Raw genomic sequence first — 58,348 nt, forward strand, 5'->3', positions numbered from 1 at the left:
ATAATATAAAATGACCAAAATACTTGTATTTAAAATGAACACATTTCAAGTGAAAATGAATATAGTTTTATTATTAAGTTTGAAGCAGATGACAATAAATTCATTAAAGCCTATTTACACAGATTTCTTAGCATTCATTATAAAACTCTAAGAAATCTAAAGGGAAATCTAAATCCCTGCTGATATTGATATTATTAAAGAGATTTTTAATCACACTTTAGAGGTATTTGGTATTGATATTACTAAACTTAGTTTGGTTTTTAATCATACTTGAGAACAATCTATTAGCTTTAGTTCATATTGATTGAGATAATTCTACTTAGTCATATTTAAGCCTCTAAAAGAGAAGCAGGAATTACTTAGCCATAGAGTAATAGCAGTGACAGTAGTGTGAGAGAGAGAGAGAGAGAGAGAGAGAGAAAGAGTGTGAGTGAGAGAGTGCGAGAGACGTAAAAGAACAAACCGCCACATGGTGAACCCCGCCGTCCCACCGATGCCATCAGCGGAACAACCCCTTTCAATTATGGACCCTGGCCAGAAAACCATGCTGGAGCCCATCTTGTTATCGGGTAAATTGTTTGGGGCTTCCTCTAGACAAGCTTTTGTCGACATTGTTGTGGATAGTCCACAACCTTTACCAGAAGCCGACCTCCCCTTACGAGAACCACATTTTACTGATGGAGAAATGTACTTTCTTTTCTCAAGAATGGAAATCAGGAAATCAGTAGAGCCATTTCGATTTTCTGTAGCATTGAAATTCCTACGGCGTATACCATCCCTAGATCTTGTTAGAGGCTTCATAAAAAATTGATGGGGGCTTCAGTCCATGCCTGTGGTAGGGCAACTTAAGAACCCTAGGAATGTTCTTGTATGACTTTCAAATGAAGAGGACTTTATCAATGGCATGGCTCGTTGCAATGCGAAGATTGAGGGTGAGCCGTACAGGGTTTTCCATTGGACACCGGAGTTTAACGAATATGAGGATTCCCCAATGGTGTCTGTTTGGATCTCATTACCTAACTAGCCCCCAAGTTATTTTCATGCTTCTATCCTGAAGATCATTGGAAGGGACTTTGGACTTTTTTAGTGCAAGATAATGCAATTGCTTGCGTGACTCGACTAGAGGCAACGCGCATCTACATCGAAATGGATATTTCTTTGCCTTTGAGACTCAAGGACAATTTGGTGAGGCGGGGGAGGAATAGCCTTCTCAAATAGAGGAAATACTGGAGGCAATCCAGACAAGAAGAAGCGAAACAAAGAAAACCATCACGAAAGTTTTGTATGCGGCTATGAATGGTGATGTTCTAAACCAAAATCAATTCAACCTGGCTGTAGAGCCAAAAGAAACACTGCAATCAGTTCAACCTAGTGATGTTCTCCAACACACGATGAGAAGTGCAGGGGAAGGGAGGAGAGATAAGGACGTGATGCAATCCGAACCAATCAGTCCCCCAGCACAGCATTGGGGTAGTTGGTTTGAGCAAATGGAGCATGAATATGATAGAGAAGATTTGAATGATGGGTTTGTAACCCCTCATAGCACATTGAAGTTGATAGATGAAGTGCTGAAATTTGAGTTTCTAGAGAGGGTAGTGGAGGACGAAGACGGGGCTGGTGCTATAGACATCTCACATATTCGGTCCACGTCCAATAAGGAACAACAGGAGGAACTTGAAGAATTAGCAATGAAGTGCTTTGAATTCGATTCAGAATTGGATGTCCCATTAAAATAGCTTCGGGGGATCCAAAAGAAAAAACCATCAATAGTCCTTGATAGGATAACACGCTCCAATAAGCATTATTAATGATGATGAACATTATTACATGGAGTATTAGAGGGATTTGCTCGTCGAAGAGTAGGCTGCGGGGTATTTTGGTTAAAAACCATCCATTGGTTGTGGCTTCTAGAGCCTTTTCTTTCTACTAATAAATGTGGGCATTGGGTATGGCGGATGAATCTACCTAATTTTTGTAATAATGCAAAGGTTGGGGATATGGTATGGTTATTCTGGGCGGAACGAATTGAGTTTGATTTGGTCTCAACGTCGGATCAAGCACTATCGGGCTGGTTTGTCCATGGCATTGCGCAGGTGCTAGTTATTATTGTCTATGCAAGTTGCTTTCAATGAAAATGCACTGATCTTTGGAGTTATTTACATGGTCTGGATGCTAGAAGTTGGTCGTGGTTTGTAGGGGGATTTCAATATTATTTGGACCGATGATGAAAAAGTAGGTGGTCTCTTTCGGTCTTCTCATGCAAAATCGGAGTTCAACAATTGTATCAAAGAGTGTGGTTTGCTTGATCTTCCTTGTGATAGGCAAAGGCTTTCTTGGTGCAATGGAAGGTTAGGGGGTCGACGTATATAGGCGAGATTGGATAGGGTGTTGGTGAACACAACTTTTTTGGCTTTATTCGTTGATGATAGTGTTGAGTACCCCCCGAGGACTTCCTCGGATCATTGACCGATCACAATTACTTTGAGGAGGGGCGGGGTAAGGCATTTTCGATTTCAACGCATGTGGGGTACCCATGAGACTTTCTTATCTTTGGTTAGGGAGTGCTGGAGCCAGGTAGTTGGGGGGGCTGTCCAATGGTGCAATTCAGTAGCGAGCCCAAGTTGTTGAAGAAAGGGAATTTGGAGGTATTTGGCCGAGTAGAACTCGAGATAAAGAAAAATATAGAAGCTAAATTGATAGACTTGGAGCATTCAGTTACAATAAATTATTCCCAAGAGTGTGAGGCATAATTATTGCTCTGCAAGCAAAGACACATCTAGTGCCTGCATCGGGAGGAAATATTATGTTGCCAAAAATTCAGAATTAAGTGGTTAAAGGAGGGAGACTCAAACACGGCATTTTTCCACGCATCAATGACAAGTATAAAAAAAAAGGCTCATTGATCACATGACTCTTGCAAATGGGCAATCTTTAGACATGGCTGAGGAGGTTCATAATGGGGTCGTCGAATTTTTTAGTTAGCTCCTATCCACATCTAGTGTTGAGTTGGACGATTCAGCTATGAGTTTGCTCACTCCTATGATTTTCGATTGCGAAAAGGCAGCTCTCTGCCAACCACCATCATTGGAGGAGGTAAGAGCAGCCCTTGGTCAATTCCTCAAGACAGTAGCCCACAGGTTCTCGGCTAGCTTCTTCATCCTTGCTTGGGAAATTATCAGAGAGGATTTATTGGCTATGGCTAGAGAATTTTTTTACGGGAAGCCTATGTCTATTTTCTTTGGTGCAACTAATATTATCCTGATCCCAAACGTTGATGCTCTAGACAGCTTTGCACAATTTCTACCCATTAGCTTGTGCTCGGTGGCTTATAAAATCATATCTATAATCATGGTTTTTCGCATGGCACCACTTCTTGGGGGTATTATTTCTACTAAACAAGCGGCCTTTCTCCGTGGGCGTAATATTTTTTATAATATCGCGCTCGCGCAAGAACTGGTACATGGCATGAATCAGAAGACCAAAAGGCAATGTCATGATTAAAACCGATATAACCAAAGCTTACAACCGAGTGAATTGGCATTTTTTTATGGAAGTGTTGAGGAGGTTGGGATTTTCGGACAAGTGGAGAGCCCTCATCTTTAACTGCATCTCTTCACCATGTATCTATGATGCTAAATTGTAGTTCCAAGGGATTCTTTAAGCCTTCTTGTGGTCTTAGACAAGGTGATCTTTTGTCCCCTTACCTTTTTATTTTATCGAAGGAACTTCTCTCACACATGCTTCATCAAGAATTCCAATTGGGGAAGATAAAGCCTTTTAACCCGAGGGGGGTACCATGATTAGTCACCTATTGTAGTTTGATGACCTTCTTATTTTTTCAGATGGTGGAAATATCTCAATCCATAACCTCATTCGGCTACTCCACAAATTTGAAAGCACTTTCAGGCAACTAAGTCCTACTAAATCCTCAATTTTTTTCCCCTCTAATTACATTCCTTCTAGGAAACTAAAGATGATCCGCTTAACCAACTTTCAGGAGGGGACTTGGCCTTGCAATTATCTAAGGGTCCCTCTGCACATGGGGCGTCTCACCATACGTATGTTTGACCCCTTGATTACCAAGCTACAAAAAAGCTAGCTGGTTGGAAGAGCAAGCTTCTCTTGTTTGGGGGAAAAATTACTCTTATAAAGCATGTTTTGAATAGCATGCTTATCCATATGCTTTTGATGATGAACTTGCCAAAAGGAGTCCTCACAGCCCTTAAGTTGATCTTCTCAAATTTCCTTTGGGGATATGGAATGGAAACAAAAAAAAGGGAAATAGGTGTCTTGGCGCAAGATCTGTTTGCCAATGGAGGAGGGTGGCTTGGGTATTCGCGATCTCTCGGAAGTTCAGACTTCTCTCCTAATGAAGTTTGCATGGAAACTCCCTCACTGGTGGCTCTCTTTGGTCAGAGGTTTTCAATGCAAAATATGTTGGCAACTCATGTTACTATGCTACTGAATAACACATGGGGCTCTCGTTTCTGGAAATGTATCATGTTGGTTATGCCACAAGTGCTAAGGAACACGCGATACTTGGTACGCAAAGGGGATATAATTTCTAGTTCGATAACTGGTTGGGTGATGGAGCCATTGCGGACACAAAACCAATGGTGGGTGATTCGGGTCTTCATGTTCGCTCCTTGCTGAACTCAACAGGCTGGGACTTCCAGACCTTACAGGCATCGATAGATGATGGTATGGTGGAGAAGATTGGTCTTTCTCATATTCGGCTTCGTGAAGGCAAGGATATCCATGTATGGAAACCCAATGCAGAGGGTTTATTTAGCACAAAGTCAGCTTGGCAACTGATTCGAAAGCAGGGTAACCTCTGTCAGTGGAGGAAATGGCTTTGGCAAACTCATGTGCCAAAGAAAATGTCTTTTGTATGTTGGAGGGCTTGGAAGAATGTTCTTCCTCTTGATTAGTCGATAAAATAGCTTGGCATCCCCGTAGGGTCCAAATGTAATTGTTGTGAAGCCGCGCAAATGGAGACACTGGACCATGTGTTGTGTGATGGGGAGGGGGCGAGGAAGGTAAGGATTTTTTTTTTTTTTTTTTTGGCAGGGGGTTCTAAACGTGGGGTGACTACGGGCCTTCAACTCCTCTCAAATAGGCCTGTTACGCGGCATCATCCCCATTCTTATTACCTAGGATCTTTGGAGAGCACGCTGCGCAACACGTATGGATGGTGTCCATCATGATTGGAGGGCGACCATTCGCATTGTTAAAAGTCACCTCTTGGAAGTTTCAAGTACCCTTCGATCTTTCAAGAAGCTGGCCCGAGAGATCATTCGGCTTTGCAGGAGCTTAATTGTCCCATCGCTCCGGTCTCTTCTAAACCACCGCAACCTGCAGCGTAGACTCGACCTGGGCGTGGGACCGTAAAATTAAATGTGGATGGAGGGTCTAATGGCAAACTTGGGCCTTCGAGTGGGGGGCCGAGTGGCAGGGGGAGGGGGAGAGCTTGAGTTGAGAGACTTCCTGTTTCAGTCTAACTCTAATGTAGTGGTGGACTAACTTCTTTCGAGAGTGTGCAAGAACTAGTACGCATGAATTGTTTGGAAGGAAGCACAATCCCTCACACAGTCCCTTAATGCATATGTTTACCATGTTTTCAAAGAAGCAAATATGGTGGCTCACTATTTGGCTAAAGAGGGGGCCAAAAGACATTCTATAGATTTTCAGGGAAATGGAATTGGATAGAGCAAGTTTTGCGGTCTTTTGCATACAGATAGATGGGGACTTCCTTATTTACGTCGATAGTGTTCCCAAATTTTTGTTAGCTTGATAATGTACCCAAATTCTTTTGGAGTCTTTCCCTTTTGTTAGGGCCTTTGCTTTGTAACCACGACTTTCTCCCACCTTAAATAAGGATTTTCTAATAAATAAATAAAAACTTCAACCTTGCAGAACGATTACATTCAACTATATTACATGTGACCTTGCATACAAAAGTAAAAAATAAAACGAATGAGAGCTTGATGAAATAGAGGAATCGTTTCTAACAAGGGTCAGCTTCAAAATACAGGGGCCAAAAAAAAAAAACACAGAGGGAGAGCTACAACTTTTGGAACAGAAAAGAATCAGTATTCTGATTCCTAACAAATGTACAACAGAAACTTCAACCTGTGTCTAAAGGTTTACAAATGCAGATCAAATAATGTACAAACATGACAAAGCCAGGGTGTGTAGGAATGTGATGTGTCGCTTCACAGCTTTTTGTTAGATACAGCAGCTGCAACTTAAGATGTGAAAAAGATATAAAACAATGCTCAGTGTTTATGCCGGGGAAGCTCCTGCGATGGGAAGAATGTCCGTTATATGTTCTCTCCTCTGGCATCATATACAAAAAGATGCGAGTCCCCGCACAAGCCAATCCCCGGAAGTAATCAGGTCAATGTAACCTCCAGCAAAATGTTCGAATCTCCCAAAATTGAAGAGTATGCCCTCTCGCCATGAGGAAAGGGGAAAAAATGAAAGAATTACAACACGGAATAAGGGGATCAGCAGCAAGATGTGCTCAGAAAGTCAGGTACACAACACGCAACATAGCTCTCTATCCAATCAGATCAGGCAGTGGCTTCTGATTTGTTTGTACGGCACATGCAATCTGGGCATGGAAAGGTATATATCGAGTCATTTGGCCTTTTGAGTTCATATCCCTTGGAATCGCTATGAGACCGCATGTTCAACATCTGGCGCTTGAAACTTTTCCATCTGGGAACAAAACAAAGAAAGATATTCAATCAGATACTCTCTTTTTTGAAGAGTTTTATTCAGTGAAAGAAACCAATACAAAATTGGGCAAAGCCCTTACATCAGTGACAACGCCAAACTGAACAGAACTACACAAAGCAAGTTGAAACTGCTAACATAGACGAAAAAGCCATACAAAATGAATTTACAGCAATCAAGTATGTCTGATCTCCAACCTTGGCCACAATCTTACTTTAAGGGGAAGAAAGGAAAGAAAAAGGAAAAAGTCACTCAAACTTTAGTACCTTGGAGATCAGCAGTCCTACTGAATTTAAGATACTTACAATAATGTTATGTGGATCTATTGAGATGAAAAATTAAAAAATCAGCTTTGCTGTCTAAAGAAGCATGCATGTCCTGAATAACTGTAGAAATTTGAAGGCCTCTGACTTGCCCAAAATATATCCTAAACTACGATGATTCTGTTCATTTTGGTTCTTGTCTACACATTTCAGCTAAAAACCTAAATATGGAAGCTCTATCTTTGGAGTGAATTTATAACAAATATTGCTTCTTTTAAGCCATTTCATTCTATATGAAATGTGCTGAAATGATTAGCATGGAGAAATAGTACATACCCAATATTTGGATTATCAAAGAGTAATGCTAACTTTCTCTTGTCGGGCCTGATTGTCTTCGAGTGTCCACCATACAAGTATCGCCGGTGGCCCATCAGAAAATGGGGGAAGTTTCCACCTTGAGTTGTCACAAAAACCTCACTATGGAGACAAACAGTGTAGTCTATAGCAGCCATCCTGGAAGAATAATTCTAGAAGAACTAGCTCGAGTCAAAACAATGACATTAAAGTCGGCCACAGAGATGGAAGGAAACACAAAAGCAACCACAAATTGTTCATACCTTAAATGCAGCGAGTTCCTCATTTGATGCCAGCATCTCTTTAGTTTGCAAATTTGGGAACATCTCTAATAGCGGGGCCATATTTTTTTCAGCATTGTATATCTTTCCAGATGCCAAGTAGATGTAAGTGCTTCTATCAAAGCCCATTCCCCTAAGCATCAAGCCTACCTAATGAAACAGAACAAAACATGAGGTGAACTAGATACAAACATTTATACAACCTAAATGTAATAAGAAACCATTTGAAAGAAAAGCTCATCATAGCATTGAACAAAGTATCTTATGTGCTTAGCATCCGTAGCACAAGGAACTCCACAAATATAACAATATGGATGAGCAAATCCAATCAGTTAGTGAGACAACCTTCGCTATTTTCAATCAATCTATCCAGCCGTTATGGTCATATAATCTTCTTTGGTTTTCAACTTTATTAATTTACATTTGATGCAATTCACTCCGTGAGGGGTGGATTCCATGGGGGGAAGGGATCTCCCTTGTGGGCTGGTCCCTACTGGGGCGTACAGAAAAGGAAAGGGCATCACTCTTTTTTCTTCAAAATTTTAATTTTTCTTTTCTTTTTGTATTTTATTTTTTTAGGAGATGTTGATGTGGCAATAATGTACATCTATTGTAAGAGGTGTCTGATGTGGATTTAATGCCACCTGGCAGAACGCTAGTCAATATTTTGATGGAATGATCAATTTGCAAAAAATAAAGGTGAAAGCACAATGTGCAATACAATAATATAAAACAAAAAACAAAAGACCTCTTTAAAAATGCTTCAACCTTAAGAAAATGATATCATGCCGTATAACTCAGTCAAGCTCAAACTCAATTTCAATATAATCATGCTGAACCACCCAGCTTGCAACCTTCTATGTACTCATTTCTAATAAAAAAAAAAACATTTTACACTCATTGACAACCTCCATTTTACCTAACTAGTTTCTATGCAATAACAGAATGATCAGACAGATGAATTTATCCAGATTTGGGCAATCAATGTAATAAATTTATCAACTCTTGCTGAGGAAGTGCTGAGTTGAATGTCAAATGAAGCTTTCTATAACTGCAGAATGGTGAGATTTGTTGGTTCCTGAGGATGCTCTGGAGTTGCTCATCTCTTATGTACGCAGATGACCCAGTTATCTTTGTGAACGGGTTTAAGATTTCCTTGAAAGCCATGTGATGTATTGAAGGAATATGAAAGGATGTCGGGCCAATTAATGCATAAATCTAAGTGTGCAGTCCTTTTTCCTTCTAGAGCTTCTGCAGCAAGGAAAATGATTGTTTTTCATGAAACTGAATTTCAGGAGTCCTTTTTTCCTCAAACCTATTTAGGAGTGCAAATTCATTATGGAAGGCTAAAATCTGAAATGCAGGACCCTTTGTTGATGAGGATTAAAGGAAAATTGGTTAGCTGGAAAGCTAGGTTGCTTTCAAATGGAGGGAAACTAATGCTTATTAAGCATGTGTTGTCTAGCATGCCTTTACAATTACTTTCTGTGCTGAATGTTCCTACAAAAGTTTTAATGGACATTCAGAGGGTTTTTTTTTTTTTTTTGATAAGTAAACAAATTATATTGATCAAAGAATAGGCAAAGCAACGTACAGAATTCTAAAAGAGAATAAAAAAGGCGGCCCCTAGGGTAGGTAGGCGCTTTATAGACAAGAAAATCATGTAAGTCCATGCCATTGAAATCAACAGCAATGGCCCATGTACATAGTGTTATAAAAAATAAATCTTTAAGCTCTTCCACCGATCTCTCCTTGTCTTCAAACGTCCAATCATTGCGCTCCTGCCACAAACACCACATAATGCATATAGGGATCATCTTCCAAACAGCTTTAATCTGTTGTATGCCTCCTAAATTTGTCCAGCTGGCCAGCACTGCCACCACAGTCTCCGGCATAACCCAAGCCAAGTTTAATCTACTGAACACCTCATTCCATAATACCCTAGCTGTCTGACAGTGTAGTAAAAGATGATTTACAGACTCGTCCCCTTCCCTACACATACAACACCAATCGACAAAGATTACCCTTCGTTTCCTCAGGTTGTTGGCTGTGAGAATCTTCTCCAATGAGGCTGTCCACACAAAAAAAGCTGCTTTGGGGGGGCGCCTTATGTCTCCAAAGCCGCCTCCATGGGAACTGAATTTTGGGACCTTGTGTGAGAGCCTTATAAAAGGAGTGAAACGAGAATACCCCTTTACCAGCAGGTATCCACCACAATACATCTTCCTGCTGATTGCTCGGTTTTATGGAGTATAAAAGGCTGTAAAAATCTGCAAAGCTGCTCATTTCCCAATCTTGTGCCGCCCTACTAAAAATGATGTTTCAATGGATTTGCCCCCCTAACATCTCCATGACTTCCGCCACTAATACATCTTTATCACTTGCAAAATGAAAAAGTGATGGAAATACCTCTTATAAAGTACTATTACCACACAAAATATCTCTCCAGAATTTAATCCTGGAACCCTCCCCCAACTAAAGTCTAGTGCGTTGATTCAAGACCTCTCATCCTCTTCTAATGTGTTTCCACAATCTCACTCCATGCGCCCCTCTTACTTCATTAGTGCACCAACCCCCCATAAGCCTCCATATTTGCTCTCAATCACCAACTTCCATAGGGCTTCTGGTTCCTTTTGATATCTCCGCAATCATTTGCCAAGTAACACCCGGTTGAAGATCCTCATATTTCTAATGCCCAATCCACCATTAGAAATGGGGAGGCAAATCGTCTCCCACTTGACTAGGTGATACTTGAACTCCTTTCCCACTCCACTCCACAAGAAATCTCGTTGGAGTTTCTCAATTCGACACGCCACACTTGCAGGTATAGGGAACAATGATAGAAAATACGTTGGTAAGTTAGATAAGGTACGTTGGCGGAAGTCATGAAAATACGTTGGTAAACGACATTCAGAGACTTTTTCTGATTTTTTTCTGGCAGGATAGGGCTGGAAAAGTCAAGAAGAAGTGGATAACTTCGGGGAAAGCTAGAAAACCTGTGGAAGATGGAGTTTTGGGGCTTGGAAGTCATCATGAAGTGAAGAAGGCACTGCATATGAACTTCATATCGAAATTTCTTCATGAGAATTCTTTGTGGGAAAACTTTTTTAGAGCTCAATATCTTTTTGACCGGTAGGATCTTCTTGGCAAGATTCAAATCTTTGGGGATCTATTGTCACTTTTACAGGAAGTGGTAAGAGGAAGTGTTTAGGTAATCAGAGATGGAATGACTAATTTATGGTATGAAGATTAGTCTGGGCATGGTGTTCTGCGAGAAAAGGTTGAAGGGGGTGCAAGAGGAAAAGCTAATGCTTGCTTATGTCAAAACCTGGGATATGGCTAGAATATAGAATTTGCAGACAAATGACTTAGCTAGCCACCTCAATTTCATGCCTGTTCCTCTGAGAAGTGGTTGAGATATATCAATATGGAGAGCTGACAAGGTTGGTTTATTATCTACTAACTCTGCCTGGGCATGTATTAAGGCTCGGGGTAATGTGGTAAGTTGGCATACTTGGTCTGGAATAAGTATAATCCCAAGAAAATTTCAGTTTTCTTGTGGAAATGTTTCCGGTCAAAATTTACCATTTGATGTTAACATTCAGCAGCTGTTTATTCCTCTAGCATCAAAGTGTGTGTGACTGTTGTGATATTCCTGCTCTCAAATCAATGGATCACGTTCTTAGTTTTAGTCCACTTGCAAAGCAGATGTTGAGCCACTTTGCTGATTTGTTGGGTATCGGAAGCATTGAAAATCAGTCTTGGCTACAAAGAGCTAATTTTTTGTTTTACAAAGCATCAACAGGTTCAAATTTAGTCTTGTGATTGTTCTTTTATCATCACTAATTTCTTGACGTCTTTGGTTGAGAAGATGTGCAGCCAGAATGGAGAATCAATCATGGAGTAAGAATAGATTATTAAGGAAAATCAAGGTTTTGCTAGAAGATGTGATCTCCCAAATACCTTCACTCCAAATAATTAGGGATCATAGATCTGTTTTATGGAGACAATTGGGTGTATCATCTACAACATGCAAAAAACCAAAGCCCATTGTTTCAAAACGTCGAGCATTCATTTGGTTATGTGAAGCTAAATGTTGATGGGAGTTCACTTGGCGATTTGGGGCCTAGTGGTGGTGGTGGCATCATCCAAAACTTGAATGGAGATTTTATGGCCGCTTTTCCCTCTTTTATGGATGGGGGGATTTAATACTAGGGCTGCACTCAAAAGCGATCCTGGATGGGTCATACCCGTCTTGGATTAAATCACCCTTTTGTGAAAGTAGAATTAGATATTCAATTGATAATTGATTGGCTAAATGGTGGTGGTAAGGTGCACTGGGATCTATTGAATGTTTGGGATGAAATTCTTGAGGCCAAAATGGGCTTATGTGTTAAGTTCCTCTATGTTTTTTGAGAGGTGAACTCAATCACAGATTGTTAGGCCAAGTCTGGTGCAGTCAGTAATGCAGCAGAGTATAATGATTGTAATAGCCTTGGTGAGTTAAAGGATCCATTACTTCAGGAAAAGCAAGATGTCCTCGCCTGAAGTATAAAAAAGGTTTTGAAGAATGTATATTTTTTTGCTTTTAGTTGTATAGTTCAGTGATATAGTCGTTTAATGTTCAGAGGGTAGTTTTTTAATAAATGGTTGTTTTCTTCTTCTTGGATGTTTTCTTTTTCTCTTCCTAAAATGAGCTGTTTCTGGAATAATAGAAGTGTCAAGTCTTGGGGATTTTTTCCACCCCAGTTTTTTAAGAGTTTGGTTTTGTGATTTTTAAATCCCCAAACTCTTTGTTACAAAAGATATTCCTCTACCATAACTGAGAGCTCATTAATAAAATTATGGTACCGCCCTCTTCTCTATATAAACAAAATTGATACAATAAAGTTTGGACCTGATATAGGCAAACAATCATAAATTAAACAGATAAATAAAACCCTGAAGTAGGCAAATGATCATAAATTAAACAATCAAATATAACTTTATTTTCAGACTGGCAGCAAGCACAAGGCATTGATAACAAAATATTAGGATTAGCATCCTACAGCTAGGAAATGAGAATAGAAGTCCAAGTTTATAACCCCAATGGGTGGCATAGTTGTCCAAGGGCGAGCCATATAAACTGGACGTCGAAGGTTCAAAACTACACACTCACATTCTTGGGGCCATTGGACTGAGGGAATTTCCCTTCAATTGAGGGCTTGTGTACCCCCGGGATTAGTCGGAACTGTGTACCCCCGGGATTAGTCGGAACTTTGTCCCAGACACCCCACGCCAATAATAAAGAAGTCCAAGTTTATGCACAATTACATGCAATGGAACTATAACAAATGATATTACCTCTAAAGGAGTAAGTGGACATTTTCCATTGATCCTGATTGCTCCAGGACGTATAACTCGACCAGGTTTTGTAAATTTCCCTTTCCAACCTCTTTCCCTTGCTGCCCTCATGTTTGCGCTTTCCTCCTCTCCACCATCGAAGACACAGCAAGAGAAAGCAACCATATCCTGCACATGTGAGAATTAATAATAGAACTCACAGTAAAAATTCAATGATAATCTCAACACCAATTGTCATAACAAAACATTTCAAGCCACCACATTTCTATTTAATTGAATCTGACCTCCTCAAAACGAAGATGCACAGAAATGTATTTGCCACCATTATTTGCACTGCGTTCCTTCATTCTTGCAACCAAGCTTTCTCCTAATGTTAATATAGGACTTGAAAACCTTAAAGCTTCATAGTTTGCCATGCATCTAAGCCGTTGAACAGCTGGAGGAGCATCGAATGACAATCGATTTGCAAAAGGAGAAATCCTTATAACCCTGTTTTATTCAAAAGAAAAAGTCGACACTTCATTTTTATGCAATACTAATTTCATCCTGCATTCATGAATTAAAAAGGATACACCATTGCCTGCAATACATGAGTATGTGCTAGTGACATGCAATGACATTGACTTTTCCATGTATCAACACCAAACTTGAGATATCAAAGAAGAATTTCAAACCAAAAAATAGATCCAATTCATAGAACACTTCACTGTCATGTGTTATATCATACATTGATTCACGATGAAATGACCACTGCAGTAACAAGTAGCAGATCTCTTTAAACACGCAAATGATAAGTAACGGATCTCCAACATTCGGTATTCATCAATCAATTGTTACTTACCACTGATAAGGTAGTATTCAGGTTAGAGTTGACAAATTATTATTATTATTATTATTATTTATTTATTTTTATAAGTAAACGATTATATTGATATAGTTAGTGTTTACAAAATTAAAACTAAACAGAACCAGAACCTATTTATGTAGCTATTATTTGGATTGACTACAATCATACAGCTCCAAGCACTAGAAAGTTGAAGCCTCTGCCGCATGTTGTGAATGTCATCTTGATTGGATGAATATAGCAATATTAGCTCTTCCCCAGTAGACTCCTTAGTGGGGGATTAAGTACGACTTACTTATAAAAAAAAAAAAAAATCTTCCCTAAATATAGAAAACTCAGTAGTTCACGTACTAAATTTGGTAATCACCACCTAACACAGTCTCGTATCCAAGTAGTTTGAACCGTAAATTGGCATATCTGAATTGTATGTTTTGTTTGAATATTTGCTGCTTGATTATTTTAGTGCTGGCTTCCTGTAAGCGTTGATTTGAGAGAAAACCTTCCATATTGGATTCATTAAGACATTCATATAGGATAAAAACCTGCCTAATTGGGACTGCTGTGCAATTCTGCCAAGTCCCTATAGATGGAAATATTACCTTAGCTGCAATTAGGGAAAAAGGGAGACTCCTAGAAGATTTACATGCATGAATGCCAAGCCCCATTAAGCTTATTTTTAGAGATTTTGCCTATTCTTTTGATCAATAAAGCAAATTCATATTCAACCAAGGCAACTAAAGCTTTTGCCTATTCCTAATATCTTATGATCAATAAAATTTTGTTTACCAATAAAAAAAAAAATAATGGTTGGTTATGAGTCGTGTCAGGTTTAACACATTAGGATGCATATAACAAGTCAAATACTTACTAAATTGGAAGCAAGCCAACCCACTGAATATGATGTAAACATCAATGCCCAAGTGAGTTATTTCCTTCAAGAATACAATGGTCAACTAAAGTTAAAAAAACAAAAAAACATCTATAAAAAGGAATTCAAACCTTCGCACAAGTAAAAAGGGGTTTGCTAGTAATGCTTACGAATATTTTTCTTCTGTTGCAAATTAGTGTTGACATTTAGCAAGCAAGAAAGCAAGATAAGTAGATATGATCATAACCAGCCTTTCTTTAAAATGTGAATGTGATGTTCTTAAAATTGTTCCATGTATTAAGATGTTATAGCCTTCCTTTGGTAACCCTCTTTATGCATGCAATACTATGTAAAAAAATTTTGAATGTAAATGATTTTATATGCATGCTTCCTCCATGTGAAATCCAACGAAAACATTATGAATACTTATGATACCTTGTGAAAACCAGATGAAAACAAAGAAAGCACATCAAAAGAAAAGAAAAGGAAGCAACTATGAATGCATGGGAAGGTTTTGAAATATTTTCTTGGCCTAATGATTGATGTGCAGTGGCACTGGAACGATAGGGGTGTGAGCCACAATCTTGTATGGTCTGCTGGAATGGTTCATCCAAGTGAACCTAGTTTATCGAGAGATGTCCATATCATAGAGGCAGTTCCACCTTTGGCCATCAGAACAAAACTCTGCCCTTTGTGATCACCAGCACTTATACACGGTGTAAATGTGTGTTGGCCACCCGAGATTAAAGCAAAAGGTTTGTGATATAATAAATGATCTTATAAAATACTTATATATATATATATTTATAGGTGGGAAAGCTTATAAAATACTTATATGTTAATTGAAAATAAAGTTGTTCTAATCTTACTTAATGTATGATGTGTTTACTTACTGAGAATTTGACTTATTTTGCTTTTATGTTTTAAATTTCCCAGGTACTGATGATGAGGATTAGATGGCAGGCCAAAACTAGTTTTGGAGACCATGACTTAGTCAAGCTATAATAAGTGTTTGACAAATAGTTGTCAGGATTTGATTATGATGTTATTACGGATATTTTGATAGTTTCATCTAAATTGATTTTGCTAAATCATATAACATGTTTTTAGTAGGTGCGGTTTGGATAGTGAAATGAGATGAGATGGTTTTAGATGAAAGTTGAAAGTTGAAAGTTGAATAAAATATTGTTAGAATATTATTTTTTAATATTATTATTGTTTTGGGATTTGAAAAAGTTGAATTATTTATTATATTTTGTGTGGGAATTTGGGAAAGTTGTAATAATGAGATGAGATGAAACACTTTCATTATCCAAACGGGGAGTTTTCAGTTATGTTTGAGGTATTTTAATTATTGATCCTTTTTTTTTATTGGATTGTAATTAGTGATCCCTTATACTTGGTGCTATCTGATGTTATGACCAAACCCTAATCGAAGGAGGTGCTACAAGTTTGATACCAAAACTCGAGTTTAAGAGAATATTTAGACTCATATTAAGCGGGGAGAAAGACTTTTTAGGACAAGGGTGTGCCCTGGCATGCTTTAGAGTTCGTATAGACTCATATGCTTTATTTTTAAATGTTTGTTTCGCTAAAACACAGTTCAGAGATGGCACCCACAACCTAGAGTCAGGTATATCACAAGGAATCCTCAGACTCTCACTAGAGAACTTAGAAGCCCTTGCTGTCTCGACTACACGCTTCTTTGAGGCCATTGCCAACAGTCAAGTCATGGGTGCTAGGAATGCTACGGGGATATCCCCCAACCTTTGATGGAAAGTCTGATGTTATGGGTGTCGAGAAATGGATTGGGTAGATGGAGAAAATACTCAAGGTGCTCAATTGCATAGATGAGCAAAAGGTGAAGTTTAGCGCCTCAATCTCGCTGATGTGGCTAGTGTGTGGTGGACTTCCACAAGAGAGCTGTCAATAGGAGGTGGGTGGAGAACTACCAATTACTTGGGCAAGGTTCAAGCAGGCTTTCTTTTACCACTTCTTCCCCTAGGCTGCTAGAGAGGCCAAAGCACAAAGGTTTGCTGATTTGAAGCAGGGGCAAATAACTATGCAGTAATATGCCCCAAAGTTTATTGAGCTTTCACGCTTTTCCACATACCTGATTCTATGAGTCTCTGAAGACACAGAAGTATGAGGGGGACTGAATCAGAGGATTTTCGACAGCATCATCGCACTCAAGATAAGGAACTTTGCTTAATTCAACGATAGCGCGGTTATCATAGAAGAGAATCTTCAGGTGAGTGCTGATCAGTATAATCAAAAGTAACTGGGCAGTGTGTAGCAATTACTCAAGCATGTTTGAGTGGAAGACCTTAATGTGCTTTGTCTATTGCTACACCAGTGGGAGAGCATTTTATTTGCAATTCTGTACTTGGGGATTATCTAAAAGAAGCTCAAGGGAAAATTCTTCCCATCAACCTGATTGTGTTTGGCATGGTTGGATTGGTTATCCCGGCATTAGTTGTAAGGCTTTAATTACAATGATAATAATAAGGATATTTTGTTAGTTTTAGCTTAATTGAGTTTGCTACATTTGATAATGTGTTTTTAATAAGAATTTAAGCAAGTTCTAAGCATTATAATTTATGGATCTCTTTATCTAGTGCTATTTAATGTTATGAGGTGGCATCCCTATGGGAAGGGGGTGTTACGTACACCAACAGCATACATATACAACTCAGAAAATCATATTCTTTTAATACTAATATAGGAAACAATAAAGTTCCATTGTTTAAACAACCTTTTGGCAATAATTAAAAAAAAAAGGCGAGTAGAAAGAAATTTCAATATTTTAACTCACTTTTCTTCAAGTAACCTTGGGAGCACTGCATCTCTATAATACTGAATGGGCGACCAAGCTTTTATTCTGAAGTTGTAAACATTGCTCATGTTCTGGTCAAACCGTTCCATTATGTATGCCGGAATCTTGTTAACCACTCGTACATCATTTTCCAGGTTACTGATGAAATAATCTTCATCATAAATGTCTCTGAATTTGCTGTTCAGGGAAAAGCTAAAGTATAAGATAGGTTACATTTGAATATTAAAACAAAATGTAAAATGGAACCATAGATGTCCTGGTGAACAAACCATGATATTTTTTTTTTGTAAGTAAACGAATAAATTGATATGAATAGGCATAGCCCAAGTACACAAGATGGTATAAAAAAACTGTGATATTGAATGGATGACTTAACAATATATAGTGAGCACAATCGTCACAAACTGTTCAAAACCAAAAATTTAATGACTACTCTCATCCACAAACTGTTCAAAAACCCAAAAAATGATCTTCACCAGCCCTTTAGATATGAAACGAAAAAATAAAAAGTTCAGAAGTTTTTCAACTCTTCGAATTCATTAATCCATTGGATTACCAAGGACAAATCCATCTGTAGATTCATAGGGTATGTAACAATAGTTAAGAGTCACGCTATAACATTTGTCAAAATGGGCAAGCAAAAGCACAGAAAAGGAACTGCAAAATCCACATCTCACTATATATTTAACTATAAAGAGCTGCTAGACTCGTAAAGCAGTTTACATTGCACAAAATAACTCCTTATCAAAACCAAAAAAAAAATGAAGGATTGCACAAAATAGCTATAATATACTGATACTTAATTCTTATCATTATACCATCATTACCCATGTACAATTAAAGCCACCAACTTAAAATAATATCCAACATAGGGATTACATTATCACCAATGAAACAACTCACATGGCATTAATATGCATAAATGGTATTGAATTCTAATCAAGATACCCTTGCCATCCTCTCATGCAGTCTGTTTGTCTGTTTGGGTAATGCGATGGGATTTAACAGAAAGTTTTTCATTGACTCTAAGATTTTTTATTTCCATTGTGAGAATGATAAGTGGTGGCAGATCACGGAGAAAAGTCGTAAGGTTGTTAAGTTCATCACTGTGGATGTTTATGCGGTGGATTGGTTGGCCACTGTGGTGATTGCTTGTGGTGCGTTGGTGGGTCCATCAGATTTTTACAAGTTTAGACGTAATGGAAATCAAGTGTTGCTTGCCCACTGTCGCCATTACAATTATGGCCGCTTTTTGACATTGTCTGAGAGTGGGAAAGAGGTGAGGCGTGGTTTTATCGCCATTCAAGAAGGTTTGAAGGGTGAGGGCTAGAGGCGTTTTGCTGCAATGTTGAAAGAGGTAGCTTCCATGTCCTCTGTTTCGAGAGGGAAAAACAGAGTAGTTTCTCAAGGGGGGCTTCTTCATCTCCTTGTGCTAAAGCAATGTTGGGTCCGAAGGGATCATTTATGGAGGTACTGAAGAAGCCAGTCAACGAGGCTGATTCCTTTCACCGGGAAGGACATTTCTTTTAAGCTTTGCAGAAGCCGGTAAATAATAGTTCTCATCTAAATCAAGATGATTGTGATGGTGTAGTTGGATCAAAAGGTCCTTTGAGGGTGGACATGAATAATATGGGCAGTAAGTCTGGTAAGCTCCAGCAAGGCAACAGTAAGGAGGGAGGTGACGGTTGGTCTCCCGAAGTGTTGCAGACCGTCAGAGTAGTTGAAGGGTCACTCTGGGATATACGGGCTGAATTGATGAAAGTGAAGGACTTTTCTAGTAATTTGCTCAAAATAATTGACACAGGCTTGGAGCTTATCATGGGCTTGGCTCGAATAGGCTGTGCTGGGTGCGCTAGTAGTTGTAATAAAAATGGATCTCAGCAGATGGGCTTTTCTACTCGGCCTGTTTCTGTGGTTGATCGTAGGGCTCCTCTCAGGCCTACGATTTGGCAGGCAAAAACCAAGGCCTCCCTTCATCGTCGATCTCGGCCAAAGGCTACGGTCGACCCAAGGACTCGGCCACCGCCACAGAAAGGACCGACAGTCTCCGACAAACTCTCTTACGGTATCTTCTCCGGCGAACTCGATCTTGCATGATAGTACTCAGAAAGCCTCTTTCGAGGATCAGGATAACAAAATCTATTCGAATAATTTGAAGGAACCGCCACAGAAAGGACCAACTATCTCAGACGACAACTCTAAGGGTATCTCAGTGACAGTCACTCCTCCAACAACCGGGATCTTTCTCGAAAAATAATCAAAAAGCCTCTCTTGAGGCTCAAGACAACATTTCTTGCTCAAATAACTTGATAGAAATCCTTTAGAGAACCCTGCAGAGAAAGCAAAAACCCTAAAAGCCCAGACACGCCGCCACCCCTCCTCCACCCTAGCCGACGAGTGGCATATCACTACTGTCACAGACAGAGTCGACAGACCCCGGCATCTTTGCGAGGACCATCCGGCATCGGTCCTCCATTCGGCGACAGGATGTTTTTCAAGATTATCCCTATATTTCCCAGACAAGCCGCCACCCATCCAGCCGGCAAGAGGCTTCTCACCATTGTCTCAGACGAGGTCAACGGTCCCCGGCGAGCTTGTTGAGAGCCGTCCGGCGTTGGTTCTCTCTCCGGTGACCGGATTTTTTGCAAGTTTTTAAGTTCTAGTCGTTTGTTTGTTCACAGTGTAGCCACACCCACCGTACGGTCTCACCAGTTATTCACCCGCAAGTGGGCACAGATCTGTGTTTTTACCTTGAGGATGAAGCGGGAGCAGTAGGGAGTAGTGGGATTTGACAATGACGATGAAGCACGATCTGGATTCCTCTCAGTTGGAAGGAGAAAGGTGGTTGAAAGTGGAATAACAAACTTTCGTTTTTACAAAAGAGGGAAGAAATAGTTTTCGTATTTCTGAACTAACTATTTCTGAACGTAGCAAAAGGATAGCTAAATTGATGTGTCTAAGGGGGACCATAGCTTCGTGGGTGGCTAAGGGGATTGAAGATTGTTTAGAACTTAACTGTCATGAAGGTTTCTTCAGAGAGCTAAGGATGGGTAATGGAGTTTTTAGCATTCAACATCATGTTAACGCAAGGGGCAGTTTTTTGCAGCTCTCAAAATTCCGAAATGGAAGGAGGAAAGATTTGTTAGTGATTCCGGAGGGCGCAAATGGCATTGGATGGAAAGTTTTTTTGCAGTCCATTCTAAGTGTCACTGAATCCAAAGCCACTACTCTCAAAGTGGGGAATTTGTTGATGGAAAAACAGTGGGAAGGCCTTACTCAGTCAAAGGTGCTTCGTACGCTACGATGTTGAGGTCACTAGCGGGTAGTCCGACCGAGATCAGCTCAGCGGCAGAAAGAAAGGGCAAGGCACTTGTAGGGGACAAAAGAAGTCAGGTGACATTGGGAGAGCAGGAGGGGGTCTTGTGGGATGTCAAATCTCAATTGAAGGGAGTTATGAAATATGTAAGAGATCTGATGATTGAAGTGGATAAGGGGCTGGACCTAGTCGTGGGTACAAGTGTGCCGGCAAGTATGACAGTTAGTGGGCAGGCAAAGGGTGTGTCAACAATAGGGTCGTTAGCCACTAGCATCTTTGTTCATGCCAGTGTCACTATGCCTTCTGAGGGAGCTGTAGGGTCTCAGGCACCAATTGAAGATGGGTGTTCTTTTTTAGTTGAAGACGGGGGTCCTCCCAAGGTCTCGAGTACTTTGGAAGAAACAGTTGAGCCTTTTACAGAAGATGCAAATGGGGTAACAGAAGATAGTGCTTCCCCTCTTGAGGAAGCAGGCACGGCAAACGAGCAAGGATTGTCGAGGGGTGGAGCAAATACAAGCTATGTTGATGGAGGGGAGGAACCTGTATTGGTAACAAATGGAGGGGACAACAACCATATAGCTATCGAGCAACCATTTGGCGGGAAGGAAATTCTTGATTTGTCATTGGTGCCTCATGTCGAGGAAGGTTTAGAATTGTCGTTGGTGCCTCGTGTGGGGGAAGGTTTAGAGTCGAGGGTGCAGTCGGGTACTGTGGCTGGGGATAATGTCGTTCCCCTGGTTTCTCTTCCTCCGATTAACGATATAGCAAGTTCAACATCATATTGGATTCTAAATAAAGATAATGGGTTTCTACAAACCCTAGGATTTTCATATGGAGAACATGGAAAATATGAAGACCAATTTAAAATACCACTCACTGCAATTCAGGCGAGCCACACGCTTGAAACCAAATCTAAGTTTAAGAAAATCAGGGAGTTAAAGAATCTTTCATGGGCAATCAACTAAGATGCTAAGGGAGCTAGTTCAAGTCGAGGAAAGGCTAAAGGGAGGGCTTTCAGGTAGAGGTTTTTAAAGAATCTAGGGGCTAGGGTCAGGGAGGACAATGTTGTATTTTGGGTATTAATGTATTTTGGTAGGTTTTGATGGGCTTTTGGATCATTAGGGACTCTCTTGTATGGGTTAGGTGTCTTCTTGTATACATCTAGTGTACTTAGGTACTCCTATTGATATATATATATATAATATTATTACTTATCAAAAAAAAAAAAAATAACTTGATAGAGAGATCGGATTCTCCTTCCTCCTCCCATTCTATTAAGGAGGTGGAGGCGATGATGTTGAAGAAGGGGACTGTAGTGTGGAAAGGATGGACAATATTAGTCGATCTCTTGGGAATTTTATCTCAAGGGTTCTCTGTACTCGTTCAGCTGCCTCTGATTTGGAGATGGTTAGCGGGGAAGATTCTATTTTTTCTCTTAGTAGGTCAGATGGTTCAGATGAATTTGATGCAGATCCTTATCCTTTATGCTCTATTCATCCGGGGCTTGAATGGGCCAATATTTCTTCTGATTGGGTGTGTAGAAGGTTTGATGAAATTACGGAATGTGTGGGGCTTTCTTGTGAAGTATTCGAAGAGTAGTTCAAAGCTCTCCTCATAGGCATGGAAGCTGGTCAGCCATCTTTGGCTAAATCCGCCTCTAAAAAAGAAAGGGAATTGAAGAGATTATCTTGCTCAATCAACTATGATGCTCGGGATTGGAGTGTGCTTAGAGGCAAAAGCAAGGCAAGGGCTGTCTCTAGTCTCTTATGAATCTAAAAAACATTTCATGGAATGTTCAGGTGTTGAATAATTCCCATAGGCGCCTCCGGGTGAAGAATTTAATTTAAAAATGGAAGGTGGATGTAATATGTTTACAGGAAACTAAGTTGAAGTTTGTTGATCAAAATCTTATTTATAATTTATGGAGATGTCCCTATGTGGGTTGGTCTGCTTTGGTCTCTAAAGGGGCCTCAGGAGGCATTGTTGTTATGTGGGATAGGAGGGTAGTGGAATTGGTTGAAGATCTAGTGGGGGACTTTACGGTGGCATGTCATTTTAAAAACGTGGAGGATGGTTTTGAGTGGGCTTTCACGAGTATTTATGGCCCAAATATAGATAGCAGTAGAAGTCTTTTGTAGGATGAGATGGCTGGACTATATGGTTGTCAGGATCTTCCTTGGTGCTTTGGAGGGGACTTCAACACTATTTGTTTCCCTAATGAGTGCTCGGGTGAATCTTCTCTCTCTTCAGTGATGTCTGATTTTTCAGATCTTATTATTTAACTGAATCTTGTTGATCTTCCTATGAGTGGAGGGGATTTCACATGTTCTAATGGGAGGTCATGGTCGAGGCTGGACAGATTTTTGGTTTGCTCTTCTTGGGATGTCCATTTTCCTGATTTACGTCAGAAACAGCTTCCAAGACTATGTTTTGATCACTTTCCTATTCTTTTGGATTGTGGGGGTATTAATGGAGGGCATAGATATTTTAAATTTGAAAATATGTGGTTGAAGGAAGAGGGTTTTGTGAATAGGGTGAGGGCTTGGTGGTCATCATATCAGTTTTTGGTTCCCCAAGTTTTGTTCTAGCCAGAAAACTTAAAGCCTTAAAAAATTATATAAAGATTTGGAATACTGAAGTATTTGGGAATTTGGATAAACAGAGGAAGACTCTTTTTGAACAACTGCAATCGTTGGAGGATAGGAAGGTGATGGGTGGAATTTCGGAGGAGGATAGAGTGAGAAAATGTGAGGTGGTTGCTGAACTAGAGAATATTTTTTTTATTGGAGATCTCATGGAGGCAAAAATCTCGGGTTCTCTAGCTGAAGGAAGGATAATTGTACTAAGTTTTTTCATCGTATTGCGAACTCTCATCACAGAATTAACGCCATTGAACAACTTCGAACTGGGGATACTATTATTTCAAATCCTTTGGATATTAAGGCTCCATTAGCTGAGTCTAACATTCAAACACTCAACTCTCAAATTACTAAACTCATCTCAATTCAAAACCTCTTTACACATGGAACCCACAACCTTTTTCAGCTTAACACCTCTTTACATGTGAGACCCACAACCATTTTCAACTTCTTATAAATACATCTAAACTCATCTTAGATGGACCCCACAAAATTTACTCCACCATCTCAACTCATTACTATTCATAAAGAACTCAACTCATCTCAACTCAACTCAATATCCAAACGGGGCCTAAGGATCACATTGTTACTTTTTATGAGAAGCTTTTCCGAAAGGATTTCTCTTGGAGACCCAAACTTGATGGGCTGGTTTTTGGGCATGTTGACCAGCACTTTGTGAACTGGTTGGAGAGACCTTTTGAGGAAGAGGAGATTCTTGATATGGTTAGAGGGATGGTGCGTGATAAAGCCCTGGGTCCATATGGTTTTTCTATGGCTTTCTTCCAAAACTGTTGGGATATTGTGATAGAGGATATTATGAAGGTTTTTATCGAGTTTCATATGTACATGAAATTTGAGAAAAGTCTTGATGCCACATTTATTGCCCTTCTTCCCAAAAAAGTGGGGGTAGTGGAGATGAAGGATTTTTGTCCTATAAGTTTGGTCAATGGGGTCTATAGATCATTTCGAACGGTCTTGCCAATCGTATGAGTGTGGTGATGGAAAAGATCATTTCAAAAAATCCGAATGCATTCATTAGGGGGAGAAAAATTCTTGATTCAGTTTTAGTTGCTAATGAATGTTTGGAAAGCAGACATATAGAGGGAGTTCTAGGCATTTTTGTTAAGCTGGACATAGAAAAGGCTTTTGATCATGTCAACTGGGAATTTCTTTTATATTTACTTCGGAGACATGGCTTTGGAGAGAAATGGCGTGCCTGGATCAAACATTGTATCTCTAATCAGATTTTCGATCTTGGTGAATGGATCTCCAGCTGGATTTATCACTAGTTCTCAAGGCTTGAGACAAAGGGATCACTTGTCTCCTTTTCTCTTTGTTATTTTTATGGATGCTTTGAGTAGTATGATTGATGCAGCTGTGGAAGGGAATTTCATGTCAAGTTTTCTGGTGGGAGGAGTCTCTTGTGGTAGTATCAAGGTCTCACATCTTCTGTTCGATGATGATTCTCTTATTTTCAGCAACCCTAATCATGACCACCTTTGATCGTTGAGAGCTCTTTTATTATGCTTTGAAGTTGTTTCTGGGCTTAGAGTCAACTTATCTAAGTCAGAAATTGTTCCAGTGGGTCTTGTCTCGAATACTAGGGACTTGGCAAACATTTTGGGCTGTAAGATCTCATCTCTTCCCATGAAGTATGTAGGTCTTCCCTTGGGTGCCCCTTATAAATCTTTATCGATTTGGGATGGTGTGATTGAGAAAATAGAAAGAAGGTTGGCTAGGTGGAAAATGATCTATTTATCCAAAGGGTGAAGAATTACTTTGATTAAAAGTACGTTGTCCAATCTTCCAACATATTTTCTTTCTCTTTTTCGTTTGCTTGTTAGGGTGGCTAGTAAAATTGAAATAATCTTCCATAATTTTTTGTGGGGTGGTCTGGGGGATGACAGGAAACTCCATCTTGAAAGTTGGGATAAGGTCTGTTCATCAATTACTTGTGGGGGTTTGGGTATCCGTAATTTGAGGCTTTTTAATAAAGCTCGTCTTGGTAAGTGGCTTTGGAGATATCAATTAGACAGGGACGTATTATGGAAAAATATTATTGATGCTAAACATGGGGGAGGGCTTGGGGGAGTTGGTGTTCTAACGAAATTAGAAGTGTGTATTGTGTGAGCTTGTGGAAGTACATACAGAATGGGTGCGGGGAATTTGCTAACCACGTTTTGTTTAAGGTTGGAGGAGGAGATAGGATTCGTTTTTGGCATGATCTTTGGTGTGGGGATTTGGCACTCAAGAATGCTTTTCCTTCCCGTTTTAGAATGGCAAGGGATAAAGACACCACTGTAGCTGATTCTGTATCATTTTCCAATAATATTCCCCAATGGAATGTGAGATTTATTAGAGATGTTCATGATTGGGAAGTGCCGATTGTTATTGTCTTTTTCAATAGATTGTATGACATAAAAATGGTGCAGAGAGGAGATGATAGAATGTTGTGGCAACATGCTGGAAATTCAATTTTTTTTGTTTGTTCTTATTATAAAATGCTGACATGCCATTGTGTCAACTAATTCCCTTGGAAGTGTATTTGGAGATCCAAGGCTCCGACTAAAGTTGCTTTTTTCTGCTAGTTGGTGTCACTTGGGAAGATCTTGACAATGGATAATTTGGGATATGATTCCTCTATGCTTAATGTGGTCCTTATGGCTAGAAAGGAATGTATGCTGTTTTGATGACATAGAACGTTCATTGGGAGAATTTAGAGAGTTTTTCTTTCGAACTCTTTGCTTTTGGGCGAAAACTCTTGTTCTGAATAGGGATATTTTAAATGCTTCTTTTTTATGCTGCGTTTGGGTAGTGAGGTGATCTTAGATGATCTATGAATAGTAGTGAAAAAGTGGTGAAAAGTAATGATAAAATATTAAATAGTAATCAATGGTAGTAAAAAGTAGATGAAAAGCAATGATAAAATATTGAATAGTAGTCTACCCGAACACAACATTAGACTTTGCTAGTTCCTAGTTCATAGCTTGTATTTAGATGTTTCCCTTTGTATACTTTCTGTGTACTTGGGTTATGCCTAACTACTTGCATTAATAAAATCTCTTTTTACTTATAAAAAAAAAATAGTGCCCATAGATAAGTGAATCAAAGGACGAGAGTTTTAAGTAATATTAACAAAAACTGAAGAAATAACTTCCAATGCAATAAAGAAACCACTATACACATGCAGCAGATGAATCGTCTTCAGTTTTCTTCCCTTTTTTTTTGGGGGGGGGGGAGGGGGGGAGGGGGAACTAGCACATTGCATTTTAGATGGACCAAATTAAGGCGTTAAACATTAAAGTAAAATATATCAATTCTATTATCAGATTTTTCAGCCCATGAATTGAATTTCAGAGTCCAAAATAATTTCTGAGACATAAGTTACATGAGTAGAATACCTTATAAATATGCCTTTATAAATGTGCTTGGCAGTTTATATTCAGTAATAAGGTAATCAATAACTATGTCCATCATGATACTGTTGTTCGAGTGCATTCTTAAAGTATTGACCAAACCTGAAAATCTATACAACATATACTACATAGTAACTGATTCCAAACATACTCGGACCATTTGACTGCTTACTGGAACCCAATTCATCAAAGTACCTAGTAAAGAATGATATAGTGGTTGCATATTCAATTTTTAATCCAATTCCATTCAAAATTTAGATTTATATATGAGAAATTATACTTAATTACTACAACTGCATATCAGGCACCCAGTACACAAGCAAACATCAAAGAAACATAATTGACAAACCTAGGATCTCTCCAAATGCTATGAAAATGAAAATTGGGGATTACAAGGGTTGCATTAAGGTATCCCGCCACAGCAACTGCATTGCATATCTACAAAGAATCAACAACCATGTAGAGAAATGAGTCAGAATGATTGTCAAATAAGCAGTTCTTATATAAAGAAGCAAAAATGGAGTAAAACTAACCGACGTCCTTTGCTGATTCAGGCCACCATTCGCCTCAACATAAATGTAACCATTTGTATCAGGTAAACCTATAATAATGTACACAACAACCACAGATCAGATTTGAAAATTGTATCCAGCTTATAGGACTGCTTTACTCATGCATATATACTTTTATGCAAACATACATGATACATGTAAGCATATTGTAAATATTGAATAGGCGGGGATAGAAATAAAGAATACAGGATTTGTATAAATATATCCAGGGAAGTTGGTATGATCAAGACAAGATGATCTGCCGTCTCTATTACTTTTTTTATTTTCATAGAGTGATAACAGCTACTGTTGATGGAGGTTTTCTTTCTGGCTTTTCTGTGGGGATGTAATATTGGAGTACTTAACATTTCTCACCCATTGTTTGCCAATGATACTCTGACATTTAACAGGGTGAATCAGGGCTACATCTACTCTTTGAGGACCCTTTTCTAGTTTTTTATGCTTGGAAGCAGCCTCTGAGTTGAAAGAGAATTTGGCCAAGTTAGAGCTGATTCTTGTAGGAAATGTCTCTAATGTGAAAAGTCTAGCTAGCATAGTGGGGTGCATGGTATCTTCTTTGCCTATGATACATCTCAGTCTTAGCCTCATTTAAGGCCATGTCTATTGGGGATGGCGTGATTGAAGAGATTGAATGCAGATTGACTAGTTGGAAAGGGATGTATTTGTCTAAAGGTGGCAGAATAACCTTGATCACGAGTATTCTCTCCAATTTGCCTACACACTTCCTATCCATGTTCCCTTCCCCTACTAGTGTGACCAATCAAATAGAGAAACTACAAGATGTTTTTTATGGGGTGGGCTAGGTAACGAGTTCAGCTATAGTAAATTGGGCTAAGGTGTGCTCTACACTTTCTGATAGAGGTTTGGAAACTTGAAATTCCCTTTTTGTTTAATCATGCCTTAGGAAAGTGGCTTTGGCATTACCAACATGAGTGAGAGGCCTTGTGAAAATACGTGGTGGATTCCAAACTTGGTTGTGACTGGATAAAGTGGTGTTTGAATAAGGTACATGAGTCAGAGTGCGGGATTGTGAAAAAATATCAGAAGGGGATGGGAAGGTTTTTCCAGTCAGACTAGACTTGAGGTTGATGATTGCTATATGATTAGATTTTTGGCACGACTTATGGTGTGGAGACAAGGCCCTCAAGGAAGATTTCTTAGAGATATATAGTATTGCATGAGTGCATGAAGCTTTAGTGGCAGACCTATTGGAATTCTCTAGCGGTGCCACCTAATGGAATGTCAGTTTCTTTTTCTTTTTTTTATATGAAATAGGCGAAGTCCGTGTACAGAGGAAGTATATAAAAGAACACCTAAATATATTCTAGGATCCATGAATGTCAGTTTCTTTAGAGCAGCCCGTGATCTTAAGGTAGATACCTACACAAAATTTTCCAACTTCTTGTGCTCTAAAAGATTTTTTTTTTTTTTTTTTTTATCAGTTCTTGTGCTCTATGAGATTATCACTAGGAGGTGTAGGTAGAACACATTAGAACCCGTCCAAGAAAAAGAAGTTCACAGTTTGTTCTTTCTATCAAATCGTTATACCTCATGATAGAAACTCTTTCCCTTGGAAGAGTATTTGGTGAGCTAGGTTGCCTCTAATACTATTTTTTTTCGCTTGGACAACCTCCTTACAAAAGACCCTCACCATGGATAACCTAAGGAAGTGCCATATCATAGTGGCTGAATCCTGCTGTATGTGCAGAAATAGCATGGAATTTGTAGACCACCTCATTCCCACTATGAGGTGGCAAGAGCCTTATAGAATGACTTTCTTGATAAAGTTGGGATGGGTTCAGTCAAGCTAGGAAGGTTAGCAAAACTCTTTGCAAACTGTAGAGAGTTATATGGCAGCACACAAACTGCAGCAATGTTGAAGATTGCTCCTATCTGTGTAATGTGGTGCATTTGGAGGGAAATGAACCATAGAAATTTTGAAGACCGCTAGCAGACAGTGGAAAAGCTTGAGTTTTTGTTCTTCACTACTCTACTTCTCGGGGTAGCCGCTATAGGTTTGAATGTGATGACTCGTCATGATTAACTTATATCTTTCACTTTTTCTAATCAGTGTTCCTCTTGCATACATCCTGTGTAGTTTGCTTCTGCTTTTGCATTTTTCAATAAACTTTTAAAAAAAAAAAATCCACATCCGAAAGTGTTTTCGGTTCTAATAATAATATGAGGGTCCGTTTACTGATTTTTTTTTTTTTTATAAGTAATGGTCTGTTTACTGATACAACTAAAAATAAGTAAAATGAAGGTCTGTCCAAGATGGAAGTCAAAACGGCCGCAATAGCAGAAGCAATAATGATAGCAAATGACAGTGGGTTATGCTGCCAATAGTGCTAATGAGAGCAGTGCAATAGCAAAAGTTTGCACCAAGATGGGCTGGTGTATGGAGACAATATTCATACAGTGTGATGGTGGGTAGCAATCATATAAGCAAAAGAAAAATTCTTGCATCCACAAACAGTTGCATTCTGAATTTCTGATAGACAATGGATGCTTGAAATTTCTTTTTATATCAGGCTTGTAATATTTACTTCAAAAAGATCACATGAAAATAGTGAATAAAAGCAATATGAGAACAAGAAAGTGCATTGATATTTCTAAAATTGAAGAGATTGGTTAGTAAAAAAGTTTGAAGAGATGGAAAGTTGAACATATCACCAAAGGCAGCACTAACAACCAGAACTGGTCAGCTTTAAATATAATATAGAACGGCTATAGAAGTATACTGCTTTTTAATAAAATTCTTATTTACTGATAAAAAAAAAAAAAAGGAAGCATACTGCTTTTTATCAATCAAGTAAAAAATGAAAGCCTGTATGCATATAAATTGAGCAAGGAAAGATAATCATGAACTCTCCAGAGTAAAATACATGTTCCATACCTCCTAAAGACTTGTTAGTACATGGTCTCCACCCGCCACCTTTATAAGCGTGTTTCCATATAGTTGATATCTAATGAGATGTGATGGCTTATGTCAGCATTAAGTAACACACGAGCAATGTATTCTGAAATTGTGAAAAGAATCTATAGACTGAACAATATCTAATAACAACATGGGAAAGAGAGGCTGATGTTGACCAGGAATCACCATCAGGTTTTGGAAGCCATTATTCCAGCAATGGATCTTGGAATAGGTCAACATATGGATGAAAACCCCTCAGTAAACGATTAATTGTATGCTTATCCAAATGATCTTGGAATCAAATATAACCATAACCTAAAGCTGATAAAAGGAATGCTGTGGATGTTTTCTCTCCAGAAATAGCTATATACTCAAGGTATATCTCGCTAGCTGGAAAAAAATGGATACATGACTGGACATCAATTACAAGATTACACCGGAATATTATCCTTCAGATTTCCCCGGTTCAGATTCATACTCTAACACAGCAATCCCAGCCCTAACAGTTTGAAGTGCAGCAATAAAATAAGGCATAGGTGTCTCGATTTATATGAAATAAATGAACTCAAAGCTAATAAATGATTCAATAAATTGCGAGCCAAAAACCTTGATGGATTTCCCTTCCTCTTCTATCCTCAGTACTAGAGACGATCGAATTCCATACGATACAATTACAACCGTACATGTAATAACTGATCGGAAGCTGTACAATTCTAAGCAATGCGATTAAACAAACAAAGTGTAATGCCGTATACCAACGGAAAACCAGGAAATCTAACCGGCCCACTTCACAAATCCCAATGATTCACCAGAACTCACCCACAAAACCAATATACAAACCCGACCCACATCTAGCTCCCCATAAATCACTAAACGGTTTCACATATGAAATGGTACCCACATCCAAAAACCCGAAAAACGCATCACAATTCAGATTAAATAACAGAAGTAGCATTGAAAACGTACCGCATCGGCGGATGAGTTGTCGGAGTCCATATCGGGTCGGAGCTTAGAATAAAGCTGGGGGCTCCGGTAGACGGAGCCGGGCGCGGGGCGATGGGAGATAACGGGAACGACGTCAAAGGAGACAGAACCCATATAGAGGAGCATACCCGAGATATAAATGAGAGGGGCAAATAGGAAGATGCCCTGGCGGCGGAGGAGGACGGAGAGGAGCAGCCAGGCGAGGCGCTGTGGCAGTGTGCGACCAGGCTGAAGCTGGGCCGGCCCGAACCTCCCCGCCTTCGACCGGCGGTACCGGGGTGACCTGAGCGGCGACGCGGGCGGGGACGGTGTGTTGTGACCACTGCTCGGTAGCCTGTTGTATGCGTGCATCCTTTTCTCTCTCTACGACGTCGTCATATGATCTGGCTTGCTTGCTCTACCTCTCTCTCTCTCTCTCTCTCTCTTCCTCTGACCTTCTGTATGTTTAGAGAGAGAACAAATGGTAGAGACACAAAGAGACAAGGGAACGTTTGTATGGTTTGAAAAGAGAGAGAGTTGGGGGTGCACGTGCTATGAAGATTGATGAAGACGGATGGTGTTTGGAAGGAAGGAAAGTATTTTCCTTTTTGGGCAGGAAATGTGTTGAGAAATGACTTCTCCTTTGCATATTGCATTTGCAGACGGTTTTGTCCAGATTTTGTAATTGCATTCTGTTTCATTGAATTTCGCGTCTCATTGTCAATTCGTGGTGAATTTCGAGGTTTAACCCCAAATCTTTTTTTATGTTTTAAGAATTATAGTTATTTGAATTCCATCAATATTAATTAATTGTTTTTATTTTTTATTTTTATATAAGAAATGAAGGGTTTCGAATAAAAAATTTTCATTAGGATAATCGGATCATATCATCAGCCTTTTGATACTAATTGTTTTTATCTGATTGGCCACTCAGTACAAAATTCCTTTTATGGTAAATCTCAGTATTAAGAATTATAGAAATATTTAGTTAAAAATATTTATAAATAATAAGTTTAAGAATTAATATAATTTAAGGAGATCCCTCACATTATGATTAAGTTTAAGAATGCTTTTTTTAAAAAAAAAAAAAAAAAAAGAGTGGGCAATCACCTGTCCAATAGTGATGTCCTCCTAAATTTATTAATAAAACCTTTGTTTATGATGGAGGAAAACCGTCAGGACAAAAACAAGACCTTTGAGAAAAAATTTCAAGGAACCCAAGTCCCAAAAAGACTCTAAACAAGCCTATGAATATAATGAGTAACACAGCAATCGAAAACAAAAACAAAGCCAAGATTAACAACATCTTAAAGAAGGAAGCCCCAATAAATCCAATCGTAACAAACCTCAAAGGACCCGAAGCAATAAAGAAGTATTTGTATAGACCAAAGTAGTACCATTTGCACCATCTTTAGCCAACCAATCCGTCACTTTATTTCCTTCATGTAGAACATGCCGAAATCGACAATTAATAGAATTAGCCAGACCAACAATCTATGCCCAATAATCCTCCAGGTACCAAACTCCACATCGTCCTCTATGCCACCAAGAAATCATCACCATGGAGTCAACCTCAACAACCATATTAGAAAGCTGAAGGGACATGCACAACCGCAGGCCATTAAGGAGTGCAAGGAGTTCCGCTTTATTATTAGAACCAAAACCAATAGGGGAGGTGAACACTCTCACAAGCCACCATGTATCATTGCGAATAACACCACCAATACCACTAAGACCCGAGTTACCAAGACTAATACCATATGTATTCAATTTAAACCACCCTGATGGAGGTTTATGTCATTGGACTACCTTACACCACCTCTCTTTTGAAGGAGTGGGATTAATCCGTAAGGTTTGAAGGATCATGCCATCAAAACGGGATAAACTATGTAAGAAGTGTCAATCAACTGACCAAGGGAACCAATCCATATAGAAATAGATTTGACAACCGCTTCATGCGCTTCAAAGATGCCCTCCATTCGTGCTAGACATCTTCTCCTCCAAAGTCTCCAAGTAACAATGACATGTATAAGGCCAATTATAACACCCACATGAGAAGAGGACTTAGCTCGTCGAAACCAATAGGAGACTTGGTGTTTCCAATTGCTACCAAGTGAAAGCCCAAAGAGGTTACAAAAAAATGACCAGATTTTTTTAGGGAAATCTCCCTCAAAGAGAACATGGTTAATGTCTTCATAATGCTCTGCAGGACAGCACTCACATTTAGAAACAATGGGAATGCCAATACGGCGCAACATATCATCCACACTCAAAGCTCTATGCCAAGCCTTCTAAAACTGAATAGACATTTTTAAGGGAAGCCTTTTATGCCAAATCCAAGAATGTCAATCAAGAAAGGAGCCCCTGACTCTAATACAATGTCATGCAGATTTAGTAGAAAACATATATGTCTCAATATGGGTCCAGACAAGAACATCCCTACCTGAATTAGGACCAGATAAAGAGACTAGAATATCATCGACATTCTCCAAGCCAACCAAGTTCTCTAGCAAATTCATATTCCAACTGCCTGACAAACGACACTCTTTGATCTTCAACAAAGGCTGACCCACGATTGACAAATCATTAATCAAGAGACCATTATTGGGCCATTTGTCATACCAAAAAAAATATATCATTCTCTAACTCTCCATTTAGAATTATTGAACACCAAAGGGATGCAGTGAGCAATCATTTTCCAAAATCTCAAACCTTTATCAACATCTATAAGGAACCAAGGTTTCGTACCCACATATTTAGCCTTAAAAAAAGTTACCCAGAGAGAACTACCTTGTAGGAAATTCCAGGCAAACCTCATGTGTAAGGCTGTCTGAGTTTCTTGAAGAAGCCTCAGTCCAAGACCTCCTTTTGTCACAGGCCTACAAATGTGCTTCCAAACAACACATTTCTTCTTATCTTTTCCATTTGACTCACCCTAAAAGAATGAGCTCATCAGCTAATGGATCTTACTAATTACAGCTTAAGGGACTTGTAAAACAGCAAATAGGTGGAGAGCCATACTCGAAATAACATGATGTAACAAAACCAGTTTCCCTCCAGAAGATAAAAGCCGCATTTTCCAGCCACTGAGTTTATGCCTCACTTTATTCACCATACCTTCAAGATGTACTTGCTTCAGATGACCAAGAATAATGGGCACTCTGAGATATTGGAATGGGAAGTGCCCCTCCATGAAACCAGTGCTACGAAAAAAGACGCCTCTTACGAGTATAGGAGATTTTACTCAAGCAATACAAAACAAATTTTTGTTTATTAATAGCTTGTCCCGACCATCTCTCATATTGGCCCAAAATACTTAGAAGCACCCGAACCGATCTCTAGCTCCCATTAGAGAAAATAACCACATTATCAGCATACATTAAATGAGAAATAATATGAGAACCTCGGGCCTGATGGAAATGTCCAAATCTATTCTCAGCCACACTCCTATGAATCATCCAGGAAAGAATCTCCTGCTAGATAATAAATAAGTAAAGGGATAAGAGATCACCTTGTCGAAGGCCACGGCCATCTGGAAAAAAACCTTTGACCAAATACCAAGGACTAGAAATACAGAAGAAGATCAAGTCACAAAATTGAGATGAAAAACCAAAACTCAACATGACCTTTATCAGAAAGTTCCAATCTATACGGTCATATGCTTTAGCCATATCAACTTTTAGCCATGATTCTTCTTATTAATAGAATGAACCATTTCCTGCGTGAGGCTTATATTTTCAAAGATACTTCTACTTAAAATAAAGGCTCCTTGCTCCATTGAGTCCAGTCGAGGCAAAAGACTAGTTAATCAATTCAGAATAATCTTGGAACAAAGTTTATAAAAAACTGAGCAAAGACTAATGGGACGAAACTTGTCAAAACCTGTTGGAGAGTCCATCTTTAGAATTAGCACTAAATAAGAAGCTGTAAAAAACTTCAGAAGAGACTTAGATGTGAAGAATTCCAACACTGCCTTCCACAAATCACTTTTAACCACCTCCCAGCAACTCTTATAAAAATCGGAGCCGAAGCCATCAGGGTCAGGAGCATTATTAATCAGAATAGAGGACAAACCAACAAATACTTCCTCCAATGACGACGCACTAACAAGGGAGGCATTTTCCTCCACAGAAATAATCAGATCATTAAGACCATCAAAGTTTGGTTGCTCAACCGGAGGCTCACCTTGGAGAAAAGAAGAAAAATAATCAACTACAACTTGGTGAATGCTTTCTGAAGACTCAAACATCACATCATTCAAACACATATTTAGTACCCGCTTACACTGTTTAATGGCTAGGCAGGCAAGAAAAAAGTTGGAATTTGAATCAGCATCCACCGTCCACTTTAGCTTTGCCATTTGATTTAGACGAATTTCTTCCCAACGCTGCCAAGTAGCAAGTCCGCATTTGCCACTCGTAACTCTCTATCTAAATTTTCATCCCAGTTTGATTGAGACTGGAGTTCAAGCTCCTCAACCTGTTTTTCAAGATCAGAAATCCAGCCCAAAGTATGACCGAAGACCCTTTTATTCCAATCCCGCAAGGCAACTCTAGTCTGTTTTAACTTCTTAACCAAATTTTGAATGGTTGAACCACCCTTTCTAGATGACCAAGTTTGTCGAACACAATCCAAAAAATTATGGTGTTCCACCCACATCTGTTGGAAACGAAAAGGGGTTAGACCATAAGAGAAATGGCCCTGCTTGAACTCAATAAACATAGGTGCATGATCCGAAGTAGAACGTGGAAGATAGGAACAAATAGCATTATGAAATACAGAAAGAAAAGTGGCATCCATCATAACACGGTCCAACCATGCCTAAGAACGAGCAAGGCCATATTGCCCATTACACCAAGAAAAATCACTCCCCTTTGATGCCATTTCAAGCAAACCACCTTGTTGAATCCAGTTGTTAAAATCTTCTATAGTTGTAAGAGGTTGAGGCCTACCTCTTTGTCTCTCTAAATCATTTCAGATAATATTAAAGTCACCAACAAAAATAAACGGTTCAGAGCCCATATTCAGTATACCAAGAGCAACCAACAAAATGCGCCGCTCAGCTAGGGTACATTTTGCATAAATGATCATGAGCAAAAATTTATCAACACCTTCGCCTACCTTGAGAGAGATATATTGCCCCCCATCATACGAACCAAACTCACCTCCAGGATACTATCCTAAAAAATCCAAATTTTACCCCCATCAACCTCATTTGAAATAAACTTATCGAATTTCAAGACATGACCCAATCTCCTAGCAACATCAAGATTTTGAAAAGGTTCCAACAAAGCAACAATTTTCAGTCTCAACTTACCAATCAACTTTTTTAATCTATCTTTTGAGGTCCCAACTCCCCTAATATTTCATACAAGAATGGGGAGAGGGATTAGAGAAACTAGCAAGAACCCAAGGAGAACTTCTCATTTTAACAAAACTCTTTTTCGTATATTTTCTTTTACCTTCCTTGATCTCAGATTCTGTCAAGTAATCCTTATCTTGAGGGAAAACTTTCGGGTGTAAATCTAGCTCTGGTTCAGAAACAGTGTCATCCACAAATGTTTGCTCCTCATCTAGTCCATCTTCCAATGCCATGGCATCCACCTCAATCTCCTGGACTACAAGCGAGTCAACAGTCATATCTCCCTCTCAATTGAAGCACAAACAGCAGTATCTGAAAACATAGCAGTGTCAATATCTCATGAGGCAACAACATACGCCCCACTAGGCCTTGAAGTCCCAGTAGTATCCAAAATCATATCAGAAGCAGGAGCTATCGGAATAGCAGCTACCTGCACCATTGTGAAGATAGGCTCCATTTCTCCATCTTTCTTTAAAGTATCCCCCTCTAGGTCAATAACATAAACATCCCCAACTGGACTGGGGGCTACGGTATCACATGGAACCACAACTGTTGTTGGACACACAATTGCACTCGTAACTACAATATCACTCAAAACCACAGTTGCACTCGGACTCGCAACTGCATTCGGTACCAACTCAGGACTCACATCAGTATCCCCCTTCCCATCCGAATCTTTCTGCCTTTTCTTTCCTACCCGTGCCTTTCCCAGCTTAGGATCAACTCGACAGGTCTGTGAGTTTTGGCCTTGCATTCTGCACTTACAGCAATATGCAGGAAAAACATCAACACACAGCCTCACCTCATCCGTTCGTGTGGAACAACGCGTCGGATTATCCCGACAATGATAATCGGATGTATGTGAGATCAATGAAGTTTTTTTATCGGGAGTTTAGATGGACGTCGAAATTCACAAAGGATGAGGAACCTTCTTGAGTACTGGTATGGATCTCTCTTCCGGGACTCCCTCCTAATTTTATACTGATTATATAGTTAAAATTGTGTTATGTTGCAGTAACATCTCTACTTGTTCCAAGGTTGTTTCATGTTTTTTATATGCAATGTCTTCATCGCATTTTTCATCTTGTTAGGTTGATCATTCTTCAAATCATACTCCAAAATGTTTATGCGGAGAGATGATACGTCTAAAATTCTCGAACACCCCAAGAAATCCAAGGCTACCTTTTATTCCTGCCCAAATAGGTAAACATTAATTACTCTTGTGTGTGTACTTTTATTTTCAGATATTGTTCTATTAATTATAATTTTCATTTGTTGTAAGGAAGGTCATACTGCAAATACTTTTTATGGGCAGCTATTGAAGTAGGAAATGAAGTAAATATTGTTTGCAAAAACAAACGTCACATCCAAAAGAGAGAGGAAGAACTTCAACAGTAGGAGGAAGAACTCCAACATGCAAGGGAAGAGATTTGAAAAATGGAGGAGGATATCCAAAATGATCGGGATGAGCTTCATGGTCAAATGAAATATATTAGTCATGCACGCATTCTACTTTGCGTGTATTGGAGACTTTCAATTTTAATATCATGTTGTTGGATAAGATCAAGAACAATTACAAATTAAGTAAATGTGTACCAAACTGTGTAATGTTGGTGGATAGGTTGTAATAGATAGGTTTACAATTTTTATCAGTATTGTAATATTCAAACATAACAGTTGTGTATGAAATTCTTAGAACCTATGATATATTGTAATATATTACTTGTTTTGTCATGTTTCTAGACAGTTTGGATTGCTTTCAATACTCAGAATATCAATGATGGCAAATTGAACAGGAGGAAAATAATGGCAGCAAGTACCACCTGGAATTAGAAAATTATAATGATCATTCTAATTTCCACCAATCTCAAGAACATGACCAATCCTATAATAATTTGAAAATGAGGAAACATATCTCATGTCCACCAAAATTTATAGAAATTCATACCCATAAAATGGTTAAAATATCCAATGTCATCAACAATACACAGAGTTACAGGAATACAAAATAGAGTTACATGAATGAAGTTTGAACATAGTCAACATGAATAGTCTGCTGCCATCTCATTCTTTACTTTCTTCCTCAGTGTATTGTCAAATTGATTGATGAATTCTTTTAATGTAATCCCTAAATGTACAAATAGATTGGTGGAGGATGCCGACAATGGGAAGTAGAGGAGAAGAGCGCTTCGACTCCATGGATGGTAGAGTAGGTTGGTGATGGGCAATGATGGAGAAGAGAACTGCAAATCTATCGACTGGGCAGTTTGTTGCTTTCCATCGATGGTGGCCAAGGCAGTCGTCGGCAATGGAGTATGTGACTCCGTCGATGGTGGAGGAGATTGGGTCGGAAGAGGTCGTCGATGGCACGATAGAGAGAGAAAAAAAAAAGTTGCTTTCGATTTTCAATTTTTTGGGTCTAGTTAGGTTTGGAAATAAGGGCAACTTAGTCAATTCAATGATAGAAATGGGGACAATTTAGTCAATTCATACATTAGGATTGCAAAGGAGTCCTAGAAGGGGATAGTACGTAGCAACTCTCAAACTCCCATTAAAGAAAAAATTGTCAATTATAGATTTATTCCTATTGAGAATAAATAATTAATCATTTTGTTTGTGGGTTTGTCTCTGTCAATTTTTTTTCCCTTACTTTTCTTTTTTATAGTTCTTACTTATCAAAAATTCACAAAAGTACCTCATTATAAAAAACATAAAATGAGAGAGAGATCCAAGTCTCCAACTAACATGTATAGGTTTTGATTTTAGGGCATCGACTTAGGGCAGAGAATGAAAAAAGAATGGAGCTGGAAAAATTATCATTTTGTCCTCACCTTTCAAAAAAATTTCGAAAGTGTCATTTATATCAACTTTGAACCGAAACACATATTTCGACCACAATACCATAATCCGGCCAAAATGGATCAAAACAAACCAAAATGTTTGGAATTTTTCCTGGAATGATTCATCCTATTAAGTCGTATTGGTTATTGTTCCAACACAAAAAAAAAAATTCTGGTTCCAGCCATAACGAAATGAAAGTTAAAACAATGATCTTAGTTGAAAAAGATATCCTTCAGTCTTCAGACCAAAAAAATAACAAAATGTTAACAAAATATTTATGTTCAATAATAATTCATTCTTACCAAAAATTGTTAGGGCTCGTTTGGTTACAAAAAATGATCTCATCTCATTTTATCTTATCTAATTATTACAATTTTTCTAAATTTCTACACAAAATACAATAAACAATTCAAAATTTTCAAATCTCAGAATAAAAATAATATTATGACAATATTTTATTCAATTTTTAACTTTCATCTCATTTCATTTGATGTATGTAATCAAACGAGTCCTTAATCTTTATATCTTCCATTTTTTCGTAGAATATAAGAGATAATTGTAAATTCAGTATGTAGGGGGTTTTCCCTCCTATCAGCCCATATAGCAAGCCCAAAAGGACCATGGGGGAAGAAAGTTAGAGAGCCTAGTCAAACTCAACAACTCTCCTCTAAAAGGAGTCAGGGGGTCTCTGCAGAGTACTTGGCCCACTAGCAAAACTCACTCATGAAGCAACTCCCCGCATAGGGACAATAGACGATAGGGGCAAATGGGATTTGCCACAATGACACCACCCCAATGACACCCTACACTCGAGAACCTGCACAAGCAGGTGCGTGAAAAATTTGGAGAACCCTTGATCTCCTCACAGCAGACATGAAGGGACTTAACATGGAACCCTATGAGTCAAGGAGCCACGCCGCATTAATGGCGCCACTCCCTCTATGCCACATTAATGACGTCATCCCAGAAGCTACGCCTCATTAAAGGGTTCTGACTAAACGAACAGTAGAAAGGATATAGGCTCCTCAAAATTAGGTACGAACTGTCCCCACTCGAAATCTAGTATAAAAGTCGACCCCCAAGTAAGAAGAACTCTCTCTAATTCATCTAAGCTCACGCACAAACTACTAAGGAGATATATTAACTTTAGCATCGAAGACTCCCCATCCTACACAAACCCCCCCCCCCCCCCCCACTCTCTGTATTTTCTTAAGTGTGCAAGTAAAAGACTCAAAACCTGAGTTGTTGGAACTCGTCCTAAAGGCATACGAAACATGACTTTAACAGTGGCACCATCTATAGGATCTCTATAGAATTCACTTGTCTTTTGTATGCTTGCGACAACCTATTCTCAGACAACTCGGAGACAAGAAGAAGCAACATCAATAAATATGGAAGCAAGGCTCACCGTGATGGAAAAATTGGTAGAAAAACTAACTACCGAATGGGAGACCCTCTGAAAAGAGAACGAGATGGTCAAAGTAACCACCAACGAGCCAAAAAAAAAAAAGTAGAACCGAGCAAAAAGGAGCACGAGGATCCATAAATGCAGGATGGGGAGGTGACGTGGAGGAAGAAAGAACAAACATATAGGAAGAGTTGCGTAACCTAAAAGGAAAATACGAAGAAATGACGAAAAAGATTGGCACATCGTCATTAGTAGACCAACTGCTCACCAGTACGAGCCTATCCAACAGTGAGGAGGTGATGGTTGTGCCCCTACCACCAAAGTTCCAATTTCCTCTCATGGACATGTACGATGGGACTAGAGACCCCCTCGAACACCTGGAAACCTTCAAAACTCACATGACCATGCAGGGCTTCCCAGGAGAGGTAGCTTACAGAACTTTCCCGATGACCTTGAAAGGGCCGGCGAGAGTATGGTTTGGGTCTTTGGCACCGAGGTCCAAAGACAGCTTTGAGGAGTTGGCCTGCCTATTCCTCACATAGTTTATGATGAGCAGGAGAATAAGACGCCCCGCAGTGTACCTCTTCACCATCAAGCAAAGGGAAAACAAAAGTCTTGAGACATACCTATCCAGGTCCAACAAATAGCACATGACTATAAACGACCAAGACGAGAATATAACTTTGGCAGCGCTTTTAGGAGGAGTGTGGCCCCGATCTTAGTTCATGGCCAAGGAGGAAAGAACTAAAACAAGTAGAAAAGAAGGGGAAGACACCAACCAAAGGCAAGAATCGCAAGAAGCTAGAGAAAGGACCACATGACAATAGCAGAGAAGAAGCCTCCACAAGAGGCCTAGGATTTCGATCTGACCGGCCAGCTCTCACCATTTAAAAAGACGACCGTCAACCCTTCCAAGAAGACGACTACAAGAGCACTAGCTGCTGCTATTACACCTACCATCAGTCTAACACTCACATTACTGAAGATTGTCTTTCCTTGAAAGAGGGAAGAGAGCAGGCTGGGCGGCCAAAACTGTAGTACCCTTCTGCCTGGGCCAAGTGGGAATGGAGGAGGAGATTGCGGAAAAGAATTGCGGAGAGAGTTAGAAGGCCACAGAGGGAAAGAAGCTCGATGCAAGGGTAGCTACGCAGGGACCCTAACACGATTGCCCCCGCGCACCACATCAAGAAGGGCCACTGCTAAGGGAAATCAGAACCATCGCGGGAGGATTTGTTGGTGGGGGAGTAACCTCATCCTGTCAGAAGGCGCATGCTAGGAAAGTGAGATAATAAGAAGTGTATTCGGCAGAGTACCACCCCACCAAGTACAGGAGAAACGAATCGGCCCTCGTCATTTCCTTTGGGAATGACGACGAGGAAAGGGTCCTCTATCCATATGATGGCACCCTAGTGGTAACTATATAGGTCACCAACTTCACCACTAGAAGGATCCTTGTCGATAATGACAGCTCCGTAGACATCCGCTTCTGGGAAGTTTTCACCCGAATGGGGATAAACACCGCCACTCACAAGTTTCTCTGGGAAAATGGTCCAGCCAGTCGAGACCATCACACTGTCCATTTTGGCAGATAACACCCCCTATACGACTTCTATCACGGTTGATTTGTTGCTAGTAAATGCTCCTTCATTATACAACGCTATAATCGGTAGACCCACCCTCAACAGTCTAAGGGTGGTGACGTCGACCTACCACTTAAAGATGAAGTTCCCCACCTATCAGAGAGTGGGAGAAATTTGAGGAGAATAAGTCTTGGCGCAGGAGTGTTACGTGTTGGAATTGAAGGCAAGGGATGGCGGGGTGCATATGATCCACACCTCTGGAACGCCGAGCACATGCATAAGTCTTATCGCTAGAAAACTTTATGACTTGTAATTTACATTTCCGCTTCAATAGTGTAAATTATATTAATGAAAGTATCAATTTTCAGGAATAAAATATGTCTCGCCTATCTTTACTCCTTACTCCAAAGACGTAATCTCTATCAACGTAACCTCCAATAACGTTATATCCATCAACGAAATCTTTATCGACGACTACTTATCTCCCCATAAGGCACCAAAGGGATGAGTTACGCGTAAGACTGATTTATCCCTCTCACGGTGGAGAGAGAGTTAGCCCTCAGCTACCTGACATTTACCTTCCCAGTGAGCGTCAACGGGTAGGAGTGGGTTTAGTCCCAAACTGCTTGGTAACTTACCTCTCCGAGGGACCCTAAAGGGTGAGATATGCCTTAAGGCCATCTCATCCCTCTTGCGATGGAGAGTAGGTCCAACCCCTCGGCTATCTGGCAATTTACCCTGACCTTCGCCACGACAAAGAGTGGGATCAACAGCAGCCTAACCCAAGACTTACTTTCCCTGTGATGTCAATAGTGGAAGCGGGTCCAGTCCCAAACTACTTGACAACTTACCTCCTCGTGAGGATTAATTGGTGGGCCAGCGACCCAACCTCCCTCACATAGGAGAGCGGGTCCAGCCTCTTGGCTGCCCGACAACTTACCTCCCCCCTATCACGGCAAAGAGTGGACTGATTTTTCAGCCATCCAGCAAATTACCTCATAATTGAAGGGACCAAATGGGTGGGCTTAGCCTAAATCATCCCGACCCTTCCCCCGGCAGAGAGCGAGTTTAGTCTTTGGACTCCCCGACATGACTCCCGAAGCACCAATGCTACGACTTTAATAATACTCTCAAGTGTAGGATTGTCGCGCAGTAATAACTCGGTGAGTTCGGGATCGAATCCATAGGGAAAGGTGTAGAATTGCAATCCAAAGCAAGAAAATCAAATCGAACGAGAAAACTTAATAGAAAATATTATTAAGAGTTGATTCAGTTGCTGAGAATAAAAAAGGTCAAAACTATGGAGAAAAATATCAATATTTTAAAACACTACGGCTTTAAGATTCACACACAATGCATCTGATGATAGTTTCAACAATTTATTTTATAACTCAACTAAACTTCATACGAAGGATGATCTTATTTGAATGATTTAGCAATCAAAGTACATATTACTTTTCAAAAAGAGTTTCATGAATTGGATTGATTTTAGGCAAAACAGATCTAGAGAATTTATGCGTAGGGAATTGTAAGCATTCAACGTGCCCGGAGTCTACGATAAATCAAAGAATTATACAAAATAAATATCTTTTCTAGATTGGTAAATCAATCCAAAAACATCAAAACTTAAACAAAAAAATCATAAACAGATTGTTAAGAACATACCAAAATATGGTGGGGCTTTACCCTACACCTTACCAAAGTGTTTAGCAATCCATAAGTAAAAGAAAATAAAGCAATAAACTAGGGTTTTTCCTGGCCTCTTTCATCTCAATTTCATGCTAATGATATGTTTATATAGGGTAGAAAAGAAACCCTAACGTTTTCATGATTCCCGCTTAAAAAATGGCCTAACTTTTAGGACTTATATTGACAGCCTTGTATGCACTTCAGGAGCCAGAATTTAGAAATTCTTATTAGAGACAAAGTTGTAGCCCTTAAGATAGCGTTCCAACCCATTAATAATTTCATCAATCGGATATGAGTAGAAAGTTATGACCGAAACACTAAAGTATGTTCAGGCTATCTCCTAGCGTATTTCGAACTTGGACTTCTTGTAGATTTCTTCTGTGATTTCTTTATCTTTTTCTTGATCTAAATTACTCTCAAACCCTACAAAAAAAAATATATTTATGCATTAGGACTCATTTTAAGTACAAAATTAAGAAAATAACATTATTCTAAGACAATCTATAATATGCATGAATTCACCTAAACTAAATGCGATAAAGCTATCTACTAATGAGATAAATGTGCAAAACTAAGCTATTATCACACCCCCCCAACCAGCTTATTGTTAGTTTCTAGAAATCCAAGCGACTCAACATAAAAGCATAAAATGAGAAATTAAAACTTGAAATTTTCATTACTTTGGCACAAAGGATTTAATCAGGTCAAAGCACTAACAATCACAAAAGATATCCATGTGCCATCAATACTCATTGTGGAAATGGGGTTTAGCCAACACAAATATGCTTCGAGTTTCAAAATAAAATACGACCAGAATCTCTATCCAAAATTATGTTTCGACTCAATCCTCAATGGTGTTAACACTCAAAAGAATAAAGACACTCTAAACATTGTGCACACTCTCAAATATATGTGAGCAGATTAATGTATAACAAGAACAATTATCTCACATATAAATCAAAGGAAAGAATGCAAATAGAAGAAAATAGATAGTCTCATCAAGGGATGCCAAACACATAAAGAATTTTGCGCCACCCCATCTTGATTTTGTGATATGAATTTCCAAACTATACCTCTTCAAGATCAATTAGGACTTTTAATAGGATGTAATGTAGGGTGAAGTGGGAAGACTAGAAACAAAAGGTAAGGGATAATAATGCAAAGTGTTTCCAAGAACAAGCAAATAATAACTTTGAATGTATCATCTAACTTTTGAATTCATTTTTCAACTTTTCAAACTTTTGAATTCATTTTTCGACTTTTCAATTCAACACTTTCAACCCTTCTCTTTCGTTCTTTTTTTTTTTTTTTAGACTTTTCTTCTTTCAAGACTCCACCAACATATTCACGAGTTTTTTCTTTTCTTTTCTTTTTCTCTTTCACATGTTCATCAAAAAAATTTCTAGACTAGGGTATGTATACTTTTTTTCTTTGGAGACATTGCGCCTGCTCCTCAAACTTCCATTTCAATGTGTCTTTCCCAAAATCTTTTGTATACCTTTTCCAGCAAAACAAATATGTAGCATTCATTCATGAAACACATGGGAAAAAGGGTTTAAGAAAGAAAGACTAAACTAAAAGGCTCAAAGGGGTTACTAGCGATATTGTACAAGAAAAAGAATTAAAGGCTCAAATTAAAGAAAGATGGCCTAAACTCATCTCTTGAGGACTAGAATAGTTCTTCAATATCTATTGCTTCAAGATTTTCAAGTGTAGCATAAAATTTGATGTGCTCTTAGTGTTCAATCAATTTGAAGAATAATGAGACTAAACAAAGAAATATTATGCGCTTCCAAATGAAATGACGGAGCAATTAAAATAACCCTCTCAAATGAATGGATTGGCTCAAAATCTCACAAGGGTTACATGTCTCTACATGCAATCTTCAAGATTTTCAAAATCATATCTATCTTTCAACCAGAATTATACTCGTGTGGCTAAATTGAAATGGAACATGAATTAGCATGAAAAATAATGGAATTCTTAAGTAGAAGTAGCATAATGAACTTAAAGTTCAATACTCATGCTAAAGCAACAAAAACAACAACAACAAAAGAAAAAAAAAATTGCAAAACGAACACAGAAAAAATGAACTGAAAGAAAAAAAAAACATGCAAAAATTTAAATCATCTCAAGACTCTCCCCCAACCTAAAACTTTCATTGTCCTCAATGTAATCAATGTAAAACAATAAATAATAGAGATAAAGAAGAGTACGTTGATATGATGACTACAAACTAAAACTTTTATACCTGCAGAAAGGGTTAAAAGAAAAAAAAAAGTGGAGAAAAATAAAAATAAAGACAACCTAAACTAATCATGTGGCTGGTTGTGTTAAATAGGATCCTCCAAATTAATGGACTCTTCCTCATGTGAAAAAAATTCTCAAGAAATGGCTTAAGATGCTGTCCATTCACTTTAAAATTATTTTCGTTCTTAGGGTTCTCAATTTCTACCAACTTCGTGAGGCACGTGTGTTCCCACGACCTTGGGATGCTAACCATTGTCGAGATCTATTTAAATTCCCCCTCATCGTTGAAGCCCATGTCGCATCGGGTCGCACGTTTCACGAGACTCAAACCCTCTCGCGTCCCTTGTCTGACACATAGGTGGGGAAGGCCAACCGTCAGTTCCTTTTTATATTAACATGGTTTTGCCCTCTTTTTTCCCCCATTGCCACATCCTTGTCTCTTTTTGCTCTAATTTTCTCATTCTCTTTGCTTGGCTCTTCTTCCTCTCTGTCGCTTTTCTCAACTTCAATCTTAATGGCTCCCAAAAAGATCGTTCAATCCAAGATTCCAGGGGAACTGGACCAACCCGAGGTTTGAACCATGGAGCAATTATATATGGTCACAACTAGCGTTCGAACGTCACCTCTAATTTCTTGTCGTCACTGGCTTCCCTCTTTCATGTCCCTGAGAATGAGGTTTTTAAGGTTCCTGGACCTAGGGGTGAATAGGATTCAGTCAGACCAATCGTCGCCCACGAAGACTAGCCACCGGAGTTAGGGACCAGCCGAAACCAATGGAGAACTGGTTTGCTGGTAGTAGAAAATAGCTAGAACCGACATCGGGCGGTTTGGTTCTGGTTCGAACCAGGTTCAAACTGTCAAATCGGTAGATTATATATATATATATATATTATATTTCTGATACAAAACGACGCTGTTTCAAATGAAACGGCATCGTTTTATTTTAGACCGTATGAAAAAAAGATTAAAGGAAATGAAGTTGGCAAGACATGCATGCATCCCGCGGCATGTACTGAGCGGTGTGATGTGGAGAAAAGGAGCCACTTGACACCATCAAGGCTGAGGGAACTGGAATAATGTAATCAAGTGCAAAATTCAACCATAAGAAAACGTGGTAATAACGTTAGGAGGAGAACCGTCACTTGAAATCTTTAAAATAATGAAAAAAACCATATGGGCATAATCTAGAGCCAAAACCTGACAAAGATAAGAGCTGGGAGAGTAATAACCACCCATTTCTAGGGAGGAGGATCTCAATGGCAGTGACTACGAGGAAATATATAGCATGAATACGAAGGCAATAAGGAATTCTCATCAGACCAATTTGATAAGAATTAACGAGGTAACTGTAAGGGGATTTACCTCCTATCGACATTTATAGCAAGCCCACGAAGAACCACAGGAAAAGTAAGTCAGAGAGTCCGGCCAAGCCCAACCAAGTCCAACGACCTTCCTCTAAAAGGAGTAAGTGGGCCTCTGCAGAGTATTTGACCCACTAGCAAAATCTACCCACAAAACCGCGTAGGCAAAGCAGACGGTAAGGGTAGATGAGACTCACCGTCCTGATGCCACCCCATTGACACCCTACCCTTGGGAACTTGCACAGATAGGTAGACGGAAAATATGGAGAACCCTTGATCTCCTGATAGTAGGCATGAAGGGGCTTAATAGGGAAAGCCCACAAGGTGAAGTGCACCACATTAATGACGCCACTTTCCAGACTCTACGTTGCATTAATAACGTTATCCCAGAAGCCACACTGCATTAAAGGGTTCTGACTAAACGAATAGTGGAAAGGACATGAGCTCTTCAAAGTCAGGTACGAGCTATCCTCACTAGAAACCTAGTATAAAAGTCAACTCCAAAATATGAAGAATTCTCTTTGATTTCTCTAAGCTCCAAAAACTAAACTACTAAAGAGATATACTAACTTTAGTAGCGGAGACTCTCTGACCTCCACCAAGGCCCCACTCTCTATGTTTTCTTAAGTGTGCATGTGAAAGGCTCCAGACCTGAGTTGTTAGAATCCGGCTCAAAGATGTACGAAATACAACATTAAGATAGTACTTCAATTTTTTGGATTTATAAAAAATTATATCAATTCTTTCAAGTCGCAGCATTTACATCTAAGCTTTCAAGATTTTGCAATTTGCAACTTCAGATAAAATCCATTAGTTGCAGACCTATCTTTTTGCCACACGGCAAAAATGATACGTGTTGGCGAATCAAAAGATGACATATGTTATTCCTATTATTTTTTTTTAGTTTCAATTTAATAATTAAAAAATAATCAATATAATTAAAAAAATTAAAAAATGTATTTAACTTTAAAAAAATAATTTAAAAAGCAGGGTAAGTTAAAATTAAAAAAATTGATATAACTAAAACCATTTTAAAAACTATTCAACTTAAAAGTTTTTCGTGTCATGTTTGCCACGTGGTAAAAGGTTCCGTTAACTGACCAATGATTAATGTATGGAATATACAAATTGTAAAATTTTAAAATTATCAAAGTCTAAACTGTACGAATTAAAAAAATCAAAAATATTTTTTTTGCAAGCCAACAAAACCGAGGTGCTTGCCATAAACCCAGATATTAAATAAGAAAATTATAAACTTACGTAAGTTTCGATATAAAAATAGTCTTATCTTATCTTATTTAATTTTATTATTTTAAATTTTTTAAATTTTCATATAAAATATAATAAATAATTCAACTTTTTTAAATTTTAAAATAATAATAATATTAAAAAAATAATATTTTAATAATATTTTATTCAACTTTCATTTAAAACCGTCTCATCTTATCCACTATCCAAATGGGACCTTAGTGAACAAAAGATACAGATGGAACTTTGAAAAATAATAATTATTATATTTGAATATTTTTACATCGATATCACATAATTTACGTATGGTGTTATCACGTAATTTACATAACATAATTTAATTTTAAAATTTATAATTTATAATTTAAATAGTGTATGGTGTAAACTGTAAAAGACTTTCGAATACCACTTTGATATTAACTTTGTTCAGTTTATGCCTAGATAGTCTCAATCAAGATGCAATAAATAGGGGATAATTTTTTTTTCTAATTTAAATAAATTAGGCATCTAAATAGAAGAAGGTATTTTTGAAGACTTTTTTTTGAGGCATCCAGGGATACGACAAGGCAAGACTCTTTTGTAGTAGCAGCCAAGGCAAGAAGATATCAAATTTAATTCAAAGTTAAGAATAAAAGGAGGCAGACGTGCCGTATTGGCGGAAGATTGGAGATGCCGTGTCTTGGGGTTTCACTTGCTTGTATCTTAGCAAGTTTTCTTCTAATTAATAATTATTATTTCTTGAGAAAAAATAATAATTTATATTATAAACTACGTAGTTAAGACCGTGACCCTTCATCCCCTAAGATGAATAAATGCTACACATTTTCTAATATCAAGATTATTTAAGATTAATACCAATGAAAAAAAAGTAAAAACCCAACGGACCATGCACCAAAATAGCCAATCACATCTTCTCCAGACATTTGCGTGAATTTTGACTTTAGTTACATTTCTAACATGTACTTGATGATTCTATCTTGACCTTAGTGCACTGCGAATTGATTTAACCATATGCATGACTATCTAAACTTTGTCCGAGCTGTAGACCTGGTCTACACTGGAATAGCTAAGTATAAGGGAACTGATCAGTCTAATTTTAAGTTAAACACTCAACTCTTAAATTATTAAACTCATCTCAATTCAAAACTTCTTTACACGTGGGACCTACAATCATTTTCAACTTAACATCTTTTTATACGCGGGACTCACAACTTTTTTCAACCTCCCATAAATACATCTAAACTAATATTAACATCTAAACACATAAACTCATCTTAAGTGGTCTTATAAAACTCACTACGCCATCTCAACTCATTACTATTCATAAAGAATTCAACTCATCTCAACTCAGCTCAATATCCAAATAGAGCCTTAGTAAACAGTAATTTAACCATCTAAATTTTTTATGTTATTTTTTTCTCTGGCCAAACGGTAACACATTTTCACTACACATTTCTTACAATTTCTAGGTTTTTATATATTTTGATTTTTGGGTTGTTGGATATAAGCATAAAGTTGATTTTGTACATATTTTGATATTTTTTCTTTAAGAATGAAGTTAATTTAGATGGGATGTCGACATTTCTGATACTGCTCTACACACGCACATAGTGATAGGGCCACGCCACACTTAAGGACAGATACAAAACTTGAACAGGGGTCACGATAAGGCTCCTGTGTTCCTGACAAAGTGCATGACACAACCCTCTTTCCCTGACAGAACGTATGGAAGGTCGCCGTACTCACCAACCTACTACAAGGACACAGCCTGGGGATGCCAAGCTGCATTAAAGACAACAACGTGGTGCCCCTTATGGAAGATGAACACCTCTGACACGAGATACGAGGGATCACCTCGGCAAGCAGTATAAAAGCCAAGCACCAAGTTCGAATTACACTTTTACGTTTTCTTATATATAGAAATTCTCTCTAGAGAGCAAAAAACTAACTTAGGCATCGGAGGTGTTTCATCAACCCTGAGCCCCCACTTTCCTTGTGTTGCAGGTGATTGAGTCCAGTAACTAGTGTGCGAAACACATCATTAACAGTTGTGTTGTCTGTGAGATCTTTATAAATTAATGTGTCCTTCGCATTCTGGCTGCTGCAATCTCAAACTACCTGTGACCAAGAAGCAACCTCAAGAAATATGGAGGGAAGATTTGCAAATTTGGAAGTGCACATGAGGAGAATGGCAACAGAGGTGGAAAACCTCCAACGGGAAAACAAGGTATTGAGGAGACAGGACCTGGGAAGTCAAGAAGATGCATCACCCAAGCCAAAGTGAACGTGCTAAGTCACGAAGTCATGGAAAGGTGGACGCTAGTGAAGAAGAGAGACAAAAGATGCACTATGAGCTATATGGCCTCGTGGACAAGTATGAGGGAGGAGATGGCCAAGAGAATGAGAGCGTCGTCATCAGTTGACTAGCTGCTCAATAATATGGACTTGCCCTACAGTGCAGACGTGATGGCAGTACCACTCCCACCAAAGTTCATAGTCCCACAGATATAGATGTATGACGGGTTTAAAGACCTTCTCGAACACCCAGAGACCTTAGTGGGGAAGTGGTGTGTCGGGCCTTCCCATTAACACTCAAGGGAGCGACGAGAGCATGGTTCGAATCTCTACTGCCAGGTTCAATTGATGGCTTTGGAGAACTCGCCCGGTTGTTCTGGACACAATTTATGGTGAGTAGGAGAAGACGGAGGCCGCAACGTACCTCTTTACTGTCAAGGAGTGGGATGACGAGTCCCTCAAGGTGTACCTGGCATGGTTCAACAAAACGAGCATGACGACTGATGACCAGGATATGAAAATCACGTTGGCGATGCTCTTAGGAGGCATTTGGCCTTTAAACTCATTTATGGCTGAGCTGGCTAGACAAACATCAACGACGTTGCAAGAGTTCATGGACCGAGTGGATGGTTTCATCAACATAGAAGACACACTTTGGGCCTTAACAACCTCGAGGAGAGTTGAGTTAGAACAGGCGGAGAAGGAATTATGTAGGCCAAGTGGAGCGAAGGTTGAAGAGAAACCTAAAAAAGGGCATCCTGACCAAAGTCGGGAAGAGAACATATTCACAAGAGGGCAGGGTGCTCGGTGTGCACATGCCAGCTTGAACATCCAAGAGGAGAGCAAGCTAGCGGCACATGATGCTGACTACTACCAATGGAAGGGACACCGCTTTTGCACCTATCACCGTTGAAAAGTCACAGGACCGAAGACTACTACACTCTCAAGAAAAAGGTAGAAGAAATGAAAGGGAGTGGAGTGCCAGAATGGTTGGTTGCCCAACACATAGCGGACTGGGGACAATCATTCGAACAACAAACAAGATGACCTCGTGAATATTGCAAAAGTGAAAGTCCTAAGCGGTGCAAAATGGACCAGGGAATTGATTGGAATGAGCCCTGTTGAACCCCAACACGAGGTAACAACCCCTTTAAGGAAATCTATACCATAGCCAGTGTCTTCTTCGATCGTGGCACCACTTCCTCGAGCAGAAAGGCATACGCCCGAAAATTCAAGTACGAGGAAGTGTTCTCCACGGAGAAACACCTGGCAAAGCAGATAAGGCCTTCAACGTGCCTCAACATCTCATTCAATGAGGAAGACTACAGGGGTTACTCTACCCCATCAATGATGTGCTAGTTGTGACCATGCTTGTGGCCAATTACACAACCCGACGAATCCTGATAGAGACGGAAGCTCAGCCGACATCTTCTTCTAGGATGCTTTCACAAAAATGGGGATCGACCCAAACCGCCTTTGCCCAACCACCATGCCTTTGAAGAGATTCTCGGGGGTTGTAGTCTAGCCAATGGGCGTCATAATATTGTTGATCCTGGTCGGTGAAGCTCCCCACACCGCTACAACCACGACCGACTTCCTGGTGGTGAACACCTTCGTCTTCCTACAACTCCATTTTGAGGCGGCCAAGACATAACAGCCTACAGGCGGTGACTTTGACCTATCACTTGAAAATGAAGTTTCCAATGGAGGCATGTGTAGGCGAAGTCCGAGGTGAACAAGAACAGGCGCGAGAGCGCTACGTACAAGAACTCAAGATTGGAGGGGAAGACATCCAAATGACTGAAGGGTTGATCTATGGAAGGGACTTGCCACCACCCCCGAACTACATCATCGGTGGAGGAAAAATCAAGGTTGAAAAAACCCTTCGACAGAAGAGCAGAACTAGCCATTAGAGCTAGTCTCCCTGAACCCGGACCACCCCAAGAACACCACGAGGCCAAGGACCAAGAAGGAATTGGAGATGAGATAGGCAATGAAGCAACTTCTAACCCAACATCGAGATGTGTTTGCCTAGACCCACAAAGACATGCCCGGGTTAGATAATGCAATGATCAAACACCGCCTCTGTGTGGACCCCAAGGTTAAGAAAGTTAGGCAGAAGCTCATAAGTTTTAGTGTGGAGAAGTACGCCTCCATAACCAACGAAGTTGACTGCCTATTGGCAGAGGGGCTCATCCGAGAAGCACATTATTTGAAGTGGCTGTCCAACGTGGTGCTAGTAAGAAAGTAAACTGAAAAGTGGAGGATGTGTGTCGACTTCAATGACTTGAAAAAAGTTTACTCGAATGACAGACTGCCATGCATCGACTTAATAGTGGACTCCACGGTGGGCCATCCCCTATTGAGCTTCATGGATTCCTACACGGGGTACAACCAGATCCGAATGAACTCGAAAGATGAAGAGAAAACAATGTTCATCACAGACCGAGGGCTTTACTATTATCAGGCCATGCCCTTCGGCCTCAAGAATGTAGGGACGACGACTTACCAGAGGTTCTTCATCCGCATTTTTAAAGACCAAATAGGCCGTAACATGGAGGTCTATGTGGATGACTTGCTCGTAAAAAAACAAAGAGCCCAAGCAACACTTGGAGGACTTGCAAGAAGCTTTCGCCATCCTGTGTCGGTATAAAATGAAATTGAAACCAGAAAAGTGCACCTTTGGAGTGGAGTCGGGAAGTTCCTAAGCTTCATGGTCTCAGAGAGAGGAAGAGAAGCCAACTTGGAGAAGATCGGAGCATAAACGATGTATAGAAGCTAACTAGACGAATCACCGCCCTTAATCGGGTTGTCTCTCTGTCGATGGACAAATGCCTATCGTTCTTTAAAGTTTTATAGAAGGCATAGGCTTGGAACGACAAATGTGACCACGCGTTTAAGAAGCTCAAGGAGTATTTGGACAACCCACCGCTCCTTAGTGAAGCGGTGCCTGGAGAGGCATTGAGTGTGTACCTGTTAGTCTCCCCACATGCTGTCTCGGAGGCTTTGGTCCGGGGAACGGGCTTTTCGGTGCATTACACCATCTGAGCATTACGGGGAGCGAAGCCAAGATACCTTTAGATGGACATGCGAGCCTTCACACTAGTGATGACAACACAATGTTTGAGGTCGTATTTCTAAGCCCACTCGATCAAGGTACTGATGGAAGTGCCTATAAAGAAGGTCTTACAGCGATTGGGTACCTCAGGCCTCTTGATGAATTGGGCAATCGAACTAAGCAAGTTCGACATCGACTACTTTCCTCGAAATGCTAAAAGGGGACAAGCACTGGCTTACTTCATAGCTGAGCTCACCAACTTCCCTAAAGAAACCCAAGTTGCACCCACAGGAGAAAGCTCTTACAGGTCGTTGTTGATTGCTCATCCTGCTTTGCTAGAGGGGGAGCAGGGGTGCACATCACCATAGACTCAAGAAAAGAGCACAACTATGCAGTGATACTTGCTTTCAAAACTACCAACGACAAGGAAGAGTATGAAGCACTTTTGGCCGAGTGATCAATAGCCTAAGCAGCTAGTATGGGAAAGGTGCGACCATTTTTAGTACTTGCATATCCAACAGGTGCCGAGGGGAGAGAATCAGAAGGCCGACAAGTTAGCATGAGCTGTCTCGGGTCAAGAGGACTCCCCCTATCAAAATAGACCGTCGTCAGAACATTTGTTGTACCCACCGTAGGAGTTGAAGTCATAGAGATAAAGTCAGGAGCACCAAAATGGGCACCAGAAGTAATAGAATACTTGGATAATGATGACCTTCCCAACGAAAAGTGGGAGGCACAAAAGGTCAAAAACTGGGCAGCAAGCTTCACACCCCTTCTGAGATGCGTTTCACTGGAGGAGGCACAATACATGTATCTCGGCCAGTATGTGGGAATCATTTTGAAGGGAAAGGTGGTAAGAGCGGGGTACTATTGGCCACACGCCCTCAAAGACGTGAAAGAATTTGTCAGGAAGTGCTCAAAATGCCAACTGCATGCTACTATACCACATTCCCACCAGAAGAACTGACGTCGGTCATGTCACCTTGGCCATTTGCATAGTGGGGAATCGACCTAGTCAGACCATTACCTCCGAGCAAAGGGTGCGTAAGGTTTGTAGTCATCGTTATGGACTATTTCACCTAATGGGTAGAAGCGGAAGCCCTAGCAACCATTACAGCAAAAAACATTACTCGGTTCTTGTGGAAGGTCATGGTTTGCAGGTTTGGCATCCCATGCTGCGTAATCTTGGATAATAAGTGACAATTTGTTTCAAACCACTATCGCGACTAGTGTGCAGAGTTGGGAAGCAAGTTCAAATATTTCTCCCCAGGTCACACACAGGCTAACTAATAGGTTGAATCTACCAACAAGAGGTTGCTCAGGATATTGAAGAAGAAGCTAACTTATAAGAAGGGAAATTGGGCAGAGGAACTCCCTAGAGTCATATGGTTGTACTGAACCACTATCTGAAAGCCAATAGATGAAAACTCATTTCGCCCTTACTTATGGAAGCGAATCAGTGGTACTGATGGAAGTAAGGATCCTGACCTACAGGGTCCAACACTTCAACCAATGAGAGATTCGAGGAGTAGATGGACCTATTGGAAGAAAGGAGACAGGAGGCTAAGAGGACGACGATCAACAAAATATAGGTCGAGCACTATTTCAATAGGAGGGTCAAACCCAAATCCTTTAAAGTGGGCAATTTGGTCTTGAGACAGGCGGGAATAACCACGCAAGAGGAGGGGAAACTGTGACCACAATTGGAAGGACTTGTCATCGCCAATAATAGGCCAGGCTCTTACCGGCTTAAGAACTCCCAAGAAAATGAACTACCACACTCGTGGAATGAGGAAACTTACAGAAGTATTTTGCTTGAAATATGATATCGTAACCATTGGAGAACTTGAATAAAATCACTATTTCTCCAAACTTTATGTTTCTTCTAACAAGATGCCAATAAAGGGTCCCTAGACTCACCGCAAATATAGGCGGTTCAAGTCCCTTGACTACTCGACCCACACTAACAAGTCGGGTCCCTTGGCTCACCGTGAACATTGGGCATGTAAGTCCCTTGACTTCCCTGGGACACAAGCCGGGTCCCTAAACTTGTTGGGAACATGGGCAGTGCAATTCCCTTGATTGTCCTACCCTCGTTTCCAAGTCGGGTCCCTAGACTCACTGTAAACACAGGCAGTGCAAGTACTTTGACTGCCCTACCCTCACGTACAAGCCGGGTCCCTAGACTCGCCGCGAACATGGGCGATGCAAGTCTCTTAACTGTTCGACCCTCGCATACAAGTCGGGTCTCTAGACTCATCACAAACACAAGTGGAGTCCCTTGACTGCTCGAGCCCCCGTGCGAACAAAGGTAAGAGAATAGAAACGCAACAAGGCAACAACAAAAAAGAAATGTAGGAATGTCTCTGTACACTAAGAAAGGTTGTGTGTATATACATTAAAAAATATATATACATTTAAGAACTACTACCTTCATTTACATTAAAAAGAGAAGAAGAAAAAATATACATATACATTCAAGAGCCCGGGGCTGTGTCCGGGAAAGCTTCGAGCATCAATTCCTTGCCTAGGGAGTTGGCAGATCATAGCGCTTGGTGGTCAACTGGAGAGACATCAGGTCGAGCATCCTTAGGTTTGTTTTAGTTCTTCAGCAAGTGGTCCCTCATCCTGTCCAAGCCCTCTATGTAGTCGCAACCCCAAGCCCGGTTGCGGACTCCCTTTGCCACTGAATTTGTGCCGAAAGACGAGTGACAATCCCCTAGGTATTAACTAGCTCAGACCTTAGGGCTTTGACCTCTAGGTCTAGGGAGGCTAGCTCTTCTTGGGAAGTGTCTAACCCAAACTCCAGAGCCTCCACCTACAGGTCTTGTGACTGCAGCTTGCCTCTAACTGAAGCCAATTCGAACTCCAAGGTCTTCACATCCTTGACCCAAGAATCAAGGAGGGATGACTTGTGTTTCCAAAACTTAGTGAGGTCCACGTAAGTCTTCTAAAACAAACTGTTTGACCTCACGCCCAAGTTATGTTGCTCATGTCCTTGTCGCCCTGGAGGTTGTTGTAGGATTTTCGAAGTCCCTCCAACTCCACCTCTCAGTGGTCTAGCAGGTCGCCTAAGTTATCTCGCTCCTCCTTCAGAAGCTTGATCTTGAGGAGGCGTTGGTCAGCTTCCTCTTAAGACTTAGCCAAGCCGTCTCAAAGGAAGGACTTTTACTAGCGAAAATTTGGCAATCTTCTTGTTCTTGTTCTTCTTTTTCTTTTGGCTGGAGTACAACTGGAAAACGTCTTCATCAACTTCCTCCTTCTCCTTGTTCGGCTTGCGAACTTCCCTACAGGCCAGGATGACGAGAGACTGCAGAGCCTGAACCTCCTCTTCCAGCTCCCCACTTTCATCCATGATAAGGGTAATTAACTGGTCTACTCCCTGGATTGACAAACAAGTTAAGACAATGTAAAACACGAGCTGAGGAAAGTGAATGTGGAAAGCCTAGCAAACAACGATGAAAATGCCATATCGAGTAGAAGAAGCCTTTGAGTTTGTCGGCCTCTCGACTAATGACCTCGTCTCGAGCTCTGTCAAAACCTGAGCCTGTCCTTGGAGCCCCCCCTCCTACCAGCTCTGAAGGTCTACCCTGAGTACCCCAGTTCCCAAAGGGGTGAAGGAAGAACTCGGGAAGAAGAGACTTTACCCCCATTAGGCATCGACTCGTGAGAGATTTTGTTTTCGCATAAGGCACTATCTCCCAGCCCTTCCAAAATGTTCTTATGGTGTCTTCACCGACCACCAACGCCAATTCGGGTGACCCCTCAGCCTCGTGGCTAGCGGCAGCCTCCTACTCGAGCTATCCCTCTGCCTCATGGCCAGTTGTAGTCTCCTGCTCAAGCATTGTGGCCACATGGCCCTCCGGAGGCCCTACATCAACCACCAGCTCTGACCCAGGCGTC

The 58,348-nt window shown here is 39.8% G+C and overlaps 1 protein-coding gene across 2 annotated transcripts; it reads right to left on the reverse strand.

Annotated features, from left to right (window-relative positions):
- Positions 1 to 6,121: 6,121 nt before the first annotated feature.
- Positions 6,122 to 31,989, reverse strand: LOC108994065 (protein ESMERALDA 1). 2 transcript variants are annotated; one of them, XM_018969149.2, is made up of 10 exons: positions 31,357 to 31,989; positions 30,370 to 30,439; positions 27,435 to 27,502; positions 27,251 to 27,339; positions 17,510 to 17,707; positions 13,267 to 13,471; positions 12,983 to 13,150; positions 7,622 to 7,789; positions 7,341 to 7,531; positions 6,122 to 6,723 (listed from the first exon to the last, which is right to left on the reverse strand). In XM_018969149.2, the coding sequence occupies exons 1-10, from the start codon at positions 31,723 to 31,725 to the stop codon at positions 6,576 to 6,578; spliced, it is 1,674 nt and encodes a 557-aa protein (XP_018824694.1). In that variant the 5' UTR covers positions 31,726 to 31,989; the 3' UTR covers positions 6,122 to 6,575. The 2 variants fall into 2 exon arrangements, with proteins under 2 accessions (XP_018824694.1, XP_018824695.1); XM_018969150.2 differs by lacking the exon at positions 6,122 to 6,723 and having other exon boundaries at positions 7,459 to 7,540; positions 31,357 to 31,839.
- Between the last annotated feature and the right edge of the window lie 26,359 nt (positions 31,990 to 58,348).

This window comes from Juglans regia, chromosome 13 (genome assembly GCF_001411555.2).
Source record: "Juglans regia cultivar Chandler chromosome 13, Walnut 2.0, whole genome shotgun sequence".
Classification (NCBI taxonomy): domain Eukaryota; kingdom Viridiplantae; phylum Streptophyta; class Magnoliopsida; order Fagales; family Juglandaceae; genus Juglans; species Juglans regia.

What these genes read in the sequence shown, in the direction of transcription:
- LOC108994065 (XM_018969149.2), bottom strand. Translation starts at nt 31,725, where the DNA reads ATGCACGCATACAACAGGCTACCGAGCAGTGGTCACAACACACCGTCC. An exon ending in TGCATCTTCGTTTTGAGGAG is followed by an intron (nt 13,151 to 13,266) that starts GTCAGATTCAAT and finishes TCACATGTGCAG; the next exon opens with GATATGGTTGCTTTCTCTTG. An exon ending in AGGAACTCGCTGCATTTAAG is followed by an intron (nt 7,532 to 7,621) that starts GTATGAACAATT and finishes TAGTTCTTCTAG; the next exon opens with AATTATTCTTCCAGGATGGC.